The sequence below is a fragment of the Haliotis asinina genome, chromosome 7 (assembly GCF_037392515.1).
Source record: "Haliotis asinina isolate JCU_RB_2024 chromosome 7, JCU_Hal_asi_v2, whole genome shotgun sequence".
Classification (NCBI taxonomy): Eukaryota; Metazoa; Mollusca; class Gastropoda; order Lepetellida; family Haliotidae; genus Haliotis; species Haliotis asinina.
The window spans coordinates 44,375,691-44,447,779 of NC_090286.1; the positions used below are offsets into that span (position 1 = coordinate 44,375,691).

At 34.8% G+C, this 72,089-nt stretch overlaps 1 protein-coding gene across 1 annotated transcript; it reads right to left on the reverse strand.

Annotated features, from left to right (window-relative positions):
* Positions 1-1,042: 1,042 nt before the first annotated feature.
* On the reverse strand, positions 1,043-57,016 carry LOC137290973 (uncharacterized protein DDB_G0283697-like). The gene is made up of 44 exons (XM_067822205.1): positions 56,881-57,016; positions 52,193-52,299; positions 50,162-50,276; positions 39,616-39,669; positions 38,183-38,372; positions 37,681-37,719; positions 35,435-35,470; positions 35,039-35,077; positions 34,623-34,673; positions 34,336-34,374; positions 33,876-33,914; positions 33,482-33,520; positions 33,127-33,165; positions 32,712-32,750; positions 32,282-32,320; positions 31,447-31,485; positions 31,056-31,094; positions 30,667-30,705; positions 30,307-30,345; positions 28,962-29,000; positions 28,571-28,609; positions 28,182-28,220; positions 27,822-27,860; positions 25,737-25,777; positions 25,388-25,424; positions 24,720-24,755; positions 24,419-24,451; positions 23,997-24,029; positions 22,647-22,682; positions 20,944-20,982; positions 20,584-20,622; positions 20,204-20,242; positions 19,880-19,918; positions 19,664-19,702; positions 19,315-19,353; positions 17,881-17,919; positions 16,713-16,751; positions 12,146-12,836; positions 10,447-10,714; positions 9,892-9,979; positions 9,260-9,385; positions 7,957-8,132; positions 7,163-7,261; positions 1,043-4,190 (listed from the first exon to the last, which is right to left on the reverse strand). Exons 1-44 carry the CDS (start codon positions 56,950-56,952, stop codon positions 4,032-4,034), a joined length of 3,384 nt encoding a protein of 1,127 aa, XP_067678306.1. The 5' UTR covers positions 56,953-57,016; the 3' UTR covers positions 1,043-4,031.
* Positions 57,017-72,089: the final 15,073 nt, after the last annotated feature.

Genomic DNA, 72,089 nt, shown 5'->3' on the forward strand with positions numbered 1-72,089 from the left:
TAATACAATCAGACACACATACACAAGCATGCACATGATCACAGGAGCAGGCCCCTGAAGATCCAGGGCAGAATCGGTCGTCCGCAACCCATGCTTGCCACAAAAAGGGGAGATGCTTGTTGCAAGAGGCGACTAACCAGATTGGGTGGTCAGGTTAACTGACTTGGCTTACACATGCCATTGCACAGATTGATGGTCATGCTATTGATCACTGCACTGTCTGGTCCAGGCTTGATTATATACAGACCGCCACCATATTTCTTATATTGTAAATCAAACTCGTGTCATGGAAACATGTGACCCTAGCATGAGGAACAATCCATACTGTCAGAGTTTGAAAACACTTTCAGTCAGTTCCTGACTTCCACTTAGAGCTGAGGTCAGACAGGGTTTATTCATTGTTTAATGCACTCTGCAATTTTCCAGCTGTATGATGGCAAAAGTAAATAAAAATACACCAGACGATTCAGTGATCAACAGCATGAGCATCGATCTACACAGTTGGGTTATGATGACCTGTGTCTACTTATGTCTAATTCTATGCCACACACCAAACCAATTTCAAACACATTCTAACACAATTATTTTTGCCTACATCAGATGGTTTACATTCAAGACTGAGACAAGCATCTTTTTTTTTGTCTCTGAAATGAACATATTTTACCCATAAAGATTCTCATAAAAAAATCATGAAATGCACTGAAAAAAGTCATCATAAAAGGTAAATAAAAGGAAAAGGAGACCAGACTTTCTTCATTTTCCTGAAACTGTGGAAATCTAAACTTGCCACATATTCTATACTTGCATGAGCTCGTAAGCCTTGGATATATGTGTTTCAGGGTGTGTATGGCAAACTAATACGATGCCCGTACAGTAAGCTTTTTCAATCTTCTTGATTCTTTTAATTACATATGCCCACTTATTCCTGTGCAGCTGTAAATATTTTTATATTTTCAGGGTTAATATTTTTAAAAAAATTCAAGCAACAATTCTTTAGCCGAAAGATATATTGGATTGAAAATAAAACAGAGACATATAAATGTAAAGAGTGTTCTTTGTTTAATAGAATCTGCTGCTAGGAAGATACAAAACATTACAGTGATCTCGCCATAGTTCATAGGTAGTAGAGAATATTAACATAAACTACTATACACTGATATATGATGATGATACACTACAATAAAAGATGCATCAGAAATTCATATCACTAAGAAATATTCCTTTTTCCAAATAACTTTAAAACAGTGTGTGCAACAATGCGGAACTAACTTGAAATATATGTCAATGCTTCAATGACAAATCCACACAACCACTTTTGTGGACGGATTCGAGTGGTGTTACGGACACAAAGGTTGATACATATCATCTACTAGTTGATTTTAGAAATGTTTAGAGTGCAGTGTAAACAAAGGTAAATACTTAACATAAAACATGTGAATGGTACTTGTTTAAAAGGTGTAGAAACTGACAAACTAGATACCATAAATATCACAATGATGCTTTTGATGAAGTCACAGTGGACGGAATAATATAATCAGCTAAACGTAGCTGCTATAAACATTTCACGCTCTGCAAAATTCTGTACAAGAAGAAGATCTGTATAACAATATATTCATAATCAGATTGTATATAAAGGCACATTTGACAATACTAATAAGTGCCTTCTTCAACTGATCTGTAACATAAAGTTCAGGGAAGAAGAAAATATTAAAACAAAATATGCTTTTAAGAAAGAGAAAAGATGTACATCTTGATTAACCAGATATTTAGATATGAAAAGTCATTAACAATATACAATAACACTGAGGGGTTATGACTAATAATAAAGTCATATCATAATTAAATATGACTTTATGACTTCAGTAACAGGAATTCACTGGAAGAGGTAATGTGTGCTTAATAGAACAAACATACTCATTACTTGAAATATCACATCAGACAAACACTATTAATATAAAATGCTGTGAAATTCCTAAAACTCAAGAAAATAATTCTAAGAAATAAATACAGTTACATGATTGAAAAATCAATTTATTTGAGATCATTAATTCTACAAGATTAGAGTCTGAACATTATAAGTGAGTCCTTGGTAAGATGTTGGTAAGGGATCAGCAATGGAACCATAAACTATTTGTTATAGGACTCCTTCGAGATCAGGGATGCATCAGATCTAAACTCCAATATCAACACTCAAATTCCTTTTGTCAGACATAATCAGCATATTTCCCTGTATTTGACTTCTTCAAGAGAGAGTATTCCAGATTTGATAGCACTATAAAAAGCATTCTTGTTATACGCAGGTTCATACAGAATGAAATCAAACCTGAAGCAGTTTGTGGACATTTACTGCTTTAATAAAATCCAAAAGTATAGGTTTGCTCTGACAGCACAAGGATTATTAACAGTGTAATTGTGGATTCATGTAAATCACCATTACATCCAGGCACAGAAAAGGGCCATAACTCCACACAACGAATTATACACAACAAATCCACTAACAGGTCAGAAAATGTGCAGAGTGTTACAAAAATGTTACACATGTGGTTATTAGAACAATGTGGTTGACAATTGAGAAACTAACACCACAATCATAACAATCAAACAATTAAGCACCTGTCTCCCTTAATTAATGACTGAAGCAACATTTCTTATAACGCTATTGGCATGTAATAAGCAAATAATTAGTAGAAAAAATTGTTAAAAGGGACAAGTAGAAATATACACATGGAAACAGATTTACAATATGGTAAATAAAGACAATCTTAAAACTTTACTTAAGCTTAACTTAAATTGTGAATGAACACTGTAAATATATGAAACTGGCACTTCAGTTCTTTTGTAAATAAAATACATGTATTTACAGGGTAGTTAGGGGAGATTACAGGCAAATACTAGTATAGGAACACTAAAGAGACATGTCCAAAAATATAAGAGCAAGAAAATGAGCTTTGAGAATCTCTTTACAACTTACAGATATCACTGAAACCTGTCAGTATTATAATTCGTAATACAACTACAAAATATATGACTAATTTGTAATACAACTACGAAATATACGACTATGCATGTAGATTTCAGCCACAGAAACATATAAGTGAGATATACATTTGATTTCATATGCCATTAAGAAACAATTATTAAATGAAAATGAAATATGAAAGTAAAGCCTATTTCTCATTTGACTCTGAGTTGACTCAGCAGTTTAGTCCATTATGAAAATATATCATACAGTGATATTATCATGACAGGCATGCTCTTTAAATCATGTTGGTAAGCAGTATTTCAAACCCTTTCATATCACTATTTATTTTAATACAAATTTATGAAAATAATTCAAAATTTTATGACAGCTTGTTACAAGGTTTGCATTTGAATGTCGCACATATGAAAAGTTTGGTTTCGCTGTTACAGAATGTTTCAACAGTATTTACAAAATATACATCCATGACAAACAATTCTATACAATTTGTACATGTAAAGTACAATTTACATTCTGTACTTTTTTCAGTGTGTGTCACTAAATGTATGAATGCATATGAAAACAGATTGAATAGAAGCACTTGCCCTAGCATAAGGCACAGGAAAGATGGAAATGATGTGCAGCTTAAACAAAACCTTCAGATAGTGTTATAAATGACATTTCAATACTGCAGTTGACACCATGAAATCAGCATTACACATACTATGGCCATTAACATTCATCTATTCAATACTGAATACAAACACTTTTTGAAATACTGTATAATGTTTCTTCAGAACTACACACTTTACAACATATATTCACTACAATAAACTTCACGGTTTGACAATTTTGAAAAAAATCTTTTAATCTACAATTTATCACAAATGATCATTCTCAATTACATTTCCACACCATTTGCAAAATTTGTCATATCAAATATAAATACACTTTATTCCTAGTTATATACTTTAAATATATTCCCATTCTTGAATAGACAAAGAATACTGTGCTGTAGAGTCATATGAATAAATAACAGTAAATAAATTACTACACAATGGAATTTGTATCCCTAAGACTGCGGTGCAATAACTGAGCGTGGACTTGAGGGCACTTCTCCCGAAGGGTTCAAGGCTGCAAGGTGTTGGTTCCGGGTCAAGGTCAAGTTGATTTTCTTCTGTGTAAGTTCTGCTCGCAGGGCCCGTAACTCTGCTTCAGCTTGGTTACGAAGCTGTAAATTAATATATTTGGCTGAAGGCATGGCCCCTATGTTTGATCTTACTTTGCAACGCCTCACTTCTCACTACTCGTAACTCTGCATCGGCCTGGGTTCGAAGCTGCAAAACGGCAAACGGTCTGGTCAGGATGTCATCATGGTAACAGTTTTAACAACAGAAAGTATTTTGAAAAATGAACCCCTTGGTGCTCTTTAACAGAAGGGGTTTCATTAGTTCCATGTTTGTAACACAAACACAATTTTGAAAATGCATTCACGTAAACATGTATATAATATATCTAAACGGAGGACACAATCCATGTAAGCTCATTCAGGTGAAACTGGGAAATTAGTGTGAACAAAAAGTGCATATATATTTTGTGGGTGATGGGTGAAATATATTAGTGAACCATTCCAGTGCATAGAATCTCCAACACTCTCTCAAAAGCAATTTTGACATCCATCTAATAAATGGTTGGCATAATTTGGCAGGAAATATAAAAGTTAATCAATATATTTAAGCAAACAAATGTTATATCATTTTCAAAAGATGTTAGAATTCTGTATTACCAGATTACATTTATCTGGAATTAATTCACAGGAACTGCCAAAAGTAAATAATAAAGTGATGTTGATCTAAAACCCAAGAAAAAGCCATCACCAAACATGAAGAGCTGACCCATAACCCTTAGTAACTTTACTGTTTCAGAAGTCTGTAAATTATCTCCCTTACATAAAGTTGTTTTTGAAAAAGGGATACCTAAAGACTAAATTCATATTTGAAAAAATAACACTATTTGATCAGATGCCCTAAATAAATAAATAAATAAATAAATAAATAAATAAATAAATAAATAAATAAATAAATAAATAAATAAATAAATAAATAAATAAATTTATTTTTTGAAAAGTTGCATTATATATAAATGATGGGGTGATTTGAAGCAGTTTGCCTTGACGTATTACAGGCGACAGAGGTAGAGCTACGAGACGAGTGGGAGTGAGGCAGACAGTCACATTATCTGGCGGTGAGCGGGTGGAGGCGCAGGTACATATGTCTGTACAAGGTCAAACATCGAGGCGTAAGGACACACCTTCTTACGCTGCTGAAGTGGGAAGACATGCAGTTAGTACTTAAAAACATACAACCAATATATATAACGGAGATTACAGTAACAGCTGATTAAATACACATATAGGTGATATGTTTATTAGTAACCGTAGTGTTTACGTTAGACATTCATTATTCATATATGATAAACAAACATCAATTAAATTCATCACATTTTTTTTCAAATAACCATTAATTATTACATCAAATATAACAGCATGTATACATTATAGAATTTGTCATTATTTGTACTTAATATGCTACAGCTATGCCCAGTCAATATTCACAATAAGCAACAAAAACGAGAAAAGCTTTTTTTCAATAAGTATCATTATGAAGGCTACCACATTAAGCAGTATTATCTAGATCTTATGCCTAATCAGTTAAAATATAATGGATGTTGTTAGGGTGACTTACATGAGTGTAGTAATGACTGTACACATCACACTATTTGAGTTTATCATCTAGTCTCTGCAATCTACATTAGTAAATGATTTTAGTGTTAAGGATTATTTTGAACAACTGGATATTAATACACATTATTTATTAATATCCTAATATAAGTTACAGTAGTAGTTAAGTACTACTTCTAAGATTAACAGCACTTATTCAACTTTCAAACTTTGGATAAATTGAGATTATGTAGCAAGAATGAAATGTATACTTTCATATGTTAATATTAATTTCCTGGTAAGGAAACTTATGATAAATCAATAGATAGCATAAACCAAGACAAAAGCAAGATTTTTTCCTATTTACCACACAAGTTTACAAACCACCAACTAGCAACAACGAGGCAGCATTATAGTGTCTCTCAAGCTCTAGCCTTCAAGTATATACCCCATCAGAGGATCAGAATCAAATACTTACTTGTATAAATCACAAAATATGCATGTTTTCACAAATATAAATGTTTAAAATACACCTTATAAAAAAAATACATCATTCAAAAATATTTCAAGCTCTATGCATTTGTATCAAAATATCAGTTTTTTGCTTTTTCACATTTTTTAAACAAGAATCTGATCCCATGAGTTTGGCATCCCTTACATGATTAACCACTATGCTCAAAGAAATACAAATTAGCAGTAGTACCTCCTATTTCTACCTAATATGGCGTTACTGTAGGCGTTGCTTTTGCAGGAATTCTTGCCATGCTAATAAATATGTTTACCTAGGCAAAGAAAGAAAACAAAGGATTATGGAAATAAAAATATAACTAAACATTAACTGACTATAATGTCTTTTCTACACATTAATCTCACTACACTTTCTATTTACTTTAGATTTTTCATAAGAATTGACTTAATTAATCACATTCTGTCAAGAAGCGTTAGAATCTACAATAAAGGTGACTACAGATCAAGATTATTACTATAAAACATTGTGCAAGCTACTGAGACTTTCGGATGTAACAACAATTGTTGTTTTTTAAAATTTCTACCCAATATAACTTTTGACAAAAGGCCATTTTCAGGATCATAGCCATTTTCTGAATTTAGAATAGGTCACTGCCTTTGTATCAATAGTGAAAACCTTCAAAATTTTAATGGGCCATTTTTCATTAAAATGTGCAATATGGCCAATGGCAACTGCCTTTCCCAATACCCAAATCATAACCTTTTTGATTTCAACCAAAATATTTATTAAAAATCTTTACAATATTCACAACAACATTATCAAATTGAAAAAAATCTTATCGCCACTAAAATCAGATGAAAGATTAATCACAACAATTTGTTATATATATCAGACAGGACATACGACATTGACACTTAAAGCTTAAGCCTCTAATCCAAGTGAAATGTACCAGTATTGGTGTGCACTGATTAGTAATTGTGTACTTCTAAGTTAGTTTCTACATTAACTTCCTTACCTTCATCTCGGCAGTAAGTTTCATTTTGGCATTTTCCACTCGACGTCGAAGGTCTTCAATTTCATGTTGCAGTTTAGTGCACTGGATTATGTAGTTATTCTGAAGTGCATGAAACAAACACTTGAGTGAAAGGTTATTGACAACATGCATGACAGGAACTAATTACCCTCGGACATGGCCTGCTTGGGTTGGTTTCTGGGAACAAATTGAAACAAGTAAAGTTATAGTCAGTGAGCTACACATAGAAAATTCGGTTTGCAAGAAATAATATTTGATATCTCTATGTTTTCTCTTGAAAATACCCACTTTCCTGGATAATTTTGGCTCTTCAGGTCCAAATTATATGTCACTGGTTTCTCTCCCATTAATTCATTACCTTTCTAATGCTATATTTATTCATTATATATTGTGTTTTGCTTCATTATATTGTTATCTTCATAGAAGAATCCTATCTTGTAAATATATAACACTATGTACATGTGTGTGTATATAGTGAGTGAGTTTAGTTTTATGCCACCTTTCAGCAATATTCCAGCAATATCACTGGAGGGGGGAGGGGGAGGGGCACCAGAAATGGGATTAACACACTTTACCCATGTCGGGAATCGAACCCGGGAATATTTTAACCACTGGGTCACCCCACCACCCCATGTGCACATATAGCTTCTATGCACTTAATCAGTATTCACAAAGAGACAAGGTGTAGATTATGTCATTACAAACAAAGGAGGTTGTTATCTATAAAAAAAGTGTCACATATCTATGCCGCTATCTGACATCAGGGAATAACTGACCTTGAGAGATGGTTTTGGTTCACCCAGTCGGATGTTCTTCTCCTTGGGCCCCTCCAGTGCGGACATGAGTTTCCGATGGATGCTGTCCAGTTCATGCTTTAGACGATTCGTCTGTTCCTCTAATGGGGCTGTCTTTTTCTTCTCTTCAAAGTATCTTTTTTTCCATATATCCCGAGCTGTTTGAAAACAGAACAGACAATGACTAATGACAAGAGGTGACTACAAACAGCTGTATGTACTAAATTTTTATTTGAAAGTCGAGATAACAGATGGTGTATTGTTTTAATTGTTTTCTTTAACAAAGATTTTACATCAGAGAAATTTTACAGGATGCTAGTCAAAATCTAACACCGTGCTATCCCATACCATGCTATCTAAATGAGTTTTTAAAACTCACACTCACTGGAATATTTAAATGTTTTTTTATGAAACCTAAATGAGATGCAGGTGCTACTGGTACGGCTGATAACTCTTTTCACGAACACCTGGTATTTTATTGGAATTTCAGTTATCTGTTCTATCACTATTTTTACACTGTGGTGTCTGTTAAGAAAAATGTCAGTGCAGCAGGCTAATAAAAACAAAACAAGCACCCAAGAGTTATCTCCCTTAACACAGTTTCTTTGAGGCAGAGAACAACTGAGATTTCTGTGAATGGATGCTATTAATATTAGTCTCTCAAGTCAGCAAGGTATATAATAATATCCTAACTAGGCAGTGTATCAGTAGAGGATATATTGGTGGTTTGGGGGTTTTGAATAGACAGTGCCATGTGGAGATCCAAGTAGAACTGATCTTTCTGAGCCCATGCTTGTTGAAAGATGTGACTAATAGGATTGGGTGACTAGGATGAAACTTCATCGTATCCTAATGGAGTAGACAAACGCTCAAGATGTCGATCAATGAGAGGACTGTTTGGTCCTGACTCAGTTATTTACTGACTGCCCTATTGCTGCATATGGCCATGACACAACTGCCCTATTGCTGCATATGGCCTTAAACAAAAATTAAATAAATAAATGTCCTTCTTTGTTAAACAAATTTCTCAAAAATCTTTATAGGCATTAACTTTAATGGAAGGAAAAAGATTTCATTACAACAAGAGTTGTGGCCTGCCAATTTTTAATAATCATTTGGAAACAGTCTGAATGGCTTGTTGTAAAAATGTTTCACTGTTTTAACAAAATAAAAGAACAGAAATTTTTTAATGGTATCTGGCACATTTTCAGCTGAAAATTGTTTTTGGCACTTAACACCGCTACTTGTCAAGCCCTACTGTGATACAAAGATGGCTGCCCCCTACCATGGTTCCTCCTGTTCTGCGTCTTATTCTGCAGCATCTTGGCTTTCTTGACTAGCTCTTCCCTCTCCTTCTCTGTGTGCTTCCTGCCTTCCCGAGCATTCTCTAGTTCCTGCATCAGACGGTCCCCTGGAACATTGAACAGTCTCTAAGCAAAACATCAACACAAAAACTCATACGGAGAATAGATTTCATGCTGCACGAGTGATATTACCCAAATAACACCAAGTGATTGTCAGTATTACCTTTATACATTGTTCCTTGCAGAGGGGTCTCTGGGATAGTCTAGTGGATAAACTTTTCATTGTCATCATGGTTCAATTCCTCACATGTGTGCAATGTGGGAGTGAGTGAGTTTAATTTTATGCCGCTTTTAGCAATATTCCAGCAATGTCACAACTTGGGAAACCAGAAATGGGATTCACACATTGTGCCCATAAGGAGAATTGAACGTTTTTACTACTAGGCTACCCCACCGCCCTACAATGTCTGAAGCCCATTACTGGTGTCCTCTTGCATGGTATTGGTGGAATATTGATAAAAGTGGAGTAAAACCATGCTCACTGACTTACTCTTTGTAGAGGACTGAATGAGCACACAGGAATAATTCAACAACTTATCAAACTATCACTTACTTTCTTGCCTTGTCCTCTGTCTGGCTGACTCTGTGTCCCTGGGGGAGTCCATTCTCAGTTCTGGGGGTGAAGGGTACCTGGCTAGTTCCTACAATGTTGAAAATGGGTTTTCAAGGAGTTCGGAAAATACACAAGAGAAAACTACTGCATTAGTTCCAGTGCTGTGTGATGGTTAACCAGTTGCTGAAGTTTCACACAAAGGAAAGGTTTTAGTGAAGAACAAAGTCATTACAGAGCGAAACAAACATCTTAAACAAACAACAAACTCAATCTTTCAAGGGCATTTGGAAGTGTAATGCATAAGAAAAGCAAGTTTTATAAATGTCAACTTCTTTCTAGTGAATAACTTAATGCTGCGGTGTGTACGCCAATCACCTGATGAAAAAGTAAGCATACGCCCCCAAACATAATGTTATTCATTCTAAAGAAATTTACATCCATAAATCTTGCTTTTCTTTAAATGCAAACGTACATACATTTCCTACAATGAAAATAAAAACAATTTATCGAAAGGAAATATGACTGACTTATAATCAGTTGATATTTTTCTCTCACCTCTTCAGATTCTGATCTCTTCATCTTCTTCCTCTCATCATCATCCTCATCCTCCTCTCCAGCCTCTTGTCTCTTCTTCCTTGCTTCCAGCTCTTCTTCTCGTCTTCTCCTCTCTTCCTCAATCCAGCGTCGTCGGTACTCACGATCACGTTCCCATCGGTCCCGATCAATCTGGTCCCGGTCTTCCATGTCTTCAAACCGGAAGGCATCATCATCATAAATATCAAACTTTTCATTGGCAAGCCTGTGTCCAAGATCCCGGCGCTTCCTGGAATATCATTAGACAAAGATGGTCAGTCTTAAGAACAGCCAGTTATATCCAAAGTGAGGAGTTATCTTTATGATATATGCCCTAATTTACACTGCAGTACCTCAGATCTTTCAGAACTGTCATTCTGTCAAGCCAGATGTTTAGCCGTGAAGTTTAAAACTATTGCTAAAGAAAGATAACTCTGAATGTCCAAACATGGCTCCTAGAATATCCTATATCCTGTGGGTAAAACAGCAATGCAGTCGTTCCCTTTGTAAACATCTTTCAATGTTGAAAGCTGCTGATTCTTCAGCCCAAACTTCATGTTTAAATTGTGCTTTGCATAGTTTAGCTAAGTTTCAAAGTGTGACAGTGACACCATTTCCATGCTTCAAAATGTGTTTCACTGAGTGTAATTTGATTGGTTTGCCATGATTCTTGGCAATAATTTAGTATGAGAGGGTACGAGTGTCCTAAGTCACGTGAAAGAGGCGAGTAGTTACGAATGAACCTTAGATGACAGGGCCAAATGAACCAGAGAGACAAGTTCTCACACAATCAGAGCTGTTTAATCTATGTCCGAAACATATAAGCATCAATCATCACTTCTCTCTCATACAACACACATCCATTCCTAACCTCTATTAGGAAATGTAGTAATGCCAGGAGTTACCCCCCTTCCATGTATGTTCTCGTGGGCAAAGGCCTCTTTATTGTGTGCTTGATATTAAAGATTTTCTCATGGAGTGACTACAGTGTAAAATAACAAGAATTTCCACTTTGAGAAAACACACATACAATGACACACTACTGCAGTCAGGTTCTGACTGCGATAAGCTGTAGCTAACTTGTCTACCCTTCATACAAACTAAGTCCAAAACAATCGTTATGTGAACTTGGTCGCATACACAAATACAAGTATTTGTGTGTTGAATAATACAATGCGAGCATTCCAGCTAGACTGCCTGTAAATAACTGATTTGGGATCAGAAGAAACATTGATGATTCATACTACAAGACACACCTATTGTGACCAGGTGACAATGAAATACGATCAAGCATTCCATAACCATACTTAACAGTTTTACGAACTCACCAATATTCCGGCTATATGGTCGTGATCTGTAAGTAATCGAGTCTAGACCAGACAATCCAGTGATCAACAATATAAGCATTGATCTGTGCAATTGGGAACGAATGACATTTGTCAACCAAGTCGCCGAGCCTGACCACCCAATCTTCTTACGACAAGCATAGTCACCTTTAATAGCAAGTACGGGTTGCTGAAGGCCTATCCTACCCCAGACCTTTGCGGGCCACTTAACATAGCCTCTTACGACAAGTTAACAGTTTCAAAAACCTAAATCCTGATCTGACCTGGGTAAGAGTATGTGGTATGGATGCTTATTACAAACAGGAATTGCCTCAAGGGACCTCCTTGATCCTCACCTTGCCAGTTCGTCTTCATAGTTGTCCCGTCCTCTGTTGTACTGGTCCTCTGGACTAACACCTGAGTCTGCAATGCCCGAGTCGGTATTGGTATTGGTGGTGTAAGTTGCTGAGCGGGGATCTGAGGAGCGGTCTTTATTCTCGCCCTGCTTACCAGGGCCACGTTCTGCTGAACGAGGAGGGGTGTCATTTATTGGTGGAAGAACAGGGTAACTATGTACGGAACTCTCAGGGTCAGGAGACAACCTGCGATATGTCTCCCCGCCACCATCTTGCTTATAACCATGGTTACGCCGGTGATTGGTGGATTCATGGTCAAACCTATCTCTTGTTGTGTCATTGCCTGCATCTGGGTCATTGTAGTTATCATCACGATTGTCATAGCGGTTATCATAATTGTAACGATTATCACGCTGATCATGTGGATCATCACGGTCATTGTTACTTTTGCTGGGATCATCATACCTATCAGTGTTTTTCCTATCATCATATTTACTATAATTCCGATCAGGAGATCGAGAATTAGACCTATACTGCTGTTCTCTCTCTGTGCGTTCAGGAGAGGGGTCGCGACTACCAGTGGGGCTGGAGGGGTCAAGTCTGGGGATTGGGGTATATCGCCTAGAAGGGGACACCCTATCACCGCCGCGCTTCGAGCGACTATATTTTTCTGTCTGGAGATCGGCCGCACCTGTGTAAGACAGGATGAAAAAAAATAGGCTTGTTTCCTGGACTGTGAAGATCAAGGCTACAAGCACTACATGGTGTAACGCCCGCATGGTGGGAAAGGGGAAACTACTGTCACACAAGTCTGCAAGGGGAGACAACTATTATATGCCACAACTTGATATTGTTTATCCTCAAATGGTAAGTACAATTCCAGGAATTTACCATTTATCAAAAAGATCAATATTTCTAAAAACTCAAAATATATTTATCTGACATATAAACTTGAAGTATTATCTGTCACTTCAAAAGGCATCAAGTATCTCTGATGTACCTTTTGCACATGCAAAGATATCATTTTTAATTTTAGCCATTATTGTCATCAAAATAGTAAGAAGAACACAAATGTTTGTTTCAGATTTCAAGGAATATGCAAAAATTGTTATAATGTTTTTGGTCATTTCAGACTTTTTTTGTCCAGTTTTGATAAAGATATACAACATAATCAAGTTTTCTTTACAAATTTGTCTCAATAACACAGAGTTGTGTGCAACAGTATTGCCTCACGAGTGATACACCTGTGATTATATACAGTTTAGTGTACACACAATACACATACAATCTGCATAACATGCAGTATTCATGCAGGGCACATGCAGTGCACATACACGAGCCTTGCAGCAATTGTACAATACAGTGCAACAGAGAGCACGTTGTGAGTATCACTGAAAGGCACCTGTAGTGTGATTGCATTACACCTGCTGCACAATGCAGTACAGACTGAATGAGTATTGTGGAAAATAGTACAGCTATCTACCCTTACATCGATCATCATGTTGTACACAGCAACGAGAACTGGCCAGTGGTAAAAATTAGTTTAATACTTTTGATGATCATGTTTACATATTTCTGGTCAGTATGACCAGATCATGAAACTTTGCAAATCAAAATCCTCAATAAATAATATTTTCCTACTAACTCAATCAATCACACAGAGATTTTCCCAAGCTACTTCATCTGCCACACATGCAAAGTTCAGGGCCCGACTCCATCAATGAGAAACAAAATCTTTTGCATGATAAGCCTTGTACTGCCAAATCTCAGTTTTCAAGTTTGAAATAGCTAAGCACCAAAAACTTAATACTGGATGAAATACAAAATGAAGCACTTCAACAACGTTGAAGATGACTTGTTCCCAGGGACAGTGTTGTGACAGAAACAGGAGTAGAATGCGTTCCACATAGATTCCAATCACCATGGCATGGATGACCAAACCATTAATATCCTTTAATTTTCTTTGCTACAATTATTATTAAAACATTTTTACATGCATTTTAATAGATTCTAATTGCTGGAACTTTGTTTAAAGAAATTCCATTTTACTGAAATTTGTCACAGATGAAACCAGAATGGCACCAATATTTTTTCTGAAAAGTTACGAATCTACTGTCTCATTACCCTACCAGACTGAACTATCAAATTCCAAGGAATATGTATCCAAGCATATAGCTTATCTCATAGAACACTTGACCACTTTCGCTGTTTGTGTATAGACCTCAATGACAAGATGATGTAAGGTTCTACCAATCATGCAAGCTGACCTCCAAAAGCAGGAGACGCAAAGGAAGGCGGTTGGGAATGTTGTTAGTGTAAGCAGAACTGACTAATGGCATCAACGGGGCAACTATATGTTATTAGTATGCATGCTGCATGCACAACACAACAAGTAACTGAAAATGAATTCTGTGAATAAAATACATTATTTACATTGCATGTCAGCGGCAAAACATACAATACACATCATTGTTACTTTACAAAATGCACTGAAATCATTTCAGTTAATTGCTAGCATATCAACTATTGCAGCATGCATTATTGTCAATTGTAACATATCAATGAACTATAATTAGCATTCTATCATGTTTAAGTCCATGGGATTCCTTAATATCTACTGGTGAAGTGCTGTACTATACCTTCTACTTTCAAGAGAAAAAAGAATTTCCACAAACCTAACAAGTTTAATCCACATCTGAGCTGTTCAGCTTCAATAAATCAGTTGTTAGGTCGCAATCCAAATATTTCAATGTTGTGAGATTGAAGGCATTTCAATTATTGTAAATTCTTCAAACCAGCTGCTCATGGTATCTGCATTACCACTGACAGATGTGATGTTTTCTGGACTTTATGTACATCAAATATTGTATATTTGTTCAAGTGAAGACAGAAGCCTACCAACTGCGTTGTCATCCTCTTTTGGTAGCTTGGAAATGAAGTGGGAGAGGCATCCTTCCAAGGCAAGGGAGGTAACTCTTTGTACCAGCAAAATTTCCAGCCTTGCCCAAGTATGTTTGAAATTCTTAGCTCAGCTGTCATGTTAGCTGCTGCTATAAGTCACAATGTGATCCATCTTTCATGTTACGGGTAGTTGCCTCAGATATAATGGCAGTGTCAAAACAGTCTGACTGATAGTCAAGACCTTGTCACAGTTTAACAGGATCACCCGATCCATCAAGGTTCCTCTTGCAACTAGTATATGTTGCTAAGGATCAACATTGAAAACTTAACTTACAAACACTAACATCTCACAGTCTAGTAAACTGGTCCTAATATGATTGCATAACATCAAGTTTCAGAACTGTAAGTGATCACTGATGCACATATGGAAAATATACAATTTGGGTTTGTGGAAATCCTTTCAATCCCTGTGGGCAAGTTAATGAACTATCAACTTCAGTGATATATGACAAAAAGGTGAAAGACTATGTACATCATCTATGTGACAGTGAGACAGCCATGAATACACATCATATTATGAAAAATAAAATTCATTACACATTTACATTGAATCTCTCATGAATGCTAAACAATGTAAGTTATTTTACTAGTGTTATGTTTATGCCTTTCAATAGTCAAGACTAACTTGCGTTATCCAGGGTAAAGTTGGGATTCCTTACTGCAAGCATTGTACGCTGTTTGCACTAAAGGCATAGCTTATCATAAAAGCATGTAAGTTGCATGATATTTCACACTAATTAATTTACTAATGAAAATCTCATACACCCTAAGGTGTGAGCAACCTGTTCTTGCATTCTTTCATTCACCCAAATGCTCATCAAAACACTTTTATTAGCAAAACAATAATGTCCCACGTACAGAAGCAAAATGGTGATGTTGCTGAAAATCCTAATGCATTAAATGAACCCTGTTAATGGCTAAACTGAGCCATTAATTCTACATTTGCATTCAGATATTCTAGAAATAGCGACTCAGAAGTGACATGACGTAAGATTCTATTGGGAGAGGAAGACAGAGATGGGGTCTTTTATTTCAAGAGCAGGCATCTACAGGATATATTTAAGACTTCGTGCTATGATTTGATGAGAAGATAGACTTACTATTCTTATCAAGGTCTCTACAAAGTGTATGGCAAATACTAACCCACAGTACAGGAAGAGTTGTCTGCCTTAGACTAAGTCACCTACGTTTTCTCCGAACATTAAGAAAACAGTCATATTCAATTATGTGTAAAAAAATGGAAAGTAACATTCGCATACTTGGTCTGACCGTTTGTCTTTTTCTGGATCCACAGCACTCAGCAAATGTTTCAAAATGTAAATGAATGCAGAGTTGCATAAATCCCTAGCAAATATAAACTGAAGTTATTATGTATCTGAAATACTATATAAATGGTCATCAAAGATATTGCTGTCATTCAGTGAAACCACAAAATACGCATATTTGGAAAAGGAAAGGCTGTCACTAAACATCCTTTCATCTATCATTTAAATAATTAGTATATATTTACACAAAGTAACTTGTTGATGTTTTTTAAAGAATTTGCTATTACAAACGAAGATATTTTAGCAGAGTTTATATACATGAGCAGTTATGCAGATCTTACCCCCACGTTGACGAGCATGTGAAGACCGATCTTTCCCATCTTCAAATTGAAAAAAAAACAAAACAAAATCTTAAAACTCTATTTGTGTATTTAAGGAAAATAAATGACCCTGAAATGCCAGTTCTGCAATTTAAACATTCAGATTCTTTTTTTCGCCTCTAATTAAATTACAAAAATATTCAACATTAAAGATGGCATATTACACAAAGAATCTTTCCCCACAGAACTAGATAACACGTTTTTTAAACAGTCATCATGGAAGATGCATATGCTGGCATAAACAGATATGACATTAGCAGATTCGAAAATTAGTTACAGTGAATATATTCCTTCTGCTGTCTCATAAAGAGGAAATAACAACCTTTGTGATAATCAGAGGAAAAAAGTACATGTGTAGGGTTATGCCATGATCAAAGATGAAGCGTATATTGATGTATATTATAGTCAGATGTAGACCAATGTTGTCAAAGAGACTGCAGTGCTTTATTTAACAAAATACCAGAACATGTATACAGCAGTATATAAACAAAGATGTAAATCTGAAGAGGTACCCTTTGCAATCACTCCAAAAGGAGCATTTGCTGATTATGTTATCATCAAAGTGAAACACATCTTGCTTCCACCAGTATTTTGTTCTTGCATTATCAAAGAAAGAGCATGCATGTAGTCATATGATGTTGAAGAGGCTAATAATCTCACAGGTGTCTGACAACATTATTCAACAATGAACATATGGTGTTTGGTGCACATGCTGAGCGGGTCAGGGAGTCTCAGGCCACTTTTCATGGCAATATCACCAGTCACAAGAATGGAACACCAGAGAAGAGACTACTTGACTGACAAATGACTGCTTTAACCATACCCCTACCGGTGCCACCCAAGGTATAAGAACGTAAAACTGGATATATGTTTCAATATACAATTTATCAGGTCAAACATCCCACACATAAATTCATGCAAAACTCAAAGAAAGCCAACCCACTCATAGGAGTATATTATTTCTCAACATCTTTGAAAAAGACTGTACATTTGATATATGAAGCAAAGGAATGACAATATGAGGACAGTTAGATATCATAGGAAGAAGACAGGCCAATGTCCCCTTCATCCACAATACATTATAAAGATAAGGCTATATATCAGGCCTAGATTCAGAGGATTGTCTTACCCCCTCGTGGATGCGTGCGTGATGATCGATCTGTCCCATCTTGAAATCAAAAGTGCAAATTACAGGTCATGATAGAATCTGATGACTGCCTCCACAGATAAAAAAATCTCTTCAGTCATATTTTACTCAGGACCTTTACGTCCATCTATGTCAGCTCGAATATACTTCTCAAGAGTCAAATTTGTCTGACAACAAACACAGATCTAAGAACCATTCATTTACAATGGACATGAAAGATTAAGAAAAGACTGACCTGATGTAAAGTTTAGAGCAGCTAACATCTGTACTGTAGTAACACATAAACAATGTCATCTACAAGCATACTCAGGGGTAGACGCATTGAATAATGCATTGGAATACAACTCAACCTTTGATAAGGATATTATATAGCTAACAACAATACCAGAAATATCTGAAACAGGCTTCTTTTGTCAAAACTAAGATATATGTCGAAAAATCAAATCAGGTATATGATAAAAAGAACTTTTACCCACTTTGGTACTATACTTGTACTATTTAAGATATATTCTTCTTTGCATCTTCCCAAAGCGTGATCAATACACTCCATGATTTCCTGTATTACAGTGTACAATATGTTGAATGATGCCAAAATCTTTAAACTCAAATCTACAACACAAGACAAGGAATAGAGTACAAACAAAGTGGAGGATGAACTTTAAGGACTCCGCTTATGTGTTTCCACTTCAGTAATGAGTTGGGGGCAATGGGGTAGTCTGGTGGTTAAAGGGTTTTCTCGTCTCACCAAAGACCCAGGTTCGAAACCCGACATGGGAACAGAGTGTAAAGCCAATTTCTGGTGTCCCCTGCCGTGACAAAATGGAATACTGCTAACAGAGGCATAAATCCATACTCGCTCCCTCCCTTCCTCCCTCCCTCCCTCACTCACACCATTATGGTTGGGAAATCTCCAAAATGGGTTTCAATATCATGGAGAATAAAACCTAGTCCTTAGTATTAATGAGCAAACGCTTTCCAACTGAGCCTCCCTTAACTGGACTTGAAATCAGTACGGTTTGCACATCTTTATCTGTCCATTCAGTCCATTGCCTTGACGAAATAGATCCAATGTATATAGATCCCTCTAGTATAGAACAATATCCCTACCAAAGTTTGAGTAGTATATCCTAAAAGCATAGTTCAATGTTTGGGTTACACTGCCCTGTACACTCCAAGTGGAATGCTTTCTTCTGAGATCATGTTACCAATAACTGCAGACAGAATGGCACAGAAGGAACTCATTTCATGGGCAGGAAAGTCTTTACCACAAAGTTGCTACCAGTATTCACAGAATTAGAGCATGTTCAACCTGTTATACTTAGTCTATTGAGCATACAGGAGATTTGTTAGAACTGAAAAGGAAAATGTTAATAGTTGAAGCCAGGTAAATGTAACGGCAATAATGAAATACGTTACCACCACGTTTATCTGAGTTTGATGTTCGATCAGTTCCATCTTGAACAGCAGATAAAGTATAATTTATTATCTGTTAAAGTATCTGTTCAAAAGCACAGACAATCTATATCCTTGTTTATCATAAAGATCTTCATATCTCATTTTGTCAACCTTTGTCACAAAGTTGAATGGTTCAGAGTGTATATTTTGTATTAATTCTAGTCGTTATTTACTGATAAACCGCATATTGTCTTCAAATGGATAAAACATTTACTTTTACAGTTCAATGTAGGTAGGCCTTATTCTATGCTTCAGTCAACAAGTAAAAATATCATTTCAAATCAAATGATTATCTGATAACTTATCTCACCCCCACGCTGAAGTCTCTCAGGTGACCGATCTCTCCGATCTTTCAAAGTAAACAAAATTGTAATTGTCAGATGTCATGTGATAAACTTCTTGTTGTCAAAAGCCTAAAACACTTAGTTTTTATAAAGTCCAGTGTATCTATTCCTTATTTTATGTGACAATCAACCAGTAAAAATATTATTTGAAATAAAAATGATTATGTTTTAACTTTTCTTACCCCCCTGCTGATGTCTATCAGGTGACCGATCTCTCCGATCTTTCAAAGTAAACAAAATTGTAATTATAAGACATTATAAGAAAAAGATGAGATATAAACAAAGCTGCAAGTTTAATATAGTTATACACATTTTCAAAAAGGTAGTCCATATTTTATCTTCTAAATAACTATTTAAACCTGGAAAAATGCTTACAATAAAAATGTGGTTATTTCTTGCAACTAGAAACAACTTAAGCATGAAAATATACAACTATATTTGTGATGATTTTTTTTCAAAGTAGTACATCAACTTGATATGTTGTCCCAGCTATTGTCGGTTCTTACCTCCATGTTGATATTTATTTGATGGTCGGTAAGTGTCATCTTAAAATGAAGAATACAAATAATCTTGTAATCTGTCTCACAGCAGGATATTTGGATCTTTCTTGCAAGGTGACTGCTATTCTATTTCTCGTTTCCATGAAGAAAACGTAAGTCACTGCCTCATCAGTCAAAAATATTTCTTAGAAGATTGCCTTCTTCTCGAAACAGAAGATTAATAAATATGGCTGTAGAGATGTTTGTATAATATGAGGAAGTACACACGTTTCATAACTATTTTAAATGCAGAGTGAAAAAATAGTCATCTTATAGAAAAATTATCAAATGGTAAGTTTTATCCATATATAAGATTCATATTTATGATTCATATATAACATTCTTACCCCCACGCCTGCGAGAGTGTGGCGAGTCATTTCTGTCATCTTGAAATGAACGAAATAACATTTGCAATAAATATTCTAAAGTGGTTGTGGGTAATGTATTTCTCATAAAGGTAAGTATCACTTGTCTGTTAGCCACAACACTTGAAACTTTTGTTGTAAACTGTCTAACAACTTTTTGTTAACTTTTCAGCTAGCAAAACTATGAAAGATGTAGAATCTTCTTATCTAACAATTTAATTAGCATGACCAAACATTCATTTAAAAAAACGAAAATTTCATAGCATAAACACCTTTCCGCGAACAAAATTAGTTTACAAGCAAACTAATCAAACAAAATGAAATCAAACTATGTTAGCTCACCCCAATGTTGATGTTTTTTAGATGACCGATCTTTTTTATCTTCAAAGTGAGAAAACAGTAATGTCCTCAAAATTATACATGAAGTATGTTCTAGGTTCTTTCAAAATAAATGCCTTTATAAAGTGAATATTTTCTCAGTAAACTTCCAAGAACTTCAGTCAAACAAAAGATTTGTGGGCAGTAGAAGTAATGAATGTTTGTATGAGGAGTTTTACGCCACACTCAGCAATATTTCAGCAATATGATGGTGGTCTGTAAATAATGTAATTCTGCTTGTTTGTTTGTTTGTTTGCTGTTTATTGCTGCACTAAGCAACATTCCAGACATGTTTTAGTCTGGACCAGGCAATCCAGTGATACATGAGGGTTGATCTACACAACTAGGATACGAGGACGTGTGTCATCCAAGTCAATGAGTCTGACCACCCGAGTCCATTAGTTTCTGCTGCTTATGACCAGCATAGGTTACTGAAGATCATTCTAACACTGATCTTCATTGGATGAGGATACTGACTTACTTAACAACCAAATGAACATAAGCAATGATGATGCAAGAGAGTGATATAAGTTCATACACAACTGCTTAAGTGTATTACAAACTCAAATCAGTAAGTAGAATTTAAAGTGACAGAGATGTCCATATAATCCCATAAGCTTGAAACAAAGGGCTAAAAGTTTTTATAGCTCACTTGCAGCAATACTTAATCACTTTCTCCTTGACAAATTTAGAAGATCAAATTGTGTATGTGGTTTTTTCAGTTTTTCTTTGTTTCTTTCATCAGGAAAATGCCACATTATTTCCAGGCAATACTGACACATTGATAAATTAGGAATGTTAAATATTAATAACCATGTTATTAGACAACACACAATCAATCACTCTAATGTGGTATTTGTCAATCAATCATTACTTGAACTACAGATATTCGTGTAATGGTCCACAAAACTCATGTCTTTTTTAAATCATAATGAAACCATGAAAACTGTGGTCAGTAGGCTGCTGTCAAACTGGTCAAAGAAACAAGTTCAGATCATTTCCTAGCAAAATTAAGCTGGTCTGAATTTGACAGAGTGCACTGTGGTTCTCATACATTTCCTGAAGGTTATGGTATCACTGAAATTTATTACCAGAGTTCACAACAAAATACAAAACAATAGTAAACAAGGGCATTTGAAACCATTATTACACACAGACTTCAACCATCCTTACCCCGAAGGAAGTGTTCATTAAGAGAGTCTTCAGTATCACCTTGGAAACATATCATCATCTTATAGTATTTGCCAAAACAAATCCCAGTTTTCAAGCATTTCTTGAGGGTATTTCTGATGATATACACAACATCAAAAGAAATGTATAGTTACAGTACAATACTTCTGATATATTCTTGGGAATGACTGGTTAGTAGATTTATCTAATTGTCAGTATTTAGATTCATAAAATTATCTTACCCCTTCCTTTACGAGCATTTGAAGATTCATCCGGGTCATCTTGAAAGTGACAAGACATTCAAACTTACAGTTTTCTGTTTCATAAATTAACATAAGATACTTTTCACATTTAATGTTTAAATTTTTTTTTAAAATTTAATGTTCACTTTCTATGAAAATAATTCACCTAATTTGATGAAAAAAGAAATCACCCAGCAAATCACAATAATAGTAATCACTTTGTGACAAATGCAGTTAAGTTTAAACACATCTTACCACGATGATTCTTTCTTGAGGATTCATTCATTTCATCTTCAAATATAAATATGAAAATACATGTAAAACACAGGTTTTACACCTTGCCAGCCAATCCAAATATTTCTATAACACTGATTCATTTAAACCTCAGTTAACAGAAGTGTGAACATCTACTAGAAAATCTTGAGGGTGTCTTACCATTTTGCATCATAAATGTCCATCAAAGTTTTCTTTGGTATCAGTGCATGATATGATAAAAGGCAGTGTACTCACAGATATTAGACATTGATATTCAAGGTATTTTACCATTGAAAGCTATTTAAACAGGGTTATTAGTTTTTCAATATCATAATATTTAAGACGTCCAGCACTCTATATATTGTAAGTAGTTAGACCTATGGCAGCTATAAGACTTAAAAGCAGTATGACCATCATAAATATCCCTGAAGGATATATTTTTCCCAAGCAACAAAACAACAAGATTAAGTCTGTCATGAATTCTTCAAGTCACTGGCTCACAGATCTATCACACTTCAAAATTCTTGGTAGGTACATTTGTGTTGTAAGATTAATATTGACGAGAATAGGTCATCAAACCATTTGGCTATTTTCAAGGCTGATACAAAAAATGTCTTTCAAGAGTGACTTCAAAGTTCAAGGTCTTGTCAGACAGGCATCATCCCTGTAACATCACTACCTCAGCGAGATATATAGTCCATTAGCACTTGCTAAGAATGCAAGCTAATTTCTACATAAATAATAGAATCAGTATGTTTATCATTTCAAAACAGCTTACTGAGTGATAAAAATGCTGACTAAGCTTATCATTTTCCCAATCCAGCTTGTGTATATCTGGTGACTGATCACTTTCATCTGCAGTTCAAAAATCTGATTTTTGTACATCTAACTAGCGCTAGAACTACCTTCTATGAGAAGTCAGATTTTCGTTTTTCCTTGATTCATGAATCCTCAAAATTACTGTGAAAAAAGTAATATACTAGTATGTGCAATTTCTGTGAGAATTTACCAATCCAGATAATAATTAAAATATATCTAACTGCATGTTTTTGATGTGTGAAACTATGAATGGTGTACAATTTGGTTTTTAAATGATTAAACTTCTAGTCCTTGTCTTGATGAGGAAAATCAAGGAAAAATAAAAGTCCAAACCTACATGAGAGATAAAAAAACTACTTTTTTTAAGATCAAAAATAAAAGTGGTCAAAGTATAAATATAACTCACTTAAAAATAAACAAAAAAAATCATAATCCTCACTTAACATTTGAATTGTTCATAAACAAACATGCATTATTAAAATGCACTGAAGAAAGTGAATTTGAATTATGACAAAAATCAATTTATCTTACCCCAATGCTTTTTGGATGAATGATCAGTTTTGTCTTTAAAATAAACACAAACAATAAAAATACTTGTTGGTTTTCAATGAAGATACAGAAGTTTCAGGACACTAATAGATAACATTAATAACAAAATGGTCAGTGATATGTGTATATATGATATGATGAACACATTAACCTTTGGTAGAAGTAAGTTAAGAACCAATCTGTGGCACTGAAATATATCTTCAAGAAGAATTAATTAGGGTTCTTTCTTGGAGATACAACTCTATAATTCAAAGGACAATATTTTCTACATTCTGACAAAGAAATACAGCAGTTCTTGTGTTGGTTTTCTTTAACAACTCCATATAACATCTGGATCCAGCTTACTAAAAAGGTTATATTGTTAATCTATTTGGCTTGATTAAGTTTGGTAGCAAAATTCTTACCCCCATTTTGTTTGTTTGATTCATCTGAGATATCTTTAAATTGACAAAAAAACATATTTTTAACATATCAACAATTTGTTTACTCTTTAGAAACCGTAAGATTTATTTTTATTTAACATTACATATAATTCTGGTTTAAGATGAAACATCTAACCAAATACTTCTGACATTTTAGACATCAGAAAATATGTTGCATTTACTTCTGCCATTCCCAAAATGGCCCTCATACCTTTCCTTGGTTGATATAAAACAGATCAGTTACAAATGTTAGATTTCTATCTAGGTTATTTGTCTCCCATACCGTAGGTTCCTTCTTTAACAAGAGCACTTGATAAGACTGAAATCAAGACAATATTTTCTGTATGACATCACAAACATTTACAAACTGACAGAAATATACACTTTTTCAAACTGTATCCATTCAAGAAACGTCCATATTTACAGCTTACGATTCAACTTAGAGGTATGAACAGCACAATAGGACATTACACTGTGAATAAGTTTTGTTTGTTTGCTTGTTGCATGTTTGTTAGTTAAGGCCGCTCTCAAAAATATTTTAGCTACATGGCAGCGGTCTTTGAATAATCAAGTCTGGACCAGACAATCCAGCGATCAACAGCGATCTAGACAACTAGGTTACAATGACATGTGTCAACCAAGTCAGTGATCCTTATAACCACCCTATCCTGCTGGTCGCCTCTTACGACAAGCATGGTGTGCACAAGACAAATTCTGACCTGGTTCATTACATCTCTGAATCTGGAATCGGAGCCCATTCTAAAAGTATTTTCATCTTTCTATGGAGTATTTACTTGTTTGTCGCAATCAGTAGCATCTACGTTCACCTGATGACATTCTATTTTTCACAAATGATTGTTTTAGTAATGTGAGGTCACACATGTAAGCCATGTTAGATCATTAAAGAAGCTGAATGTATACTCTGTGAAGTCACACTGAAACCAATCTTACCCCCTGGTTGATATTTTTGTAGAGATCGATCATTCTCGTCTTCAAAATAAAAGAAAAATATCAAATTTATTAAACATCAAATTTATCTTCCTACTTTTAACATATGGGAAAAGAAAACGTGTGCATATGATTGTTAGATGGCATATTTTTACATGAAACAAATATGTTTTCACCTGAGGAAAATTCATATAACACTCAACATGAATAGTGTGATATGTTGAGAAATAATAAACCATAACTAAACAAATTCAAAACAAAATATCTATTAACATTAAGATTTAAGTATTTATTATAAGTAGTTATTTCAGTACTTATCACTTCTAAAACTAGTGAAAAAAAAATGTGCCATATCACCTTCTTCTTCTTTTGCATTTAAGCCTGACACATAAACTGGAATTAACACAAAAATGTCTGAAATATGTCATCAAAATTGGGCGCATCCTCCATAAGGTATCAACTGATTCGTGTGATTACATAAAAAAGATAGGTGCTTTGGGGTAAACTTTGTTTACTGGTATTTGCAACATTTCTACAGTACTTGATTTTGAATACGATAAATCTTGGAAAAATCCGGATTTCATAGAGTTCCATATCTCTCATTTATCTACACAGTTTGAAACTGAGCTGAAATAATGTATATGTACAGAATAGAAAGCTTACCCCCACGGTGATATTTTTGTTGTGATTCGTGTGATATCTAATCTAGTTGAAAAAAAATCAATACTCAAGCCAATCAAGTAAATAAGGAATAAAATTTATAAAAAAAATATGTCTGTTTGTATGGGCGATAATGTCAAGACCTGAAAAAATATCAAATAACAAAAAAAAGAGAACCAATGTATTATGATGAAAATGTAAATAGCAAATATGACAGAAAAAGCATAAAACATCTGAGCTAGCATAAAATATTCTGTTGTAAAGTTTCAGAGAGGCATACCTAATTCATTTCTTTATGGTATTTGAGTAAGGTTACATCATGTCAGCTTAATGCATGATGAAGTACCAGGAATGGCATGTCAAAGCCTTGAGGATGAGCACAAGAATAACTGTAATGCAATAACGCACAACCTTGGATTCCAACCATGATTCAGCTATATACATATTCATGAACCTTCACATATTCATGAGGCTTTACATATTCATGAACCTTCACATATTCATGAACCTTCACATATTCATGAGGCTTTACATATACAACTACACATATCTATTTAGTCCTGTGAAAAATGAAACTGCAGACTAAAAAGCATATATTCTAAATTAGCTGTAGACACATTTTTCATACCGTCATCTTTTACATTAGGACTTGAGAAGTAGACTGAAATAAATCAAATTTCTTTTGTAAAAACACTTTCTCGACACTTATTCATAACATCCATTTTCATAGCTATTAATGGCCACCATGGTCACATCCACACATACAGACCAGTCAAACAGGTATCCCTGCATGCTTATCATTGTATCTTGTTATCATCTATTTTCACCTACAAGTCATGTATATTATGTACAAGTGAGCTTGTGTGTTGTCATATTCATGTTATCAATTTTGGGGGGTAGTATGAATCTTTTGTGTTATCACTTTATTTTTTTTGTGGGTACATAGTATGAATCTTGAAGAGAAAAATTTACATCTTGAGTATTTTGTGTGTAGCAAATCAACTATAATCAGTAGCATAAACAAAGCCTTACCGCCACGTTGATATTTCCGTGTTCGCGCTTCTGTTTCATCTTCAAATTCAGAAGAAAAATACTGTAATAGCTACTTTTTATTTTTGAAATTGAAAACTTGTGGATAAGTCAAAAAATGTTATGTGCTTTATTAAAATCACTTTGATTCTATTAAACTGAAGTGATTAAACATAAAATTACACAAAACTAAGCTCCTAATAAATTGCACACATATGTTGTAATATATATGTTCATTTATTGCGTTTCCCTGATTTAAATAACATAAGCAAATTAGGTTTCTATGTTTTATTTCTATCAGCTACAATATTAAAATGCATATAGGATGAACTAATAAGATATGTGGCGTACCCTTGTTTCCTTTCTTTGCATTAGAACTTGCTATGTAGACTGAAATTAGTAGAAAGTTTTATTCTAAAGAGTGTCAATCAAAACACTTAAAAAATGAAGATATCTTATGAACAAATATCATCAAAAAAACAAATAAGTCACTCTGGACCCAATGAAATAGCTGACGAGGGTTACTGATTATCAGTTATCAATATTATCAATTATCTCTCAATGACGATTATCTCTCTTTAAAAATATAGATCTCCCTTACATTGCTGCAAACTGCACATTATTACATTTGTATCTCATAAAAGAGAGGTCTGAAGAAAGATAACAAAATCTTACAAAATTAGGGGAATATTTAATCAATAATAATTAAATGAGAAGCACTGTTATCTGTAACATAAAAGAGCCTTACCCCCGCGGTGATATTTTGGTGATTGTTGATCTGTTTCGTCTTCAGATTAGAAAAAAGATGATGCAATAGCAGCTGATTAGTAATTACAGTATCTTGAAAGTTATCAAGATGTTTATCACAATTATAATTACATTGATTACTTTTGTACAGTTCATAATTTAAGTGATACAAATATGATGTTTAATCTAAACTATGCTAACATTTGACACATAATGTTTCCAGTCTTGTTACCTTTTATTCTTGACATTTGTTTGTCTGTTTCTCTGATTTCAACAGTTAAACAAAATTAGGTTTCTATGTTTTCTATCAAAGCAACTACATAAAATCAGAAATCATGAAGTAATTAAACAACCCTCATACCATCTGTTCCTTTCTTTGTATTAGAACTTGTTACATACACTGAAATTGATATATTCTTTATTCTGAAGTGAGTCAAACAAAACACTTCCTTAAAAAGAATTTTCAAATTAATTATTAACAATATCAAATAGTTGTAGAACCTATAACTTGGATCAAGTGCACTCTGTGATAGGAGTAAAATATCTGGAGAAGATTAAAAGAATTATCTCCCTTTAGCAACAACAAACAAGTACACCTGTCACATTTCAAGAGAGATGTTTAACACATTCGTTTCATTAATTTACTCTTAAATGTTTGAAAGTTAAATACCCAAAAGATGCCTTTAGCATTATGAACTAAACCAAACTGAGGTCAAGCATATGAATCAGTTGCAAGATAGACAGTCTTACCCCCACGGTGATATTTGGGTGGTGGTGAATCTCTTTCATCTTAAAATTGAAAAGAGAAATTGATTTTGTTTGATCATCTTGTGAATGTCTGCTTATAATGATTATGTGGAAACAACTTTTCAAACAGTGATGACATAAGATCACTTCAATCAATCTCTTTTCAGTACTTGTGAGTTTTTTCAAGATGTAATTTCCATGGTTGTTATGACAAATGTCAAATAAGAATTGAACTATTTGCCATCACATATTAAATATTTTCATCCATTTATTAGTCATAACATCATCAGTTATCATACAAAATTCGAATTCTTTTTGTCATTTCACATGCACCAGGTTTTCTAGCTATCAAAGCAACAATATTCAAATTTGAATATTATAATATTTATCATACCATCTGTCCCTTCCTTCACATTAGAACTGGACATGTAGACTGAAAATAATACAACAGTATCTCTCAAGAGTCCATGAAAAGTATTTTCTCGAGACAAATGTCCTGAGCTGGTTTATCCATCATAAAATAAAATATATGCCGTATTGTCAGATTGTAGTGGATTTAGAGGATTCTGGTTGACTAAGAAGCATGTATATTCATGTCTATTTCATTATGTTGTTCATTTCAACATTGTTCATTTCCTGCCAGTTGTGTCCAGCAATGAGTACACTAGTAAGTAGTATGTGTGTTAGATAATTTAGGCATTTTTTTTATAATAAGGCCAGACCAAGTTTATTTCTTGTTTCATGGATTTTTGTCCTCAGAAACCCAAAGGCAGGAGGAAAAAAAAATAAAAATAAACTTTTCAAAATCAAAGTAATATTCCTTCTAAGTACTCAAAGTTTTTCTAATTTTGACAATTTATGAAGTGTATATGGGGCGAAAAACAACCTACAAAAAGATTTTCTTATCAGTTTACATATTTGCCCAATGAAAACATTCAGATTTCATGTTTTGAGTGGGAAAAATTCCTTTTATTTTTTTTCTAATTCTTGAGAAAAAACAACACGCAGATCTGTAAAACAAGAAATAAAATTGGTCTGGTCTAATGTACTTTATACTGTAATAGTTACTTTTTATTTTTGAAATTGAAAACTTGTGGATAAGTCAAAAGATGTTATGTGCTTTATTAAAATCAAATAGATTCTATTAAACTGAAGTGATTAAACATAAAATTACACAAAACTAAGCTCCTAATAAATTGCACACATATGTTGTAACATATATGTTCATTTATTGTGTTTCCCTGATGTAAATAACATAAGCGAATTAGGTTTCTATGTTTTATTTCTATCAGCTACAATATTAAAATGCATATAGGATGAACTAATAAGATATGTGGCGTACCCTTGTTTCCTTTCTTTGCATTAGAACTTGCTATGTAGACTGAAATTAGTAGAAAGTTTTATTCTAAAGAGTGTCAATCAAAACACTTAAAAAATGAAGATATCTTATGAACAAATGTCATCAAAAAAACAAATAAGTCACTCTGGACCCAATGAAATAGCTGACGAGGGTTACTGATTATCAGTTATCAATATTATCAATTATCTCTCAATGACGATTATCTCTCTATATAAATATAGATCTCCCTTGCATTGCTGTAAACTGCACATTATTACATTTGTATCTCATAAAAGAGAGGTCTGAAGAAAGATAACAAAATCTTACAAAATTAGGGGAATATTTAATCAATAATAATTAAATGAGAAGCACTGTTATCTGTAACATAAAAGAGCCTTACCCCCGCGGTGATATTTTGGTGATTGTTGATCTGTTTCGTCTTCAGATTAGAAAAAAGATGATGCAATAGCAGCTGATTAGTAATTACAGTATCTTGAAAGTTATCAAGATGTTTATCACAATTATAATTACACTGATTACTTTTGTACAGTTCATAATTTAAGTGATACAAATATGATGTTTAATCTAAACTATGCTAACATTTGACACATAATGTTTCCAGTCTTGTTACCTTTTATTCTTGACATTTGTTTGTCTGTTTCTCTGATTTCAACAGTTAAACAAAATTAGGTTTCTATGTTTTCTATCAAAGCAACTACATAAAATCAGAAATCATGAAGTAATTAAACAACCCTCATACCATCTGTTCCTTTCTTTGTATTAGAACTTGTTACATACACTGAAATTGATATATTCTTTATTCTGAAGTGAGTCAAACAAAACACTTCCTTAAAAAGAATTTTCAAATTAATTATTAACAATATCAAATAGTTGTAGAACCTATAACTTGGATCAAGTGCACTCTGTGATAGGAGTAAAATATCTGGAGAAGATTAAAAGAATTATCTCCCTTTAGCAACAGCAAACACGTGCACCTGTCACATTTCAAGAGAGATGTTTAACACATTTGTTTCATTAATTTACTCTTAAATGTTTGAAAGTTAAATACCCAAAAGATGCCTTTAGTATTATGAACTAAACCAAATTTATGTCAAGCATATGAATCAGTTATAAGATAAACAGTCTTACCCCCACGGTGATATTTGGGTGATGGTGAATCTCTTTCATCTTAAAATTGAAAAGAGAAATTGATATTGTTTGATCATCTTGTGAATGTCTGCTTATAATGAATATGTAGAAACAACTTTTCAAACAGTGATGACATAAGATCACTTCAATCAATCTCTTTTCAGTACTTGTGAGTTTTTTCAAGATGTAATTTCCATGGTTGTTATGACAAATGTCAAATAAGAATTGAACTATTTGCCATCACATATTAAATATTTTCATCCATTTATTAGTCATAACATCATCAGTTATCATACAAAATTCGAATTCTTTTTGTCATTTCACATGCACCAGGTTTTCTAGCTATCAAAGCAACAATATTCAAATTTGAATATTATAATATTTATCATACCATCTGTCCCTTCCTTCACATTAGAACTGGACATGTAGACTGAAAATAATATAACAGTATCTCTGAAAAGCATTTTCTCGAGACAAATGTCCTGAGCTGGTTTATCCATCAAAAAATAAAATATATGCCATATTGTAGTGGATTTAGAGCATTCTGGCTGACTAGGAAGCATGTATATTCATGTCTATTTCATTATGTTGTTCATTTCATTATGTTGTTCATTTCAACATTGTTCATTTCCTGTCAGTTGTGTCCAGCAATGAGTACACTAGTAAGTTGTATGCGTGTTAGATAATTTAGGCGATATAATTTAGATAATTTACCCGATACTTATGACTATGCCGATTTTCTTTATAATAAGGCCAGACCAAGTTTATTTCTTGTTTCATGGATTTTTGTCCTCAGAAACCCAAAGGCAGGGGAAAAAAAATAAATAAATAAACTTTTCAAAATCAAAGTAACATTCCCTCTAAGTACGCAAAGTTTTATTTTAATTTTGACAATTTATGAAGTGTATATGGGGCGAAAAACAATCTACAAAAAGATTTTCTTATCAGTTTACATATTTGGCCAATGAAAACATTCGGATTTTATTTTTTGAGTGGGAAAAATTCAATTTTATTTTTTTTCTAATTCTTGAAAAAATACAACAGGCAGATCTGTAAAACAAGAAATAGAATTGGTCTGGCCTAATGTACTTTAATTTTCTTCAATATTGAATTTTGGGAAAATATATTAACTTTTAAAGAGATTCATAAGTGTCAACTATATCATGTTGACATGCCAAGCATATCGATCAGTAATATGAGAAGGATAATATACTGTCATGCCTTACCCCCATGCTGATATTTTGGAGACGGAATATCCAATTCATCTTCAAAGTGAGAAACAAACACTGATATTATAGCAGCTGTTTATCAGTATTTAGCAGCAAGGGAAAGGTACATTAACTTGATAAATTTCCTTCAATGTTTGTTGTAAGATGACTGTAAATTGATTTTGCTTTGATGAGACTTCGGAAATAAACCTACTGTGCTTTGAAGTTTGAGGTTGTCTCTCTGTATATATACCTCGTTTCCAAATGAAACAAAACACTTTAGAAACATTACATAAATTTGCATCTTTATAAATTAGTATTCAATCGTTCACCTCATTTTTTTCAAAATAGCAAGTTAAACAGTAAACCTATGAAGTAAATTATTAAAGCATGTGAAAGCAGCTATTCATATGTGTACAACCATTTTAACGGAAAAAATCTGCCATACCATCTGTGTTTCCTTTTACATAAGAACTCGATATGAAGACTGAAAAAATATTAACACTTTCTCACAACAGGACAAAGTATCATACATGATCTGACAGTGAATTCTCCAAAGAGCATAACAACCTGCAGTTCCTGTGTTTAACTTTGTCATGCTTACAATTCATTGCTTAACTTGTTTTACACAATTTACGATTGTTTGACAAGATTTGTGTTTCACTAATGTGTATACAGGAAAATAATATTCCAGGGAGATGATTTGGGCATTTTTTACTAAAGTACCCCATGATCGATATTGATTTTCAAAAAATAAATTAATTCTTGAAGAAATACATTAGTTTCAACTATGTCAAAATTGACCTGCCAAGCACATCGATCAGTAATAAAAGCTAAAAGTTAAGTTTGAATACATGTCTTACCCCCACGCCGATATTCCTGTGATGGTACGTCTGATTCATCTTCAAATTGAGAAAGAAATTGTAGCTGTTTATGATTAAATGGAAAATTTAATAAAAGACTTGATTTTTTTCTATAACCTTATTTTTTCTTAACTGATGATTTGATCATGAAGTGATTATATTTACCCAGGACACAAATTTCAAATATTAACTACTAAATTGATCATCATACTTAACACTAAAAGACTTTGCCAGATAAAGATTGATTTTACTTCAGTATTTTGCTTAATATTTCAAAATATAAAAAAAAAAGTTTCTAAGAAAGCATTCTATTCATATAAGTTGAAACACTGGAATGAAAATATATCTGTCATACCATCTGTGTCTCCTTTAGCATGGGAGCTTGATATGAAGACTGAAAATAACATAACACTTCCTGACAACATGACAACTAAGTATCACATCCACACAAAATATCCAATAAGCACATCTGCCCTCATGAGCACAACTATTTCAACTTTTTGACCAGTTTAAGATTGTTTAATGAGATGAAAGAATGCCTTAAAAATGACAGCTATTTCTTTTTATATTTATTGTACTCAGAAAGACCATTTGTCACATCACTGACTTCAGTCTCTAATGCTACTGACTTTCACTGTATCAAACAGACAGGACTAAACTGTATTGTTCGTTAACATTCAGATTCCAACATATCTTTCACACTGAGTGAACAAATGTAACTGTATATTGTTATTATTAAGCCATCTTACCACTATGCTGCAGTGGTTCTGGTGTTCGGTCTCTCTCATCTTCAATTTGTCATTAGAAGAAAAGGAATGAGGAATTATTTGTAAAATTCCAAACCTCTAAAGAACACACCAGCTGTGAATACATCCTAAAAAGACTTTCTTTTTGAAAGATTTGTCTAAAATGAATAAAAACCTCACGATAAATATTCAACAGAACCTGTTAGTAGTAATACTTAATACTATTTTTAAAAGTCCCTTTAAGATGACAAAACTCCAAGAATACCATCTGATCAGTTATTAACCCTTTTCAACCTGAATCTGCATGGTCATAACACACTAGTAAGTATAACTTTTGGAATTTATATATGAGATATGCTTGATATATAACATGCTTTTCTTTATTCCCTTGTCTGAATTGAAAAGTGTAATGTCGTGAGAACTGTAAATTTATTTAAACCTATGAAACAAGCATTATCCCTACCATCTGTTTCCTCCTTGTCATGTGGGCTTGATAATACGACTGAAATCAACATAACACTTTCAACAAGACTGAGAAGGTGCCACAAAAATTATATAAAAGAAAGAACCAAACAAGCATAAAGAATTTCTTTTATGTTGAAACTAGGAAAATTACTTTACATGTAATTTGACAATAGTTGTGTTGATAGTTGTCATTTTTGAAGCTTCAAGTAATATTGGTAACTTCAGATATGAGACGTATACTAATAGGCTTATACATGTTAAAAGGTCATGAAACTAGAAGCATACTTTCAATCTTACCACCATTCTGATATTTGTCTCTTGATCGGTCTGTTTCATCTTTATTCGGGGGCAAAAATAAGACTGAATTAAAAACTTTTATGTTTGAAACATAGATTGCTTCTACTGAAAAATATTTTTAACAGATGACACCTTAACAGTTATTAGACTAGATGCAATATTACTGTTTCATTTAACACCAAAAACATATTTCATTAAAATATTTCATTAAGTTAAATTCAACAATACTAAACACCAGTTATCAGGTTGTTGTTGCCGTCCTTGTATATGCTCTACTTTATATCACAAGACTATACTGAGAAAAAGCTGAAATAAATTCTTTCTAAAGAAGCAAACAAGGACCATCTGAGCATTGATGTACATCTCTACATGTACAAAACAAAAAGGAAAAACATTGTCCCTACCGCCAGTCTCTTCTCTCACAACAGACTTTGGTCTGTAGACTGAAATTTACACAACAAAAACTTTTCAAATGTACTTACAAGTCATCAACAACTGAGCAAAGCACCATGCTCCTTTTGAAAGGATGTAAAAAGAGTCTACCTTCAGCAACTCCATGGAACAATATAAACTAGTCTTTTATTTTTGGTTTGAATGCTTTTATTTAAGTATATTATCACATTGACTCTGTCATGTAAGAGCTGCCTTTTGAAAATACTTCATTTCAAATTTCGTCATCTTCTAAGGGATTTTTTAAAAATTAAACAAAATTATGTGTTCTTTTTCACACTTTGCAAGGGATTTTCAAAAATCATTAAAACAATGATTTCGTATATAGGTCAGAATGTTAGTCATCTTACCCTGACGGTATTTTGTGGGAGAACGAGCTGTGTCATCTTCAGTTTGTGGGAGAGAAAAAACAAATTACTCCAATTCCACATTATTAAAGAAATAGAGCTTAGAATCTGAATCTGTCATCTCATACATGAAAACCATTTCTCCAAAGATAAGAATTATATTTATGGATTGAGTGAAAACTGAATTATCTACACGAGATATACTGCACACTGTCATCTTAGTATCTCAATACATGACATGTAATGGCACTGCATCCACATAAGTTAGATTTTATATCATCTTAGCACTTCAAAACATGACATGCGATGGAACTGCATCCTGATCAATCAGATTTCATATCTATTTACAATACGAATATTGGCATAACTGGCCTGCTATGATCATGTTTAAAAAGATCTAGCTAAATTTCTACTAATTAAGCAGTAACTGATCATCTGAGCTACAATTAACATGTGTAAATATGCAAGTATTGAAAAGGAAAATTATTGTCCCTACCATCCATATCTTCTCTTATATTGGACTTTGATATGTAGGCTGAAATCATCAAAGGTTTCTTAATAAAACTGCTTCTCATTTACAACAACAGAACTTGTGAGATAAAAGATTGTTCACTTGGAATGTCTCCCAGTTAATCAATGATCCATTTCATTTACAAACACACAAAACAAATTCTCAGATTGAGAAAATACTTTACTGTGACATAAGCACTTTTTCATTTATTAACTTAAAATGGTTTAGCACTAGAAATGCAGCTAGGCAGAAAGCTCTTGACTGAAATATAGCAATTGTCTCCTACCCATTACATTTAAAGAAATTTTACGTCAACTTTTTAGAATTAATATCAGTATCTGTTGTGCAACTGTATGGTGAGTGAGTATAACATATGCTGAGGTTATGTTTTCAGTTATTTCAAGTCAGTCATCACTGGCCTGATATTTATTTTCATGAAACCCACAACCAAGGGTATTGTATAATGATGGTAATCTGGGAATATAACCATCAGTCATAGGATCCAGGGACAAACAAGGGACAAAACTCTGCATAACAAATTGCAGTGACAATCCTAGCTCATCTGTATATCCCACTGTGGGATCACAGAACCTGTTTATCCCTTGATTCACAAAACCTTCTATATCATCTTGAGTGAGTGAGTGAGTTTAGTGTTACACCGCACTAAGCAATACTAAGTGGTGGTCTGTAAATAATCGAGTCTGGATTTGACAATCCCGTGATCAACATCATGAGCATCGATCTGAGCAGTTAGGAATCAATGACATGTGTCAACAAAGTCAGCAAGCCTGACTACCCGATCCCATTAGTCACCTCTTACGACAAGCATAGTTACCATTTATGGTTCTATATTATCTATCACAAATATTGAAAAAAAAGTCCCAAATTAAAAGTTATTGCTTTTGAGATGTTCCCCATAGAGATTCTAGCTCCATTAAAATTTTGTGACGCTTAGTACCATCTGTTGGAACTGAATGAGACAATATGAAATTTAACTTGAAGTAACAGCATGTTTGATATTGCATAGTTGCTTTACTTTGATAATCTTGCATAACAACAGCAACTAGTCATCAAGTGTTACTGTACTATTAAAGCATATGCATGCACACTATATCATCTCAAAGACAATTATTATTATCATCCAGCTATTGTCACTTCAAAAAAACCCACAGACAATCCCATAATCGTATATCAAGATTTCGCTATAATAAATCCCCACAATTTCTTGCGAATGGTCTATATATATATATATATTTTTTCAATTCAGTTGAAGTGATACAGTGTAAGTGAATTCATGAACAAAAGTTATTAGTTTCACACATATGTGTATTATGATTTAACTGAGTTTGTTATTCAGTTAAATGTTAACCTTGCTTTCAAAGCAATGAGTTATCTTCCTTTAGTACCCGTCCAACACACAACCCGTCCCACCTTCTGACAATCCATATATATTTCTCATCATTTCTTCAGTTTCCATGTATTCATTAGTAACCTTTCACCAGCAGATTCAGCGTCAAATGTAGTAAAAGATATGAATAAATAGATCAATAAAAGCTGAGCTTCAAATTCATCTCTGTTCAAGATCTTTTGTTAGAATTAATGCAAAATTTCCAAAATCAAATCTGAAAAAAAGATGTCAAATTGGGTATATATGTCACATCAACCAATCAGCCATTTTGATTAATGAAACAAGCTCAGCATACATTTGGAATAAAAACTAAATTATAACCAGTCTTACCCAAACGTGGATATTTTTGTGGCAACCGATTTGTCCCATCTTCAAATCAAGAAGAAAATGAACAATTTACCATCCATCAAAAAATTAATTAAACACTCTTCACTTTTTAAAAATATGTACCTGTAAAAAAAGCTCAAAAGAGGACTCTTTCATATGTTCATTGATAATAAATAGTCACATCTCAGAAGCATAAAAATCCTAAACCACTTTCAAAGACAATCAACATCTTCTCATCAGGCTGAAGCAAGAGGGGTGATGAAGCATAAAATAATATATGCAAATCATAACTTGTTATCATATATTTATGTATATATTGTTATCATTGTTTGGGAAGCGATATGGATTAGTTGCATATGAATGACAGAATACATTGTCTACCAATGAGAGATCCAATGTAAATGATTATGAAACCAATTAATCAATGCCATCCAACAGAAAACCCAACCAAATTAACCATCATTCAAAATTCAAAAACTCAAGACAATACATTTCCCAAACTCACTGTTGTATTTGTCATCTCGGTAACTTCTGGATCCAGGATCCCGGTAATCATCCCGGTAGTTATATCCCCGGTTGTTTCCCTTGGGACTGTCACCGAGCTGTCGGAATGAGGATTGGGACCGGGAGTCCCCTTCACTGGCTAATGAAACATCCCCACATGCTTCCAACAAGAACAACTCAGGAGCATAGGCCTGTATATGAGAGAGAGTGACTGACTAACTGACTGAGCTGACATAATGTACTCATAAAGACGAAAAACACATAATTAAAAAATGACGAATAAAAACTATAGACCTGTTAAGCCCTGTAAATGAGAATGAATGAGTGAACTAAAACATACATGATTAAAAAATGACATCAAATGTTGCATCTGAACACACAAACAATTAATCCACAGCAGTTAAATGGATGTAACGCCACACATTAAATCATGGCATCTGAACCCCAGGGCCAGCCATTATTCAAGGACCTACTGACATTTAGACCAAATTAAAATCAATCATAACAAAGGAAAATGTTTCCTATCCTTGTCTGTAAATTACCATTGACACATTTACTATGTCAAGACAAGCACTAACAGCACTGGGACACCAATAAATACATCATAACAATTACTTAATCATCCATTAACAGAATACAACAATAAATCATATCAGTAACATGCTCCTTCTCAGAGCAATCACCTGTAAAGGAAAAGTGACAAATTACAAACATACTAAGAAACGGTCGGAAACAAACAGGGCTATCACAAAAACAACAGTCGCTCGATGTGACCCTATATTTATTGATAATCAATGTGAGTTGTTAGGCTTAGCAAACAGTGGATTCCGAGCCACTTGGTGATCAAGAGTTTTTCAACACAATCCCATAATGAGAAAATCGATATGGTGTACATTGACCGCTGCCAACAGCAATTACTGACAATGACACCTCAAGCTTGTGTCGGTACTATTCAACCTTTCTATGCCTGTTTGTCAGTTATAGAGACTATGAGATTCATGTTTCATATTGTTGATGGGTAGTTATTGTACATTGCATGGTAAATGGCACTCACTGCGACTGTTAGATAACAAACTCTTCTAACATGAGTTTTGAACTGATTATTTTTCCAAACTCAGTGACAAGTTTTGAAAAGGTTCAACAATTACAGCAAGCCTTTTGTATGGTTATATTCCTGATAATGTCTTTTCACAATTTTAAACCTTGCGTTAGGCACCTCGTTTTGAACTCAATTACAAGGCATTTCTATTTCCAAAATTGCTCAATTTGAAGGTTTTGGCTTTTAACTCGACAACACCATGCTTAAAATTTCACAAAGATAATCAGGTTATTTCATGCTTTTAAAAAAAGATAAAGGTCTTCGCTTAAAACTGAAAAAAAACATAGTCAGGACATTCTGTACAGAAAATCATACTATAGCTCTATGAAACTTACCACTGGAGGTAGAAAATGTTTGACTTTCAATGTATATTCTTGCTTTGTTTTTAACTGAAACAAAGAAAACATACAGGTCATATTATAAAACAGTTATGAGGTAAATTTTCATCAATTTTACATGGAAAGAACAGAATTACATCTTAAAAGTTACATTCTTGAATTAAAATTTAACTAAAAATCCAGTTCTACTGTCCAGTTAATAACATTGTGCAGAGACAGCAGAACTGAAACCTATAAATACCTACATATATATTCCTTTTCTTATTGGTATATGGAGTTTAAGTCAATGAGTGAGGGAATTCAGTTTACCCCTTCTACAGACTGCTTTTTTTTGTCCACAAAATTCGACTTACACGCGGTAATATACGGTAACAATGCTTTTAGCAATATTCCAGCAATATCATGGTGGGGAAGACCCGAAATGGGACATATACATTGTGCCTAAGTGGGGAATGGAGCCCTGATATATATTATGTATGTCTGCTATTGAGGAAGGATTGTATGAAATATGACAATTTAATTCAAAAGTCAACATAGCAAAAAATAAACTTTGACTGACCCTAACAGACATCTGTGAGCACCAACAGAAGTTAGCAACTTACAACTACCGGTAAGTAACCAGGTGAAAACTAAAAGGACAAACTAAAACATACTTTCAAGTTTACCCCTAAGTTGGTTTCGATTGTTTTCTAAATTTATTATCAGTCACTAAAATACAGCCGCTCTTTGGGAGCACTGAATCTTTACTGCCAAATATTAAAGTGTATAATTGTTTTCATGACATGTTCTTAATTCAGTGTGTCAGATGAAATGAGCTACAAACATTGATATGTTTACTTGATGGACAGGTAAACAATGTAACTTGCATTGGATTAGTTTATAACACAGCAGATACTCATTTGATTGAAATATGACCGTCATATCTAAAGCTTGATACTCAAAACAAGGGCAGTTCAACATTCACTGAAGGGTCGTCACTTTCAGCGTAACACATTTGATATCTACAACTGTCATAGATCAGTGACGTTTGATAAGTGTTATGTACATATCATGTCTGTTATTGGTAACTAAGCACTACAACATTTATCACCATGATTTCAATATCCACATGGCTCTTAAAATCAATTTACCAATATCATACCTATATAACACGAATAAAATTTGGGTGGTGATGGCAAACAGTATGTGTTTTGGGTAGACAACTCTTGATTCCTAGCCACGGAAGAATGTGTGAGGTGTACATGTTCAAGGGATTAACAGTGATTTGTGTGGCTATTTTCCAGGGTTAAACAGCCAAGCAGTGTTAAAGCTATGGTGTGAGATAACTAAGGTTCTCTGTCAGCACCCACGTCAGGTATGGCTAATGAGGTACCTCTAGGTTCCCATGCTGTATGGAAGTAGACCCTACAAATACCTCATTCTTAAATAATGTGTTTTCTATTATAGCTTGTGTTTTTTAACATCATATTAGATCATTCTGGAACATCTACATCAGATCATCAAACAGACAAAGGATAAAATGGAGATAAGTGAATCAAGCATTTTATCTCACAATCCTGATTTGTGACGCCATGACTGACAGACAAGATTCCAGATATATGTTTGATCCTTGGAGCATTTGCCCACATGTTTACCCACATGTTATCACTAACATTGGCTATTGGTATTGAAAGATTTGGGTATTCAATACTGGGGACAGTTTTTAACAAATTATTCCTCTAAAAATGAAGTTTCAGGTGATTTCCATATGTATGTGTTTGTTTGTGAGTGAGTACAGTCAGCATGACGTTTGAATGCTTTAACCACGAGGCAACTCTACTTTACCTGGTACTAAGTGAGTGAGTAAGATGTGTTTATTGCTCTTTGAACAATATTCTAATCATATTACAGCAGATCAACTTTAGACAGGATTAAAGTTAAAGTAATGCAGGTCTCAGATGGGAACCCCACAGACACAAGTATGGAGCGGGTACAGTCAAATACATTCTCAGACCAAACCAGGATTCAAACCAGGAATTTAGTTTCTGGTGAAGCAATACTTCACAACTAATTGCAAAGAGTGGCCACCCATACCTCATCCCTGTCACACATACCACAACCACTACCATCCACACCTACTTCTTGACTACCATACTCCACCCCTATCTCTCACTCACCACCTGCAAGTCCACACAAGTCCTGAACCTATCTCTTGAATGCCACCACCACACAATCCCTGTCTCACACACAACCACCAATAATAACAACCACCACATCCGAAGCCCGCCCTGTTTCAGACCACTTCCATCCACACCAAACCAGTTTCTTGAACACCACCACTACACAATCTCTGTCTCATACACAACAACCAATAACGACCACCACATTCAACACCCACCCCATTTCAGACCACCTCCACCCATCCCAAACCAATGTCTTGAACGTCACTACCACACAATCACCACATTCAACACCCATCCCATTTCAGACCACTTCCATCCACCTTAAACCTATTTCTTGAACACCACCACCACACAATCCCTGTCTCACACACAACCACCAATAACAACCACCACATTCGACACCCATCCCATTTCAGACCACCTCCATCCACCCCGAACCAATTTCTTGAACGCCACCATCAGTGGTCCCATAGCCAATCCCCATCTCACATACCACCACCACCACCTATTTCTAGAACAACACCTCCATCAAAACCATCTCACACACCACCTATAACTATACTTCAAACCATATTCACATAACCCACTCTCTCCTCAACAAAAATAAACCTGAACTCATGTCAACCCAAAACAAACTCCAGCTACCCGTCAATAAACCTATAAACACCTAAAGTTCTAGACATATATCATTACACTGGTAAAATCAATAAAAAAATTAGTCATGATTGCCTATTGTAACTAATGCTGAAAATCCTTCACTACTCCTGGTTGAGAATTCCCCTATCCCCTAAAATCTCCTTGATGTTATCAAGTGTAATGGATAGTTTTAGCCCTATCTAGATAGTAAGTGCAGAGCATATACCCTCAGTCTTAGTATCTGGAGTAAATCAGTCCTCTCCTCTCCTCACTAAATCACCCTCACCATTTCCACCCTAAGTGTCCCATATATCACACTGGGCTAGTTGGAGCTCTCACAGCTGAGGGGAGTGCCATCTTACCAATAAACATACACTCTACATGCACGACACCTGAAAGAGACAAGCAATAACAGGACTGTCCTTTGTATTTCTTTTCCATAATGTGTTTGTAGAAAATATTACACAAGGTACACATATGTGTGGTACAGTGAATTTGATGCGAGATTAAACTGTTCAAATCTGAATATGGTTGCATTATAATTCCATTTCAACAAATCTGGTATTATTATTGATAAAAATTAGAACGTAATTAGAACAAATTAAGATCAAAGATATTTAACAGTGATTACGACCAATGTTTACTTTATACTCAAAACTTGCAATACCTACTTCTTTAATCAAGATATGCAATATCCACTTTTTTAACATAGTCCTTAAATACCCATAATTTTACTCAAGCTTTAAGAAAGACAGGCCTAAAACTACCCGCATTTTAACGAAAGCCTTACATATCCCACTTTTTTAATCAAGCCTTACAATACCAATTTCTTTGATCAAGCCATACAATACCCACTTCTGCAAAGTGGCTGACACCATTGCTTGCAAATGTATCCCGTGCTTCAAATACTCAATAACACCTGGAAATTGGCCAACACATGATGTTTATCTCCTAAATGCCCACATTTTACTCAAACCAAACAATACTCATATGAAAATTTCTTCAGATGTTATTGAGCAGTTAATGACAGTCATCCACACTGACCCTGGAACACTTCTATCTAGTATGACAGACAGTGACAATGCCTGGACATGTTTGCAGTGAAACCTATACATATGTAATATCCCGCTTCACAACCTGTTCTGGTTGTGTACTGACTGGTAGATTTCTCAAGAACCCTATCACTTCCCGATACCATTAATACACCTGTAAAAGTAAATATCTACACAAGGCACGGATATCATGTGGCTTAGTCACCTAGCAATACAGATCAGAAGCGGGGATATATAATCACCTTGGATGAATTTGAAACACATTGATTTCTTCAAAAGTCAAACTTCAGACGTGTAGCTTATTTCAGTTGTGGATTTTCTGACATCACTTTGAATCAGTGTTGGTAAATATGTAACAGGCTGCAGTTACACCATACACTTTTTTATTTTTTACCTTAATTATTTATAATTGCCTAAATTGATTCAAATTTAATATGTAATGATTTAGCTATTATCATCTAGCAAATTTGAAACTGCAACATTGTGACTTACTTGTCAGAGATAAATCAAACCTTTTAATCAACAAATTATTATTTTGTAATATCTATCCTGTATAGTGTGTAGTTTTAAGACAAACATTCTGCTCCAGTCCTGTATGGGTGTTGAAACCCAAAGTTTTATCTGAAATAAGGCTTCCATTTTTACAATCTGAGATCATATATTCAGGGAATTTAAAGTCTTTTTATAATGTGAAGACATTATGAGGACTTAAAATTCAAATCTGTCACAAATTTAATATCACAACATACAGTTAAGTATTGCAATACTTATCACAATGGGAAATAGTCTTATATAGTACAAAAGAGTATATTAAACAGTACAATGTCTTTCTTTGAAATGGCAACAAAAAATCTGAAGACCTGATACTAGTATACTTTGATTTCCAATAATCCTATTCAGTAATATCTTTCATATCCCAATGTCAGATAAATGGAGGGTAAGACTTCCATCTGTATCCCTCCAGAATTAAAGATATGCCTTTCAGTGTTCAGATGCAATGAAAGAAACATGTTAGAACCAATCCTTATCAGATGAGGACTATATATTCAGGTGAAATTTAAAGGGAATATTGGCGGAAGTCTTTCTAAATGGAGTTTACTCCAAAAATAGCCAAAAAGCCCAGATCACCATCAGCCAAATATCTGATTAAATGATCTATTACAAGACTTAATCTGTTTGAGTTACATTTTGCCCTTTTCTACTCCTTCCTGTAAAAACCATTAGTGCTGACTAAACACAGACAGTCCCTCCACAAATACAGCAGAATAATTGACATAATTGCCTTGCATGGTTACCTGGAGGCAGAGACAAGCACATTCGGTGTCATCAGCTTTGAGGGGGTCTAACGATTGACAATCAGTGCTTGTACAGGAGTTAAGCAACAAGAGCCTTCTCATATCACTAATACACTTGGCTACAAAACAAATGTAATGATCATTGAACCCAAATAGAAGAAGTATGTATAGCATGTGTTCTTATGCCATGATCTAGCTCTTGTAATGCACGGGGCAGCATATGATCATGAGCAGATACTGTGAATGCCATTGTTCATAATAATTATTTGAGTGAGTGAGTGAGTGAGTGAGTGAGATAGTGAGTGAGTGAGTGAGCAATGTCCCTGCAATATCACGAAAGAGACACCAGAAATAGACTACAAATTGTAATCATGTAGAAAAACTGAACTCAGACCTTTAGCATGTCAAACGAACACTTCAACCACCTGACTATCCTACCTGCCCTTTAACCACACATGAATATTGATGTAGCAAGATAAAACATGAAAATTTGTTGTTTTTTTCTAATCACATGATTTGATAGGTATCAAGAAACTGGAATGACTGAACAAACTGGGTTTAACACTTTTTTGCACAGTTTCCTGTAAAATTGTCGAGATGTCAGCTTAATGTATAAGCCTGCAATGAGGCAGTCCTGAAAGTTTTGCCACTTAAGTGAAACCCACGGATTGACATCATACTGACAAACTGAGAAACACTATCAAGACCAAGAGGGATTCTAAGCAACAAGCTGGAGTTTCTGGCATAGTTAAATAATGCAAATCCACAGTGAATTGCAGCACATGACGCAACTGGGCCTCCTATGGCAGCTGGAAGACATGAAACATTATGGAGAACAACTCCTTTATTGCCAAGATATTTCATGGATTAAACTTCTTTAAACTTTTCCACACAATGATCCCCTCCAGATCCCCTCCTTGGATCTGGAATGACCCTGAATCATTATATGAATCAAAACGTGTCAATCTATAGCAACGAAACATGTCAGTCTATCACAACGAAATGTGTCAATCTACAACAGCTTCTACATATCACTAAAAGTCAACTTCTTTATTGTTTGCAATGACATTTTCTAGGCTATTCATCCTGCACTTTCTCCAGATGAAGGAGTAAGGAATAACCCATAGACATTGCTACAAACAATATGAAAAAGTTGTGATCCATTAAAGTTCCATGTTACTCAATACTGAGAGTTGACTAACTTGTCAGAAGCAACACTCTGTTCTGCTCAACAACTGACTCGTAGGAAATCAGTCTACAGTACTGGCTGGCTGGTTTAGGACATGTTTTGATATTGATTGAAACTGATTTGCTCAAGGTAATTAATCCCAGATTCAATCAATTGCATGTATGTTTTCTTATTTTGAACGAGACATGCCTAGTAACTCAAGTTTTGTGTAGTAACAAAACGAACGTGACAAGTTTCATGTCAGACACACACATTTCTCTCTTGTTTCTCTCAGTTTTCATTTACTGATATGAGCGAATGAGAGCCAAAGTACTCTTACACAGTGGATGACAGCCATGACATGTGAAGATTAAAAAACATTAAAATTAGTCCTGAGCAACCCAAGGATATGGTGACAACCATTGTATCCATATTGGGTAGACAAATGCATATGATGTTGATCACTGGATTGTCTGGTCAAGACTTGATTATTTACAGACTGCAATCATATAGCTGGAATATTGATGAGTGTAGGGTCAAACTAAAACTCAAAATCAAACAGTCAGGTAACACAGATAACCCATATCCAACACTTATATTCACAGGCCATAAATCACCCATACATAATGGACATCATCGTTATGTAGAACAAACTATTACCCTGTCAGAAACATTTCCAAAGACCAAAGGCATCAGTGTCTACTTTGATGGAATATCTGCATCGCCTCCAACTGAGCTATTATTCTCAAAAGAAATCAATAACTGATCCACAAATCAGATCAATATTTGGGTTTTCACACACTTCTGAAATTTTGTTTCAGGAAGATTGAAAAATGTCTCGTATATTATTAACGGAAATGAAAACTTTCTCTGTTGTGACTGGAACCTGAACAGTATATGAACATTGATGATTCATTACTTTAAAACTATCAGGTCATTAAGAAAATTCTGGAAATGGTTCACCTATCTTCATGCATGTTCAGGACAAAAACATATTGTCCGCACAGTCCAGGCAAGAGGCCTACATGAGGGACTTATATTCCAGCAACATGGTGACAATCTATAAATAATCAATCTGGGAAAGACAATCCAATGATCAACAGCATGAGCATCAATCTACCAAAATAGCATATGATGACATCCTTCAACCACATGATCCTGATAGTCACTAAACCTCTTCTGACAAGCATGGAGTGCTGAAGACCAATTTTAACCCAGATCTTCACAAATGAGTGAATTAGCGATTTCATGATACTATGTTACCGCAAAGTTAAAAACACAGAAAAACAGAGAAAACAAATTGACAAAATGTACACAACAGAAAAGGGGGATTGAACCTGGCATTCAGCATGACAGCAAGCGCTATAATCATAAGGCTACCCCAGCATGGTGAATATTGACGTAGAATTATCTTATCCCAGATGGTTGGCCACACCAACAGCAAATGTATACATGACAAATATACAGTATGTGATTACAGTCTTCAAGGATTCCGACAAGGTCACAGAGCCAGATAAGGTTTGACAAAGGACCATACAAATATGATCCCTCTTAATCCATAATGTAGAAACACCTGCAACACATTATTCACAACTTCAGTCAAAGGTTACATTTCATGACGAAACCTATATTGAATTATCCAGCAATCCGGAACTTATTGGATCATGAAACCTCATGCTACATTGTTGTGGTGAGTTAGTAATGTCAAAGATGAACTTCATTCTCTCTGGATCATAAACCTCACACCACTTTCATGACTTGAGTCTACAATTTGTGTGGAGTTGGTAACTAGTCAGGTGTGAAAGTGTTAAATTACTGTTTTTGGCAGAGGAATAAAAACTGTTGGATGGTTTATTTTATGCATTAATGTGTTTTGTTGTTCAGTTTTGCACAGAACTAAGGACCAGGCCAATTTTGTTTCATGTTTTATGGATTTTTGTCCCCAGAAAATGTAAAAGCAGGAGGGAACAAAATATAAATAAAAACACCAATCATCAATATCCCTTCTTACTAATAAAGTATTTTTCTTCTGGCAATTTCTAATGGGTATATTGGGCAAAAAACAATCTAAAAAAATATTCTAGTAACTTAACAGTTTTGTCCAATAAACACATTACAATTCTATTTTTTGAGCATGGAAGTTTCAATATTTTTTCTTATTCTTGAAAATATATGACAGATGGATTTTGGTCGGGCCTAAATATGAATTGACATTAATGATGTAGCCATAGCAACGAAAATGTCTGGGAGTTCTCCACCATAAACCTGTTTCAGGAAATCAATATTTGACATATTTTGACATACATTACACAAGTCAACACTTAGTCCTTGCAGTGATCTAAGAACATTTAGTAAAGCTCTATGGCTGATATATTGATATATGAAAGGAACCATCTAACTTCTCTCAATCATTCAAAATAACTGTGAGTCTATACAGACAGAATACATGCTGAAGAAATATTCAGACTTCTTAAATAGAAGGTATCTTAGTTTTGCAATATGTCAATATGCTGAGGTCCTGAGATCTGTGAGGTTTTCTTCTGTCGTACTGATCTAGATAATACTAGATGTATATTTAGGGCTCCATGCCTTCAGGCAGGAGACGTATTGTAATTGTTCGGATTGTTATTATTATGTATTATTCTGCAAATTTCAGTACCAAACACACCTCCTACACCATTGCCATGAATTGCTTACAAAACATTACACAGAAGGTCACCAAGACGAAGATGTTCCCTTTAAAAATCTCTAGGCGCTAGGCCCAATAGCAAAGGGAGATAATTCAAAATTAATTCCATAATTTCAAAGTTTGACCAAAAAAATATCTCAAGAACTAATTGTTTCAACACTTCAAAATCTCTTGTACAGCTGCACATTGAATTCCCAACAATTTTCCCAGGACGGGTCAACCATCAAGTTGCTAAAATGTACCTTTTGGAAGTTATTTTTGTTTTCAGGTCTTTGGCCATGCTTTTCAGCAGTTTTCTGAGTAGTTTGCTCCATAAATGTGCTGAGCTCGAACCATCAGCTCAAGACACTCCAAACTTTCCAGTTTACTGTTGTCCAGTGACCATTGTACAAATTCTGAATATAACTTTGACTAGTGATTTAAAAAAAAAAAATCCTCATGCCTTTAGGTTTTCTGAGGACAAAAATCCATAAAACAAGAAATATAAATGGTCTGGCCTTATCATGCAAATCTACAAGACAGATCCTTAATCAGGATATTATGAATACACAATGCCATTTAGAAAGTGGTCAAATGTAACATATGCTATTCAAGTCCTTAATTGGGTTGAATCCTGTCCAAATTAATAAGTATCGGTTAACTGGCTTTAATAGTAGTAATCTCCTGTTACATCAAGCCAGACCAGTGTTTTATTGGATGTGTATCAAATTTCTCTGTCAGTGTTTACAGAAATCCTTGATGATTAATGTGTTAGTGCTGTTCATCTCTACCCTCTATTGTTCCATATATCATGTTCAAACACAGTGTACAACAATATCACAAAACAGTACACCGTCACAATCCTTGTCAATACAAGATGTGAAAAGACAATGGTTGGCACATCACAGCCATATTGAATGTGAACACACTCAATACCAGTTATATGGACACAACAGAAACTAAACTACACACAATAAAATTATGCTTTTCATCAATTTCAGATTATATTAGGCATGCTGACAAGGTTTGTTTTTTTCAGAGGGTGTTTTGTCCAACAGGAACAGGAATGAAACATGATAACCAGAGATACCATGAACTTGGAAACTGTAATAATTCAGGCCTACCATACAAACGGTGAACAAAACATCAAAACTGAACAAATATAACCAAAACAGAACAAATATAACCAAAATAGGAAACTAAACTTCCAGAACAGTTGCCAAGAGTACAAAACAGCAACCATAGCATCTGAAAACACCACAAATATCGTCAAAGATGGTGGAGAGGAGAGACGAACAGGCTTTGGTCAATAATGTTTTTCATCACGATGAGTCAAAATTTGATATCTGGATGTAGTGCATCAACCCACTATTGTACTAAGCTTCAAACCTGTGTTCATACGTCTCACTGTCAGGCTTGCAATTCTGCACAATTTAATCCCTCCTCATACATATGAAGAAACAATCAGAGTGAAACTCTAATTTGAATCCATGATGACATTTGTTTAGTTCCACTTCAGATGACAGGGCCATCAAAATCCTTCTTCACTGAAAAGGACTTACCCTTGTGAGACTTCTTCCAACGCTGCGCAGAAAGACATATTCTCGAGGCGCAAGGTCCTCCAACTGCTGTATGATGTCATCTCGGAGGTCAGCCAGGCGGACGTCTGGTTGTACCCTACAAAGACACATATACATATATGTTTCAGTTTGCTTGAAATACATTGGAATCAGACTGAAAATAAAAATACATTCAACATTTTTGTGTTATTTAAGAAGGCCAAGCAATGAAATCTGACAGCTTTAAAAATAACACTTAGGCTTGTAAAAACAACAAAAATGTTAAAGGCTGTTGGACCAAATACAAGTGTTCATCAGTAACTTGTATCCAATTCATACTTCTTGATACACCAAGTATTACAGACTTTAGCAACATAAATCCTCAGTTTTCTTGGTACAGAAAAACAGCTGTTGTACAGAGGTCAATGTTCTGGTTATTCAAAAGTCAAGGCCAACTGGTATTAAACTACACTAAATCAGCAAGGTCAAGGCCATCTGGAGATAAACCATACAAAATCAGCAAGGTCAAGGCCATCCAGTGTTACATGAATCAAAGTGAGCAAGGTCAAGGCCATCTGGTTTTTAACTATGCAAAATCAGTTAGGTCACAATTTTGTGCTTCACAGGTGGCCATCATGGACTCTGCAGTCATAGTGGACATCCAATCATCATTTTACCCCTGAGGAAAAGCAGAAAGTCTTAGGACAGTATTCCAAATAATGTACCCACAAACAACTTTATGCATTCAAATGATTTTTTAACTACAATGTCCACAACATCAAAGTCTACATAAAACCATGGTTGATTAAGATAAGTCAATACATCTTGACAAGATCAATAATCTGTACATATCACACGTGATTTCAAAAGCAAAGTCTGATTGACAAGCATGACATAAAGATTTGATATCTCTCAGGACTGTTGATTGGTTCAGTAGATTCAATTGCTGTTTGTTCCAGTGACTGAGCATTGATTTCAACCAATGAATCATTTAGGGCTGATTGTGGTAAGAATTTCAAGATAATCAGAACCGAGGCTTACAATGGTTATCCAAATATCTGAGTGGACATAGAGAGATAGAGGTACACAAAAGACTTACAAGCGTATGACACATTCACAATGGGAGGGAGATGGCGACTACTTCCTGTGGTTTAAAGTGTTTTTCACTGCTGCCATTCAAATGCATGTCAAACAATGCATAACATCATTTATTTAGCATTTATTTGTGGATGTTTTTTCTGGGTTTTTATAACTATTGTTGATATCTCATTCACTTTCTTATAAAAGAGAACTGCAGGACACACAACATGGGTTATGTTCCTTGGTGCATTTAATGAGACAAACGCTTATTTATAACCATACCAACATTCTCTCTTGTCTTGCCTTGATATGTTTTTGTCATTTTGACATGAAACACTGATGAAATAAGAATATCAGAAGTTAAAGGAATTAACAAGGATTTGTTCACTCAGGATCACTCTAAGTGTTGGATACATAATTTTGTTTGTGGGTTCACCACAAAGTGTTGGATATTCCAGCTAAATAGCTGCGGCCTGTAAATAGTTGAGTCTCGACCAGAAAATCCAATGATCAACAACATGAGCATGCATCTAGGCTATTGAGGTATGAAGAAAAGTGTCAAGCAACCGGTCCTGTTTGTTGCAGGTTGTTGAAAACCAATTCTAACCCAGATCTTCATGAGTCTGGTTCCACAATAAAGCCACAACTAATACTAACATCCAAAATTGAAATCTTGCTACTACAGAATTGAAATAATCCCCACTTCATCTTCATCAAAAGAAAATACTATAAGTGCAAGTCAGCAATATCCCAACAACCTTGCATCAGAATGACAAAATGGTCAAGACCTGAAGAATGACCCACAAACTGTGACCAGTTCAGTCAGGTCACAAACTGAAACAATCCCGTCCTCATCAGTCATCATTTACAAGAAATATAGAGAACTGGAGCTCTAGTCTCCATCAAATCCATGAAAACATTAAAGAATACATCAAGCACATAGTATGTCCATACCTGATAATTCCTACAGATATAGTTTCTGTGACGGACTGATTGAGCAAGTTGTTGTAGCGGTCCCTCCATATGTCAGCTGGTACTACATACACATGTAGATCAACAAGCTGAAACAGAAGTTAACAAATATATCAACATTTCTGAAAAACGTTTGGATCTGAAAGGAGAATACATGCAAAATCACACAGACATAGCTTGGGTTATCTGGGGTAATAATAATCACAATGTGCCTTGTACATGGAAAAGGCACATTATAAATTTAGCATTATTATCATATTATTATGCTTGAATGCCCTTAAACATCATGCTTTGTATCAAGGTAAAACAAATTCAGAAATGACAACTATTGATAATGTTGGGTTTTATGCATAATTATTACCATGTTTGAAGGGTTAAATGGTTATTTTCATTTCCCCATATTAAGTTGTACATGCAAATATGATATGCAGAGTACAAATATACTGTATCAGGAGGTAAATGCTTGCTCCATAACAGTGTAAATTGCACACAGCTGAATAATTCTTTGACAATATTCCAGATGGGATTTTCAGGATAAAAATGTAATGCCCTTGGGCATTTTTATGAGGAAGTTTCTGTGTGATCTGAAATATGCTGAACAGCAAAGAAATGCAAGTTTCGGATATATATCAGAGTTGCATTTCTTTTCCTGTGTAATTTCCAGTATAATAAGGCTGTACTAAAAGTAGTGATTGATGATCTGAACATTTTCTGTGATGCCCTACCTAGCCTCTAAGGTACCTCATATATCATCCCCATGAAGGTCTGGGGTAGAATTGGCCTTCAGCAACCCATGCTTGCCATGAAAGGTGACACTGTGTGTTGTAAGAGGCAACTAACAGGATGGGGTGGTCAGGCTCGCTGACTTAGTTGACACATATCATTGGTTCCCAATTTCACAGATTGATGCTCATGCTGTTGATCAATGGATTGTCTGGTCCAAACTCGATTATTTACAGACCGCCACTATACAGCTAAAATATTGCTGAGTGCGGCGTATAACTAAACTCACTCACTCAATAGCATTACCTCCAGCTTCGACTTAAGTTTACTCAAATGGCATATCACTTAGGGGCATGTTTGAATACAGCAAGAGTTATATATAACTGGATTACTGCTGGGTGCGGTGTAAAACTAAACTCACTCACTCACCTCATATACAAGCATTACCTGATGAGGGCCAGAATTTGAACCTGGAACCTCCACAGTTGTCGAGATAATAAGGTTTTAGGTATGTCAATAATTGGTTTAACACACTAATGAGGCAAATCGAACCAGGTTCTGCCAAAGGAAAGCGTGGTATCTCTTCCCCTGTTGAGTTAACCATTAGCCTACTCATTGCCCTTCAAATACCAGAGTATTGTGGTTGAATCATTTTTTGTGAACTTTCTACAGACATATTGTCCTGTAAGTAAAAGTGACTGTGCAAGCCAAACAAATCCATACGTCACTTTGGACTGATGCAGTACAAGATTATTGATTCACACTTCAAATATTTTGCCATCACAAACAGAGCTCAAGCCATGAAAGGGCTTAAAATTAAGAGTACATATCCATAAGTCACCTTGGGAATGCACTTTTGCAACATTAGAGTAATGTTCATCTTAAATGCAAGTGGAGTTACAAATCACACTAGGTATTTTTTAAGATACATCAACAACAAGGCAAATCATTACAGATTAACACATAGAAAACATCATCCATGCTAAAATATTCACATCAATTATCTTACCTCCACCCGCCGATTAATCCGACTTGGAAATTCACTCATATATTGATCATATCAGAGCTTTAGTCAGATAAACCCATGAAACCCAAGCAATAATGGTGGATTTTTACTGATGATGAAGTAGCCTTCAGGACTGACGGACATTGGTGAAAATAACCCATCATCATCTGTGATTGATTATATATCACCTGTAATACATCATCACTCATTAAATACTTATGACATAGAACATCACCCTGTTTGTAGTCTTGTTGTCATAGCCATATTGATCAGTCGTACAATCCAGTTACTGCCATTTTTTTCAGTCATGTGTATCTCGTTGATATGGCAGGATATGTTCTTTATAGCTGACCCTGACTGTCTGGTATAGTAATGGCAATTAGGAATAGGTTTACAGTCTTATAGGTGCAATCTTAGTATAATGCACAAAGCCTGCTCTACATATTTTCAGTAGGTTTCATTCCTTGATCTTGGACTACCCTAGGCTGATCTTACAGGACAACAATAAGTGTCATATAACTCTAACTTAAGGCAAGATCACAGACTGCATGCTTCCATGTAGACAAAAGCAGACAGTCATCATCGGACAGATCTAGATAAACCTTGAAGACAAGAATGAAGGTTCCCCATGGTATCAGAGGATGCAACATGATGCTGTCATGATCAGATCCAAAAGTATGGCAGTGCACCTACATATAATGTAAGAAGCTTATGACTGATCACATATACCAAACACTAGTCCACCTGTGACAAAGTTCACATCATTGAACACACCAGTGCCTCCTTTCACAAAGCACTAAGGTGATCGAAAGTGACACTACGGGAACCATAGTGCAATGTTAAAGAATGGGAGTTAAGGTAACTTCAGTAAAGTATGCTTCATGACAGAAGCCCCCGGTGAAGACACCAGGTGCTGGCAAAAGGGCAAGAATGTTCTGCACCACCACCAGCCACAGCACTCATAAAATGTTCTCAAAAATTGTCCGTCACCTAATAGGGGTGAAAAAGTACACCTTCGTATTAGTAGACCTGCAGTATTTTGCCTTCAGTTTGGTATACTGTGATGCAATAAAAAAATTGTATTTTCTGATTTCGAACTGTCATTTCTAGCTAGTCATAGAACTGGCAATTTTGCCTATTCTAAATTAGAAATTTTTGGTTATTTCTTTTCATGTTATTAAGCAATGTAATGTTTGGTTCTTGTCAATTTTCTGCATTGTGATCTTATCTCTTATACTGAAATGATACGGACCGAACCAAAGGCCAAGCACCCAAAAACTTACTGTACCATGTTAAGAATGTACCGTTTCAACCTTCTTGGCTAACTCTCCATAGCAAACAAACCAAAATGGTTCACATCTATTAACCATAAGAACTAGTTTATCTGTCATCATTTATGCTGCTATTTTAAACTTGGAATACTGCTGGCTGCAGCCTAAACAACAACATAAATGGTACATATTTCATTTCAGTATGACTTCTTCTGTAACAATACAACATATTTCGGGCAAGTCTTACAATCTGAAACTTACAACTTGTGGCCTCCCTAAACACACAACTGTGAAGAATGAAGTCTTGTATAGTACTTCTATAGAACAGTGTCCCTGAGCAACAAACAAATTGAATCACAAGGAATCTTTTGTTTTTGCTGTTCAACTTTCTACACTGCCAATTGCTGCTATTACTAGCTACAATATTGACAACTCTTTCCATCAAGTCACCCCTCACATTTTGTTTATTCCAGTTTATCAGTTTCAAACAGGAGCCTTTACACCAACTCTTTGAAGGGTGGTTTTGGATTGATTATTATATCTGTTACTTGGCCTCATTCATAGCCCACCATCTCCTGTTCCATTCCCTACCATATTGTATTCTTGAACATGGCTCTCCATCATGTCCGGTGCCAGGCGATGCTGGCATCCTGTGATATTAGCACATTAATCAGTTTGTTTAGGACTCGGCGTAATACCTGGGAGAAGAGATTACCAGTACTGTATTATGTTTGTGTACAGAACATTTCAAACCAAATGGGGGTAAAACAGTTTTACTTCACAGTTTGCCAGGATCAAAAAGTAAAAGTCATAACAAAAAAAAAGGTATATACTGAAAATATATTTTTTGTATATCAGCAATCAAACTCAAAACTATGAGATGCCAACCCTAATTTAGCCCAATTAGTATCTTTTTTTGCCAAAATTAGTATTAACTTTTCCAAAGAATTTCATATTCAGTAAAAAATATGTAGATATTCCAAAAACCTGATATTAAAATTTTAGTCGCCTGTATCATTACCACGCATCAACACATAGTTTGATACTGAGTAAAATGTGGTAGAAAGTTATCGAGTATATGCTATTTGTTAAATCGATTTAATGTATTTTAAAAAATTCATTTATTTTTACTGCTATCAACGTAATTGCATATTTTGTTTAGATTTTTTTCATAACATATATGATAAAAGTGTATGGGTTGCCATTTCTATGTCACAGAATTGGGAAGTCTCAATGTAACGTTCCATTGAGGCACTCAGAACTGATATATAAGTTTTACTCCCAAAAGTTAGACATCCCAAAAGTCTCTGGAGTTGAGTTGAGAAAGACTGATTCTTCCATTTTGTCCTAGTTTATCTGTCATGCTATTGAAACATCCTTCATCATTTTCCTCAGCTAATATTAGAATAAACTAAACTAAATACTGATCACAAATATCATGGTGAAGTGCAAATGGAATATCTGTGTACTGATTAATATTGAAAAAATATTACAAACTCTATCATATTCTGTAGTAATTACTCCAAATTTTATCCAAGTCTTTCCAAATATCTGAAAGACTTCCCCCTTGACTTGTTGTTTTCAAACAAATAATATACAAATACATCTATGGGAATGACAACTGTCATTAAAATCCAACCATTCTCCAAAGAGCGTTGAAGACATGTTACCTTAAAGAGTGTGTCACTACGCCGTAGAACCAAGACATCTGGCCCATCTGCAGTTTGGCTATAGTCTGACATTCTCCACCATTAAACCATTTGACCAAATAATCCCTCTTTCAGTACACCAACAAACTACAAACCGTTTCTTAACTCAACTCCGAAATTTAATTCCAGATGCTGGCGCATCTCCACAAAAAAACAAACATCCTCCTATCTCCATGACGACATCCATCAATCAACAAGACTCATCCCACTAACCAATAAGATCGCCGCCAATACTGTCTAATGTCAACGCCTCGATGATTCCTATGTCAATTGCTACGCCTGACAAAACATTTAAGACACTTGTTAATCAATATCACCTTTAGAAGATAAATGAATCTATTTGCTAGTTCATGCTGGAAGTATCTGCCAACATCGTGGTAGCCAGGCGACAGTATTAATCGCTCGTGTATACAAAAGATAATCAATCAAAATTTTATCGACTGTTCCATACTTCAAATTTACACAGACCAAGTTGCCTCAGCTTCATATTGCGATCTTTTTAACAAGTGTTGAAAATACAGTAACATGAATACTTGATCTTGGCAATGTATCATGATTTATTCAATGTTGCTGATTTCCTAAGGACTAACGCCACATATTATTTATCTTCTTTTCAAGAACTACAAGTGAGTGCTAGGGCAGCGTTGATGTAGTTATGGCAACACAGAAGCTGATGAAACAGCTATTGATACATAAACTGCTGAGACTACAATCCTAATGGCAAACTGTCAACAGGACTGCTGTCCTGCCTACACCAAAGGTATTGACGTCTTGACACAACTTTGAGAATATTCAGGGCACAGTAACCACCCAGTTCAGGTCAGACAAAATGACATTGGTTTCATCACTAAAGAGGTCAATCATTCTCCATCCTACAATAACTTTCAGATCAAAAATATGACAAAACATATCATAACAATTACAATCATGAACACTAAACAAGAATCGATTCTGAATATGCTGTTTGCAGTACTTTATAAATCTGTTTTACGATATACTTCACAGAGTTTCGAAGAAAATACACATTGTAAGTTGGGAGTAAGTTGTGTGAGAGTAGAAGAATGGCATCAAAAATCCGGTAACATATAAAACTGAAGCCCCATGACAAAAGTATTTATGGCCACAGAAAATTGAGTGAGTTGGCGAATAAGACAGTTGAACTCATTTTACCAATGTTAATAACTGCCAATAATACGACGTCATTGCATCTATTAAAAGATCTGTCGCCAAACTTACTAAATTGAGTTTAATCACCTTCTGTAGAGAGTTCATGTTCTGATCTTATTTAGGAGACAGAAGGTAAGCCCCAATACCCCACGGGTACTCACCAACTTTTTCCCGCTTTCGTGTCAATTCAGTCAACCCGGATCTCAACTATGATGAAATAGCATGTTTGAGTTAGTGACGGCCTTGAAGCAGCCAGACATTACAGTGAAAAAATGACGTTTTTCACTTTTTATTCAAAGAGAACTTACGAAAGAAGGGACATAACCCAAAATCTGTGTACTTCTGAAAGTAACCTTCTCAATCACATATGATATCATAGGGAATAATGATGTGTTTGTAGAGTTTGCAGCACTAAATTCTAAAGGTAAATGATGTTTCCATTGTTATTAAAAATAAATCTTCCTCTGCAAATATATTTCTGTAGTCAGATAACTTTTCCTTCCTCTATTCAATAATCTATGAAAAGTCCTTAAGTGCATTATTGAAAACTTGACAGCTTTCTGTTAGAGATTTGTCAAGAAATGAGGCCAAATTCAAATCTAAAGAATATGTACCATATCAGTCAGTTGTCTCAGGAGATATGAGATATGAGACACAACCTAAACATCTTTGACTGTACCTTGACAACATGAGAATCCCATTCCAAAATCAATAACGTTAATATTTTAATTAATGACCTCTAGTCAATCAAATCAGCATGGTCATATATTGATATATTGATCAAAGTTATGATTTATAAGGAAGGCTGAAGATATTGAACACATTCCTTGATGAATATTGAAGCATTGTTTGTTCTACATCAAGTAATATACGTTTTGCATCATCCGACTTCAAACTGGAATCAATCAATGACAGAAATGTTTCATATTTATGTTCATATGTGTGCAATAAAAAGAGTACTATTGATCTTCCCTCCTCTTGAGCCAGACATAGGCAAGAATTCTAATTGTTTATGACTAGTCAACCAATCCCTGGTTTTACAGGGTTCAATGGTTTTTGTTAGAGGCTGGTGATCATTTTCATTAATCATTCAAAGGATTTGGTTATATCTCACGCAAAGACTTCAAGAAAGAAACTTGAAAAACAACCTATCTGCTAATATAGAAAAAGTAATTAATTTTTGTGATAAAATTGTTACTGTTAAAATTGAAGTATTGGAACTACAGAATATCCACTTTGCAGAAGACATACCAAAACTTGTTAATTATTTTGCGTTACAATAGAATAAATCTAAAGATCCATACTCCAAGTAACCTGCTAACCTAAATCCCTCCTAAAAGGCCAGATACACTGAGAGCAAACAGGAATCCTAATCCAGCAAACAGTAATCCTAATCCAGCACGTCTGAAAGACCTAACTTATATGCCCCAAATATTCAATTAACAGCATAAATAAAACCGAGCTTGTCTTACGACCCTTTTATAAATAAAGTTTGTCTTTGATTTTGTGAACACTTCAGGCCATAAACACTGAGACATAAATGTAGGTTGCATCAAGAAAGACAACAAACATTTTGACAGCATTGTCCAAAATAATGCACCGGTAACCGGGGACAACCACACTAAACATCTAACACTTCCTGTATTGACTGCACTAGGGAGTGGGCACAACAGGGAAATCGGAAATATCAGTCTCTGTGGTTCATAGGATGTTAAGTTAATTTATATTGAAGAGTCACTTAACAGGTTATGCATAAATCATTAGTGTTGGAACAAAGAGTTGCTTATTGGTAAATTGCATGTGAAAGAATACATAGATGAATAATGATGTTTAGAAATATGTAACATCAATGTCCAAGAGCAATAAGTGTCTAAATATCATGAAACAGATTCACTTTGGTGTAAAAGGAAACATAAACTGTATGTCAAAATCAGATGAATGAATCACTGAAAATCAGTGAAGAAATCAGGTTTTTTAATGCCACACTCAGCAATGTCCCAGCTATATTGCGGTTGTCTGTAAATAATCGAGTCTGGACCAGACAATCCAATAATCACCAATATGAACGTGATCTATGCAAATGGGATTCAATGACATGTCAACCAAGTCAGAAAGCCAGGACCACCCAAACCCGTTAGTCACCAATCAATGGCATGGGTTACTGAAGATCAATTCTAACCCGAATCTCTACAGGTAAATCTAAAAAAATGAAATGATGGACCAGGTATTTCCGTCTCATGACAGCAATTTATTGACTGCTGATTAACTGATCTTCACTGAATCTTGGGTTTAGTCAGATACGTGGTAAGTGAGCAGGGTCAAATGTTCTAGTAAGAAATTTGTAAATAATTAAGTTACAACCAAATGTTGACAAATGCTGATATCATGACCAAAACATGAAAATTATGATAATACTCAAACAGCTAAGACATAGATCCAAACCACCAGATTCAAATATTCCTCTGAAATGCCATCGCCTAAAGTAAATACATATACTCATGGAAACAAATAAGGGAACACATGGAGGTACCCATGTTCCTTTATCTATTTTGCAGATTTTCACCAACAGTGCAACACATACCTTGTGAAGAAACCTGGAAAAGAATATGGAACACTTGTACTTTCATGTGTTCCCTTATTTGTTTCCATGAGTATACATGACACATGAAGGAGACAGGAACATGTACATATCTCAAAACTGACATACATGGCAAATTGCATGAGTGAGTGAGGAAACATTGTTTTACACAACACTCAGCATTATTGCAGCTGTAGAAGCCAGCAGATATTTGAACCTAGAAACACTAGTGTTTGACTTCAAGAGCAACAATGTTCTTTAGGATTGGATAACACATCAGACATATTACATGATTCGCTAGGCTCTCATTGTTCTGCTCTGCAGGAATGTTCTGTGCAAGAGCTGTAGACCCATTCTGGCCAGAATTTGCACAGAATTCTACCCATATGAACATGGATACATGAAAGACAATGAGGTTCAATGGTACCTATTGGCAAATGTTCTTAAGTTATCAAAACAGCACTGAAAATTATACCTATGATATGGACATGAATACACAATGCCTTTCAAAACACTGTCAAATGTTATATTTGGGAAAACATGATCTTTAACTAAAGTACCAGTTCTAGTATATGGGGTGTGAGTGTCATTCTTAGTGAAATTACCTACATTTCAGAACGTATGAGAGGCACATCACTACCTGCACACAAATTTGGCAATCTAACAATCATCAAAGGCTCCACTTTAAGATGAAAATGTATTCCCAAACATACTATACCATATCAGGTATGCATGATAAAATGTGTCCAACATCAAGGATGTTTACTGTAAACTGTATGTATTACAGAGGTTGTGAAATATTTTACATGTCAAATAAAAATACTATTGTTTAATAGAAAACTCATAATACCAAAACCTAAAACATGCAATTACACCAGAAACCAATAGTAAGTCAAGAAATTATTCACATCAAAAAACAACTTGCAATTTCTGTCTTCATAAATTATTTCTCTGAACTAATGAAATGTACAAAAAAAACGTGATTTGCAAAACCATGACAGATTTACACCCAAATTAGATCCATTGATCGATCCTGACCAGTTTATACCCAACACAAGATAAAATATCAAATCAAGAAGCCAGACAACTGTGTGCTTCACTAATCTATTCTGAAACTTATTTACAACACAAAATAATTAGTTTAATCAGCATCAAGAAGTAAGGGTCAATAAAATGGATTCCATTGCCACAAAGTATTATTGACCACCAATCTTGGCCATGCATGATAACACAAAAACATTACTAACAACAATAAACAGCTAAAATGTAAATAACAGCTAAGATTAGATTTATCCTTTTTGTCGTTATTGGTACACATTCAGTCTTCTTGTCACTCGTCTCTATCCAATGGCCCAATACAAATCTGATCACCACTTAGAAACCTTCTGAATGAGTTCTCCCATGTTTACAAATGAGCTGTTTTCTCACCACAGTGATTTGCCAGAAGGGTAACAATACAGGTCTTGAACAGCGTCTTGCTCCAATAGATCAGTATATACTTATGATGACTAACTGGCATACAATCACAACAAATACTCTGATGGAACTTATTCTAAACTTCATGTTGTTATATGCCACTTTCAGCATTCAGTGCACCTCTTCAAATAAAAAAGATGACAGAACTTAAAAGTCAAACTTCAAATTGCTTTTCTCAAGGATTAAGAACAAAGTTAACACATGCTTCACACTTGCCCCTGGTTGTGTGCACATTGGCCAAATTTATACATTCACCTACCACACTTTTAAGACTGCGACAGCGTATGCTGTCAGGTATTTATTTAGACCTGCTCAGACTCAATATTCCTCTTCATGTCTTAACAAACTTTGGGAAATTGTGAATAAGATTATGGCATTCAGAGATGTGTGTTTTATCTTGTACAAGACAGTATGGGATGCCACAGGTTAAACAAGGTGCCTTCACAATTACACTGCTTAATAACTCAAGGCCAACCAGTCCCTGTTTTATAACAATTATATAATGTTTATAGATATGAAGAAACACAAGTGCCACAACTAGTGTCTTCTGGGACGATGGATGCAGCCATTGATGGTCAGCCTTTCTTTTATCTGACCAGATTCTCAATACACTATTCAACAGATAATTAGTTATTCAAAATCACACACACTGTAGCATTCTTGATAGAATTTGAATGCCGAATATTCCTGATGACATCTAAAACATCTGGATGTGCGACTGAAATAGTTCACTATTCAAATGATAGAATAAGGAAGTGTTCGTGTGATGCTCTTTTATCCATCACTTTAAGTAATATCATAGCACATCCATTTCATAAGTAAGAAAAGTCTGATTTGAGGTGTGTGTAGGAGATTCACAAACACAGATTTCAAATCTGGAAACATTGTCAGGTTAATCTGGAATTCTAAATTACTACTGGGTATGTAGCATGGTTACAATGGGCAAGACAATCATGATGCATCACCACAAACAGGTTACCAAGCACTTACAACAAAATTTCACTGCCACTTTTAATTGTGTTGTTGTTTCCAAAGACCTCACTTTAGCTGTTTAATGTCCACTCCATGAAGTGTATTCCTCATTACTGATTCAGTCAAGCATGACTAATATGAAGAAAATAGACCTTTACCATAGACTGATTCATTCAATGAAATATGCACTGTATAAATTACACTACAATTGTCTATAACAAGATGGTAATTTCCATGTTTGACATGTAAATCTCTTCCTGAGCATGAAACACAGAAACACTTACTGAAATAAACATAAATGTTTTGGATGTCGACATTTGTCATTGTTTTGCATTAATGACTGGAATGGGAGAGTGAGTTGGGTTAAAAGCAGCTTTGTCCATGTTCTGTCAAGCAGGGATAGCTCACTGTGGGAAGAAAGTTGAGAGAATATTGGTTTCAGGTAGGAACCACATGGATTATCACAGAAATCTGAATTCGTAATACACAACTTCTGGTTACCACTAACTTAAACTCTACATAGAGAACTACAGCTCAACATCAACAAGACCAGCGATACCTACAAGAAGGTCAGGGGACCATCATGTTAATACTGTATGGACTCATCCATTTACATGCATTTCCTATTTGTTTATCCAAAGTGAACAACACAAGCAAAACAATTCCAGGTCAGAACATTGTCCCTTGGTTTTAAAATCTGTTGATGCCACTTACTGCCCTATCAACATTACCTCTTGGTAAATTTCTCAAACTTAATATCAACATGCTCTTGTGTTGGGCCAATAAATTTTTAAATCCAGTGACAAGAACCATAGACCATCTGATCTAACGCTGAATGCTTTTTCCAAAGTAGGTAAAACCTTCAGCTAACTGATAAGTGACGGATGCCCACAAATACCCAAATTTCAATACATATCTTCCTTAATTCATAAAGAAAAAGGAATTCAAAAGAACTTTAACGAGAAACCTGGCTGTACAAATATCTTTTAACAGTCAACAAAAATAACAATCTGGTGTCATAAAACCAAATAATTCATGTAAACCCTCTCACAAAAGCTGAAAGTACTGAACTTTCATGATCAACAAGAGACGTCTCCACTACATATAATAAAAAGACATGTCAAGTGCTTATATTTTATTACAGTTTTCCTTGGTACATGTGCAGTATATCATCTGCTATTACAATACAGGACGACTTGGGTTATGACATCCCTGGCTTGAGTGACTGGCCCATATTTAAAATTCGCACTCATCCATGCAGAATCAAACATTCTGGTTAGTTCACTATGTTCCTGTTACAGTTCACCACCTTTTGGTTACAACTGACACCTTCAAGGAACAGTCAAACACCTACAGCTTACAGATCAAACAGTTACATTTTCTGGTTACTCCTGACACTTTCTGGTTACAGTTCAACACCTTCTGGTTACTGCTCAACGCCTTCTGGCTTACTGTTCAACGCCTTCTGGTTACAGATCAACACCTTTTGGTTACCATTCAAACCTTCTGGTTATAGATGAACACCTGGTTACCAATCATCACCGTCTGCCTACAGATCAACACCTTCTGGTTACAGATCAACACCTTTTGGTTACAGATCAACACCTTTTGGTTACAACTGAACACGGTCTGGTTACAGATCAACACCTTCTGGTTACAGGGCAACACCTCCTGGTTACAGATCAATGCCTTTTCATTACCATTCAGCATGTGGTTACAAATGAACCCTTCTGGTTGCCATTACAGACCATCACCTTTTGGTCACAATTCAATATGGTCTGATTACAGTTCAACACATTTTGGTTACACTCAACTCCATCTGGTTACAGTTCACACCGGCCTTTTTTTTAGTGTAATGCTACATGAAACCATTAGCTAATGGTATTAGAGTAAAAAGTAGCTGGGATCAACATCTGGCTAGAACACTGACAGTTCTGAGAGAACATAGTGACACAAAAACACATAATCACAACATTCTCTTATCAAAAACATTTCCAACACTAACTCTAACTCTGACAGCTGCCCCAAATTTAATCCCAAATGAACTTGGATGAATGAACCCTGCCCAGTATACAATAAAAGAGGAACTATTCACTTTCAATCCCTGGTTAAGACATTACAACAAGTGCAATGTGTGAAACTGAAGAACTGTCAGTCTCATCAGCAAAATAATCAACTACTGGAGTGACAAACAGTAAAATATGGGCTGGCAGGCAAAAAAATGTAAATAAAAATCATTAAAACACAACCATTTAACAGTATGTGCCAAAACCTGTTCACAGAACTCAACATTCAGAACAGTAAACTAGTACCACATCCACTCGTGAAGGTCTAGGGTAGAATAGGCCTTCAGCAACCCATGCTTGCCATAAAAGGTGACTATGCTTGTCATAAGAGGCGACTAACAGGATCAGGTGGTCAGGCTCGCAGACTTGGTTGACACATATCATTGGTTCCCAACTGCACACATTAATGCTCATGATGTGGATCACCGGATCTGGTCTGGGTCTGGTCCAGACGTAATTATTTACAGACCACTGCCATACAACTGGAATATTGCTGAGTGCAGCATAAAACTAAACTCACTCACTCACTCACTCACTCACTCACTCACTCACTCACTCACTCACTCACTCGCATTACCTGCAGCTTTGACTTAAGTTTACTCAAACGGCATATCACTTAGGGGCATGTTTGAATATAGCAAGAGTTATATTTCAGCTTGAAGTCTACTATTCAAATATTTAGTGCAAATAACAAATAAAGACTGAAGCTATGCAAATATTTTAATGTAATCTAGTTTTGCAACCAGGGCATTGTTCTGTAACTTGTTTACACGCACTGACTGAGTCTGAATTAATTTATAAATATTTATTTCTTCTACAAAAGATGCCCAAATACATGGACTAATACGGTACATTAAATACAGTCAGAAATACTTCTGTCAATAATCCAGGGTTTACTGTATAAACAGAATCTACAGACATCCAATTAAACTTGGCAGGAATGAATTTCATGCAAGGAAATATAATATACACCACAGGTAATTTATATTTTGATAAACGTAAAATGACAAAAATTAATCTGCTCATTTTTTATAGGTACTCTACGAAAGGAGTTATTGATCTGATATCAAGTTTGCACACACAACACAGGACTAATTGTATGGTTTTGCGTGTTTATGACTTGGTTGTTTAACAGAAGGTGTCATATTTTCTCTGTCATAGGAAACACAGGTATGGGCAGTAATGAAGACAGCGATATCTGTATTCGGCACATTATGTAATAACGAGACAACTACCTATGTCTCAGCCATGTCTAGGTAACTATGTACACAAGTTAACAGGCAGTGTGAACATTTCATATAATATGTTGTGGTTCAAATGAACAGGATATGAATTCAGATGTGTATTTTTCTATACAGGCTGCACAAATAAACTATAGTTTTTGTCACTTAAAAGATCCTCCTACCTTCGTTCTATTGCTGGAGTTAAATGATATGTGATCTCTTTCATTTAAAGAATATTTCTTTTAACAATGATGAAGGTTTAAAAAAAGTAAAAAATCAGCACTCTCAAGCTGCACAAACAAGTTCATCATGTTGAACTTCAAAACTCTCTTTTTATGATTAATATGTCATAAGTCATGTAAAAGACAGATTTAGGATTAGATAAAAGAACTGAGGTAAATTAAATAATGACTGTTGGTTATAAGGCCTTACCAATTCTATTTCTTGTTTTATGGATCTGCTGGTCATAAGTTTTCAAAAAATAAAATCCAAATGTTTATATGATTTAAAAGTAATACTCTTTAAGTCAGTGTGAAACTGAAACTCACTCAAGATATTTTTAGCTGATAGATACAAACCAAAAGAAGTGATATGGAAACTCATGTGTTTTCTTTGCTTTGACAGATGGTATTATTTCATATTTTTCCTCCTGTTTCTTGGTTTCTCTAAAACAAGAAATAAAATTGGTCTAGTCTCAATAGTATAGATGAAAACTTGGTCCCTTGTAACGTGTGCCCCAAGGCCCTGTGATCGAGGTGGTCAAGCTATCTAGTGAGGCTGAGTGCACATCATTTTACATTGACTGCATGCAATTTTGCTCATTACATCAATCACTGACTTGTCTGGTCTTGAGCTGATAACTTACAAGCCATTGTCATCAAACTGAAATACTGCTCTGTGCAGAGTCAAACAAAAACAACAACAACAACAACATAAAGGAAACGCATTGTTTCAAGAGATAATGGAACATGTTTTTAGACTATTTAAGTTCCTGTGTGGGACAACAAGAAACTTCGTATTTAAGATTTTAAACAGAAATGATCAACTCAAATATATGACATTACAAACTGAATACAATCAGGATCTAAGAATACCAAACAGTGACTGTCACAAACACAAGAGAAGTAACGGCATGCTGCATGCTTTACTGCTCATAAACTCCCAACAGAACAAATGCCTGCTGAATACAAGTGTTACCCACAAGCACCTGGCGCCAATATAACACAACAGCACACAGAAGGGAAGGACCCATTGAGGACTGGTTGTGTCATTAATATCTTTGACAAGTGAAGAGGAGAAATCATACTCCCTCTAAAAATCTGACTGGGTAAACATTACGTATAAGTAAACTCGTCATTGTTTTTTCATCATCAGTACTCATTACTGCTCACTCAGCCTTTTACATAAGGCCATTTTCTCAAGATCATAACTCATCTTATATGAGACTGCAGATCAAAATCGTGATGATCTCAGAAGATCTCCATGATTATCAGCCATCTTTATAATTATGACAAAATATTAAACATGGTTAATAAACATTGCTAATATACATGCCAATTTATGTATGGACATATTCCACACATGAATAACATTTGTGTGGTGTTTTGGTGTTGAGGATGAAATGGACTGGTGTTTGGAATTGGCAAATTGGTCATATTATGTGCAGTTACTGATGAGATGCTCACTAATTAACACTGATACACAATTACAATTTAGGAACCTCCCAGTGGTCACTAAGAGAACATATTCTGCATAACCTATAGCAAACAACACGTGCCTGTTACTCTTTATGCTAACAGTACATGAGTGAAGGACACTGCTTAGGCCAGACCAATTCTATTTCTTGTTTTACAGATCCGTCAATTGTATTTTTCAAGAATATGAACAAAAATATAAATCAATTCTCCCTGCCCAAAAAACATAATTATAAAGTTTTTATTGGCCAATTGTAAACTTACAACATTTTTTTTAAAAATATTTTGACAGAGATGCACTTCATAAACTGACAGACTTAAAATGCTTTTAGTATTGAAATGGAATATAACTCTCACTGGTGATTTTTTTAATATTCCCCTCTCTCCAACCCCGATTTAGGTTTCCTGGGGTAAAAAAAATGTAAAACAACAAATATAATTAACCTGGCCTTGGAATGTTTTGCTGAGTAATCTGGAATCTATTCATGGCAACACGGATCATGGATCAATGACATAGGCAAAAACCCTTGTTAATTACAATCTACATCACCTATGGCCAGCTACACGTAACAAAATCATATTTATTGTCACATATAATGGTGACCCAATAACGAAGACTTAAGTCCTTCAAAATTGAAATTGAAAAGTACAATGGTTCCATTCCTAAACCCGACCCAGTAACAAGAAGCAGATCCACCCAGTAATATTGCCCAGCCTCAAGATAATGTATTATTAACTACAATGCCATTACGATCACCCACTTAACCATTTTTGCCTGACCAACTGACTACAAGTGTCCATCTTGCGTGACTGACCACCACAAGCACAAGGAATGTGTTACAACTCAGGAAGCCTGCTACACAGACAAATAACACATGGATAAATATTTAATTCCATAATGGACATGCGAGAAAGTCATGAATTATATGTATGATATAAACACACCTTGTGACTTGATAAAATCTCATCCCATCACCTTCCTTCCCCAGATCATTACTTGTGACACAGGAAACTAGGGTGGTTCCACACATAATGGAACAATACCTCAAAGCAAGGCAAACGTAATAATAGGCTCGAAAATTATTGCAATGTATTGCAGATACCATCAAGAAGGTAGATTGAAGTGTCCCTAATGCATGTTTTACATCAAAACACCCAGGATCAATCCAATATCCTCAAACACCAATCATCTGAAAATGAATATCGGTCCTGTATTGAAAACATGTTTCTTCTTGATCGCAGAGTTACTTAAGCTTTTTTTTTAAGGAATTGATTGTTTTTCATTGTTTTGAGGTGGTTGCCATGGTAGAGTGGAACAACAAAGTGTTTGTACTAGGTACTGAATCAAAAGAGGGAGAGCTCTCAGGTTGATCTTATAAGCTGTTAATGAATTGCGCTCATGAAAAGCTTTCATCTGGCCTGTATACAAAATCCTGTTGGAGGCCAGCCACATTTCACCTGATCTACTGTGAGGGGTCTCCTTTACATCAAGAGGGACAATGTATTTCCATGAGGTTTTATTTTCCTAAATGCATTAAATGAGGAACTTGGTTGCTTGTTGACATCCTGAGAGCCAAGATAAACATCTGGGACACATGAGTCGCTATCAATAATGAGTGCAAACAGCTTAAACCGATTGTTTTAATACTGTAATGGGAATTAAGTAATCTGAACCTAGATATCTTAGTCAAACACTATCACCATACAATGGCTAAAACAGCCACGCTTTCAAACAAATTTATTATAACATTCTGTGTTCAACTGTCAGAATAGTACCACTTTTACATTTAAAATTGTTTATAATATTTAGTGTAATATGTATACCAGATAATCTACACAAGAGATGCAGCTACCACATGGCATGAGTGACCACACTGAAATATGTTTACATGGATGAAACAATCCATACAATATCAATGATTGTTCACCATAAACTTTATTCAGAAGCTTTAAAACAGATTTTTAAAAAGAAAGTCTTACAGTTGGAGAAGCAATGGACAGTGAAGCCAGCTGAGTATGCTGGTGATAGAATTTTATTTTAACACAATAACATGGCTTATAGGATTCAGATAGGAATGAAACAAAATATTCCTTAATTAGAGTTTTAAATCATAATCCAGTAAAGAACTCATCACACTTTCTTTTGTTTGTAATCTTTGATCATGTGAGATTGCCTCTAATAGTCACGATATTTAATAGTATCAAGACTTCAATTGAACAGATTTTATTCCAACTTCTACAAATTGTTCAAATGATCATACACAGAAATATTACAACCAACAGCACTGGAGCTTTAACACAGAATTACAACATGCACAGCTGGGCATTCTGACACAAACTGTCCAATCTCCTTCAGACTAACATTCCGAATAGGAGGTCCTATTGTCCATTGCTTCAGTTTCAGACAAAGACGTCCAGTAGTGCATGCAGACAACAGGTAGATATGTACACAGGTACCTATACTTAAGTGTTAACAAGTCCTGTCAGTATTCTATGCCTTTCTTTGTACTATTCTTCAAACTATTTGTCTTAGTGGGAGTCACAATCTCCTTAAAGTGTCATGATATTTTCTGTTGATAATAATCAGTATGTGAGCCTATTGTTTATACCCTGGAAATAAACACTGGACCTCTAGTTATCTGCATGTTTTGATAAAGATTAAGGTACAACACAAATATGTCATTGTTCTAATGTTCTCATCAACAATATTTGTTTTTGCTAAAAGAATAAATGACTAGGGGTTAAACGCTGTTTATATATGTTTTTGGTAAGAGCCTGCAGGAAAGGACAAAGTTAAACAGGTTGAATATGTTGATTACTGCAGTGAACGTGCTGAGATGGGCCTGCTGAGGTGAGCTGCTAAACACAAATACCTGAGAACAATGGTAAGTCAAACAGTGGCAAGTCCATACATTGAAAGATACAGAGTAGCAAGACAAACAGTGGCAAGTTGACACATTAAAAGATACAGAGTGGAATGTTTAATCAGTGGCAGGTCAACACGTGCACATTAAAAGATACACAGTGGAAATTTCACAGTGGCAGGTCAACCACATTAAAACATACAGAGTGGAAAGAGGCAAACAGTGGCAAGTTAAACAGAAGAAAATCAACAAACTGAAAGATATATGGTAAACTGACAAAATACATAGTAAAAAGACAAAGAGAAAGTTCAAAAAGCCAAATACACTGAATATATTAAAAAATGATATCTTCGAAAATACCAGCTGTTTGCAAGGAGGGCATTATGAAACCATTCCTGCTTTTCCTGAAGCGGCCATAACTGATACAGTTTTGCATAAACATTGAAGTTTCTGTTCAGTGCCTAAAGCCACAGTCCCCTTGCCATATGATGACTGTACGTAATCAATCTCCATATATTGGTATCCTTACATAATCAAACACGTTGTGACAAAAAAAGTACAAAGCCTACAACCACACAATAACCACACTGTAATACACACTGGAATAAGAAAACGTAGAAAGATAAACAAACTACTGTGTTTATGATTTGAACAGTATGACTCCCAATAAATACACCATGAGGTGAATATGATGTTTAACAAATATACATATAGTAATGATTATGAATTTTTATTCATGAATACGTTATGTTTTATATCTAGAAATGCAAATAACAAACCTGTCACGTAGTTCCCTAAGTTGAAACATTTAAACCATCTGAACTATGTCTCTTGTAGCCTAATGAGGGGACCACGACAAATTAAGTTAAACTACTGTGTGACTTGAATATGTTCCATTTTGCATATAAACAACTCAAACAGCACACTATGTCCAAGTAAAACCACTCTCTTAAATTAAAAACTAACTGTAAATATTCGATTCTAGTGACCACGCTCGATTCACCAAACATTCAACTCCAGGGCTATTGAACAGCATCATAAACCTACAATATCCCACTGGCATATATAATAAGACTACTGAACATTCATTTGAAATATAGTAGGCTTGGAACATTAATGTTAAGCCTGTT

What these genes read in the sequence shown, in the direction of transcription:
- LOC137290973 (XM_067822205.1), bottom strand. Translation starts at nt 56,952, where the DNA reads ATGTCAGACTATAGCCAAACTGCAGATGGGCCAGATGTCTTGGTTCTA. An exon ending in AAATAAATATCAACATGGAG is followed by an intron (nt 19,919 to 20,203) that starts GTAAGAACCGAC and finishes TTACTTTGAAAG; the next exon opens with ATCGGAGAGATCGGTCACCT. An exon ending in TGAGAGACTTCAGCGTGGGG is followed by an intron (nt 19,354 to 19,663) that starts GTGAGATAAGTT and finishes CTGCTGTTCAAG; the next exon opens with ATGGAACTGATCGAACATCA.